Raw genomic sequence first — 70,730 nt, 5'->3', positions numbered from 1 at the left:
CTGCTCCTCCTCTTCCCTGTGTCTTTCTGCCCCCTCCCCCGAGCGCCCCCCATGCCCACTCCTTCCCCTCCCTCCCAGTGCCTCCTGCATGCTGCTGAACAGCTGTTCTCCGGCATGCAGAAGGCACTGGGAGGGAGGTAGAGGACTTGGTCAGCAGGGTCTTCGGACCCTCTGGAGTTTCCTCGCCATAAAAATGATACCAACAGGATCTTGTAAGAGGGACAAGGCAAATTGCCACGTTTATTGTAAATACAACAAAATATTCCTATATGCAATTTCTATATAGATCCAAAAAGAAAAGGAGTACTTGTGGCACCTTAGAGACTAACCAATTTATTTGAGCATGAGCTTTCACGAAAGCTCATGCTCAAATAAATTAGTTATTCCCTAAGGTGCCACAAGTACTCCTTTTCTTTTTGCGAATACAGACTAGCACGGCTGTTACTCTGAAACCTATATAGATCCAGTCACACACACAGACATTCACACACAGGTTCTACATAAAGGTTGTTATAGTTACCAGCCTAGATGTTGCTCTTGCCAAGTCACTGGCCAGGTGGCCTGGACACGAGAGTGGAGCCGAGTCATTGTCAGATGCGCATCCGATGCTCCTGGAGGGTGGTCGTAGAACCAGACTCAAAGAACACAGTCCCTGGACCCAATTTTTATAGGTCTCTGGTTCAATACAAGTCTATGGAAGATGCTTCATCATGCTGAATTTACAATTGAGATGACCATCAATCAGCTCAATCAGCAGGTGGTACATCCATGACGGCTCCATGATGGCTAGGTGTTATCTTCTTGCTCTTCCTTGATGCGTTTTGGGTGGATTCCGGTTCGCCCTCCAGGGGTCACCCGGTTATCTCCACTTTGCATATTCTTCGGCCCACGGATATCAAGGTTGAAATTCTTAGGATTAGGCTGGCACCATTTATTAACCAATTATTTCCCTGCTTCAGGCTCTCAATTCCATGCACTCATCATTCATTCTTTTACTTAACAACACAATCTATGACTCTTGATTCATTTAACAAGTTTTATCCCACTATCTATTTTTCCCTCTTTGGATACCAAGATTTACATAGGCATGACAAGGAGTCCCTGCGGGGGAAGAGCATCAGGGTGTTGTTTTAAAGAACAGCGTTTGTTTCCTCAAAGTTCTTATCACTTTCCAGCACAGACTCTTTGTCCTGTATCAGCCTGAAATAATTAGCGCTTTGGCCTTGCATTTGTTACAGAGTGAAATTCAACGGCACGGAACTGATGTTTATACCTTTTTACAATACCTATATACTCTTTTGTCTATCTTTATTTCTACTACTACATAATTATAATTCTATCCTACTTATATAGCTTTGAGGGCGACCCAACAGATATAGCTGATTACCCTTGATGGGCCATCAAACAAACTGGATAGTGCTGATGCCAATCTGTCTGGGGGTGTCACCCAGAAACACAGCACAGACATATCACACATTTATAACTCACGATGCAAAGATGATACATACATATAAACAAGATGTTCATACTTACAAATCGTAACTTTTCGACTAATACCTTACATGGTAAGGTAAGATTCACTGAAATTTTGTAATATTGTTACACATATAAATGGTCACCCATATTCCATAGAATCATAGAACTGGAAGGGACCTCAAGAAGTTATTTAGTCCATTCCCCTGCACTCAAGGCAGGACTAAGTATTTTCTAGACCATCCCTGACAGCTGTTAGTCCAACCTGCTCTTAAAAATAATGATGGAGATTCCACAACCTCCCTAAGCACTTTATTCCAGTGCTTAACCACCCTGACAGTTAGGAAGTTTTTCCTAATGTCCAACCTAAACCGCCCTTGCTGCAATTTAAGCCCATTGCTTCTTGTCCTATCCTCAGAGGTTAAGAACAATTTTTCTCTCTCCTCCTAGTAACAAACTTTTATGTATTTGAAAACTGTTATTATGTCCCCTCTCAGTCTTCTCTTCTCCAGACTGGACAAACCCATTGTTTTCACTCTTCATGCATAGGTCACGTTTTCTAGACCTTTAATCATTTTTGTGGCTGTTCTCTGGACTTTCTCCGATTTATCCACATCTTTCCTGAAAGGTGGCGCCCAGAACTGGACACAATTTTCCAGTTGAGGCCTAATCAGCGCGGAATAGAGCGGAACAATTACTTCTCATGTCTTGCTTACAATACTCCTGCTAATGCATCCCAGAATGATGTTTGCTTTTTTTGCAACAGCGTTACACTGTTCACTCATATTTATTCTGTGATCCACTCAGGGCCGTCCTTAGGCATACGTAGCTGCATATGTGGCTGTGTAGGGCACCTGAAAATTTGGGGCACTGCTGGGGCTTAGTGTCCACCCTTCTGCCTCTTCCTATCCCTGTTCTGACTCTTCCTGCAGGCTCACACAGCTAGCTGCTGCAGCCTGGTGACTCTACTCTGGAGGGGATCCAGTAACTTAAAAGTGAAAGCCTCCAGTCTGCCAGACCTATTAGCACAACACTGAAACTGTTAAAGAGCCATTCAAGTGGTAATGAAGCCATTTAACAGGCATTTGCCAACCCCTAGGTATATACTGTCAGTTTCTGAATTTACTGACAAAAACAGTTGTGCATTACTGTAATATTTACTCAGAACATATTAGTCTACAGGACCTTAGTTTAAAATGTGCTTTAAAAGTATTTCATTACAAGATTGCTGAAGATCATAAAATCACATCTCTAAAGAATCCTTGCATAGATTTTAAGATCCACAATCGGAGTATTCATCTTTAGCTTTAAATGCTTGGATCATCAGACATCTAGTTTTTTAAATAAATCCTTCAAACAACCACTCTTATCTAAAATACACATTTTAATTTGAATTACTATAGTACAAAAAACTTACTTCCAAAGTCTTCCTGTCTATCCCTTTCTCCCCCACCCCTCATTGAAGAGAGGCTAGCTCTTAAAGGGACAACACCCCCTTCCTTCCAAATAGCTGGACAAACGAGTTTCCCTTTCTTTACTTCTGACTATTTGATGAACTAGTTTTAAGAGAACCATCCAGCGAAATCAGTACCTTAGTAAGATATAAAATCCTTTGTTATGCCTAAAATCTTTGGAAACATATTTTTTAAAGTTGGTGAAATTTTATAAATGTGTCTGTTGTTATGGAGATCACACAAAGTAAATTAGTTTTCCCTTTCTCTAAAAGCAATGAACATTGTTATGAACACACTAAACCTCTGTGACTGATTAATTTAAAATAATATCTTTGTTTCAGTGAGTTAAATATGTAGTCATCTGGAATGATTACTTTATGAAGGCTTAAGAGTACATTTAAAAAATAAAACGAGTGTAGAAATACTGATTAAGAAAATATAAAACAGAGAAGAGCTGCATCATGTATTCCATAATATTTAATGTTGTATTCGGCAGGACAGCTGACTTGCCCTTACTACAAAGTTTTTTCAAATAAATCTCTGACAAACTTCAGGGTATATCAAAATAGTTGAGACTGACATTTTTTATTCCTAAATTTAGTGCTTTTAATTAGGTACCTTCTGCATGTCCAGTCTTCACCTTCTGGCATGCAGTGGAAAACATGCTCCATTTTCTTTTGAACCCCCCCTCCCCATCTTCTGCAATTTCTTTCTAATGTCATTTGCTTCATTTGGATTCAGGGATTTGGCTGGAAGGGGATGAGCAGGGAGTGGAAGGGAAGAGAGGAGGGAGACAGTGGGGAGGGTCGGGGCCTGGACAGAGTGGGGGCGGGGCCTGGGGTGGAGCAGGGGTGAAGTATGGGCGGAGCCACAGGCAGAAGAGGTGGGCTGGGGAGCTACCTTGGGAAAGTACCAGATTAAATCTGGGAAAGTACCAGATTTAAGATGGATTCCAGTATCATGTGACATGGTCACATGTCCTGTGAGACCCCCTAGTCTCCATTCCTCCAGGGCTGGCCTGCAGGTACCGGAAGGTTTGCAAGTAAACAGAGCCATTTACAGGTGATTGCTTCTGAAGCACCCTTAATGGCTTCCACTTAACATGTGTACATCAGTGATACAAGTTTATATCTTATTCTCCTAACTCCAAACATAGAAATAATACATGCAAACAAATGGGATGAACACACTCAGTAGATCCTAAGCTTTGTAATGATACCTTACAAGAGACCTTTTGCGTAAAGCATATTTCAGAAACATCATAGTTACACTCATAAGCATATTTTCATAAAACATTATGGAGTGCAACGTCACGCGCACATTCTGCGTAGGGAGAGGGTATGGGGGTCTCTGTGGGGAACTGTGACTCTCCATCTCCGTGAGGCGGGCCAGGTGGCTCAGTATCCTTGCTGCCTCATCCTTCTCCCCCCACCCACAGCTTGACTGTGAACCACGGATAACTAATCTCTGGGAACGATTTTCCAACCAGTTATGCACCCACCTAAAAGTGTCTCCATCTAGGTTGTATTTGCCTAGTTTGTTTATGGGAAGTCTCAGAAGCCTTAGAGCTTGTCTACACTGGCAATTTATGGCACTGAAACTTTCTTGCTCAGGGGTGTGAAAAAACACCCCCTGGAACACAGCAAGTTTCAGCGCTATAAAGCGCCAGTGAAGCAGTGCACCAGGTAGCTACGCCTCTCGTGGAGGTGGGTTTTTTAAAGTGCTGGGAGAACTCTCTCCCAGCGCTCTGCTGCGACTACACAAGCCGCGGTAAAGCGCTGCGATGGCAGCACTTTAGCATTGCCAGTGTAGACGAGCCCTTGCTAAAGTCAAGAAATACCACATCTACCTTGTCACCACCATCCACAAGGCTTGTTACCCTGTCAAAGAAAGCTGTTAGGCTGGCTTGACATGATTTATTCTTGACAAATCCATGCTGACTGTTATTTATCACCTTTTTATCTTCTAGGTGTTTGTAAACTGATTGCTTAATTATTTGCTCCATTATCTTTCCGGATACGGAAGTTAAGCTGACCGGTCTGTAATTCCCCGGGGTGTCCTTACTTCCCTTTATTTCCCATGCAGCATCTTAGGGCTCACTGGTGAGTCTCCCTTTGCTGTGTTACAGGAGAGTTATCCACTGACCGTCGTCACCTACGTGGGACTGACCTTCTCCCTGCTGTGCCTCCTCCTCGCCATCCTCACCTTCCTCCTTTGCTGCTCCATCCGCAATGTCAGCACCTCCCTCCACCTGCAGCTCTGCCTCTGCCTCTTCCTGGCCGACCTGCTCTTCCTCACCACGGTGACCCGCACCCGCAGTCAGGTCTGTTACCCACTTTTATTCTTGGTTTAAAATTGAGCTGTGTCCAGATCCTCTGTCAGCATTTCTAACGCTCCCCTCACTCCAGCACCTTTTTATACCCTCAGCTGGATGGTAACATTTATTCCATGCTCTTTAGTCCTGAAGAAATAATTATTTACTCCCCTCCAAAAGAAATCTCTCTGGGTGAAACCAGTCCTTCCCTTTCCCTTGTGGGCTCCATCCTTCATCAGACAAAGGAACCTCGATTTCCAGAGTCACAGTCCCCTGCCTGTCCTCTCTGCCCCCACACTGATGGGCAGATGCAAGGCACCTATATCTTGAAGCAGATACAGAGAAGAGAACCGACACCATCCTGGTCTCTCCCTATTATGAGGACCGGAAACTTGTTTATGTCCCTGCTCCCTATCCTAGGATTCCTCACAGTATCCAACAATTTCCACGATTCATTTGGGAACTACAACCCCCAGAAACCATCTTTTCTGAGTGGAGATCAGGACCGGCCTGGTCTCTGAATGATTGAAAGGGCCAGCCAGCTTGCCCTTAGACAAGCCCTTGTAGACTGAAGAATGTATTTTCTCTGGGAGAGAGCCGTAACTGGAGACATGTGTTAATAAAAAGCCCTATATGATCCTCACAAAAGTCCCCCCACCTCCAAATTCAGTGTTTCCCTTCCCAGAAGCAGTGTCCCAGAGCTCTCTCTCGTCCTGTCCTCAGGTGGTGTGTGCTGTCATTGCTGGCTTCCTACACTACCTCTTCCTGGCCTGCTTCACCTGGATGTTCCTGGAGGGACTGCACCTCTTCCTCACCGTCCGGAACCTGAAGGTCGTGAATTACACCAGCGCCAGCCGGTTCAAGAAGAGATTTATGTACCCGTTCGGCTATGGATTCCCAGCCCTGGTGGTGGCTATTTCTGCAGCGGTGAATCCTGGAGGCTACGGAACTTCCAACCAGTAAGTGCAGTGCCCATCCCAAAGGGGAGCTGGGATCTGGCTTCCATGCAGGTGTTTGGCTCACCCCAGGTCTGACTTGAACCTAGATTTCCCTGCTCACCCTGCCTGGGAGCTGACTGTGACACTAGGCTGCCCTGAGTGCTGTAGTTGAGTTGCCCACCTGTCAGACATCTACACTCCTCGCCCCACTGATGATGTGGAAGAACAAGCCAGAAAGATCCCAGCTTGACTTCCAGCTCCCAGGCTGGGTTTGTGGCATTGGTGGGTAGGAAACAAATGCACCTTCTTACTGTGGGCAAATCCCTGAGGATCCCCTCTCTCAAGTGAGCGACTCCACTAAAACAGGGCATGGCAGGTTCTAGACACCCCAGGCTAGATCCTCAGCTGGTGTCAATCAGGGTAGCTTCACTTCCTTCAGTGCAGCTAGGCCAATGTACATCCGCTGCATGTCTGGCCCTCCCTCAATACTGCGCCCATCCACCAGGAAGGGTCATTTGAGGAGGTGGAAGAGGAAGTGGTGGCTGAAAGCTGAGGTGCTGAGGTAGATGGGGAGAGCTGTTAGCCTGCAGCCCGCAGGAGAGTCGGCCATGTCACAGGCTGGCTGAGATCTATCTTGCTTTTGAGAGCCAGCTGCCCTGTGACACCCTCTCTCTGCCCACGGTGCTGAAAAAGGGTCATAATCCCATTAAAGTCACCTTCTTCTTGCTCCCTGCCTGTAGCTGCTGGCTCAGCCTGGAGAGAGGATTTCATTGGAGCTTCCTGGGACCAGTCTGTGCCATAATCCTGGTGGGTACCTCACAGAACCACAGGGCCCCATTTTCCTCTCTCCTCTGCGACCCTGTGGAGTCCTGTGGAGCCAAGAGAGGAATATCTCCCAGAGAATTTAAGATGAAAGAGTCCAAGAAGATCCCATTTCATTCCTCCCTCTTTGGCCAGTGCAGGATTTCCCACTAACAGAATAGCCTACGTTCTATGGAGGCAGTCCGGGCGAATGGGTCGGGCACTGGGTTGTGAGTCAGGGGACCTGACTCTGCCACTGGCCTGCTGTGTTAACTTGGGAAGTAGCTTCCCCTCGCTGTACCTCTGTTTCTCCTCCCACCCTTTGTCTGTCTTGCTCATAGGCACCGAAAAAAATAGCGGATGCTCAGCACCCACTGGCAGCCAGCTCCCCACTGCCGGCGGCCGTGCCGATCAACTCCTCCCCCTCCATCCCAGCGCCTCCCGCAGTCAGCTGTTCTGTGGTGTGCAGGACGCGCGGTGGGGGAGGGGGTGGAACTGGGTGGGAAGAGGTGGGGTGGGGGTGGGAAGAGGCAGGTGTCACGGAGTCCCCGGGCGATGCTCTGGAACTGCTCCCTACGAAGCCAGTCAGGACTCTGGGGAAGTCTCCTTCCTGTGAGCAGCCTGTCTTCAGGACACACAGCCCACACAGCTTCCATCTTCCTGGGTGTGACCTCAGAGCATTCAGCATCCTCTGCCCCTCCGTGCACTTCCTACAGCGAGTCCACCCAGGCGGGGTCCTGGGGAAGCCAGAGGGTCCTGCACCCCAACTTCGCAGTCAGACGTGACTCTCAGCCAGCCAGTAAAACAGAGGTTGAAGGGAATCCTCTATAGACAGGACCTAGAAGCTTTGGGCCAAATCACACAGCTCTAAATCTGGAATCAGTGGAGTCACTCCAGATTCAGATAAGAGCAGAATGTGGCCCTCTGGCTGTATGATCACATGTGATGCATTGCAGCCCTGCCTTTGCCAACTGTTCCCTGCATGGCCTGGGACCAAGATTTGGTAGCGAATGGTATATGACCCACCTTGACGAGCAGTCACTGGTCTGCAGCAGTCTGATCCCATAGGATTGTTCTGTGCCTCAGGCAGAGAGACTGGCCTTGGCTAGCATGTTTTACAAGGAATATTTCACGCTGTTTCCACAGATAAATTTAACATTTTTTATTGTAACCCTCTGGATCCTGAGAGACAAACTCTCCTCCCTTAATGAAGATGTGTCCACTCTCAAAGACACCAGGTAGGACAGCACTATATCTACTAGAACAGGGATGGGCAAACTTTTTGGCTCGAGGGCCACATCTGGGTGGGGAAATTGCATGCAGGGCCATGAAAGTAGGGCTGGGACAGAGGTTGGGGTGCGGGAGGGAGTGTGGGGTGTGGGAGGGGATTCGGCGTGCAGGAAGGGGCTCAGGGCAAGGGGTTGGGGTGGAGGAGGGGTGTGGGGTGTACGATGGGGCTCAGGGCAGGGGGTTGGGGTGCAGGATGGAGTGCAGAGTGGGGGAAAGGGCTCAGGGCAGGGGTGCAGGGAGGGGTCCGGAGTGCGGGAGGGGGCTCAGGAAAGGGAGTTGAGATTTGGGTTATAGGAAGGGTTCGGGGTGCAGGCTCCGGCCCGGCGCCACTTACTAGGAGTGGCTCCGGGGTGGCAGCGGGGCTCAGGCAGGCTCCCTGCCTGCCTGCCCTGGCCCTGCACTGCTCCCAGAAGTGGCCGGCACCAAGTCCCTGCTGCCCCTGGAGGGGAGGGGGCAGAGGGCACCGTGCGCTGCCCTCGTCTGCGGGTACTTCCCCCAAAGCTCCCATTGGCCATGGTTCCTTGTTCCTGGCCAATGGGAGCTGCAGGGGGGCAGGGGTAGAGGAGCGGTGTCGGCAGGCGAGGGCAGCGTGCGGAGCCCTCTCCTCTCCCTTTCCCCCAGGGGCTGCAGGGCTGTGGTGCCGGCTGCTTCTGGGAGTGGTGCGGGGCCCACGGCACCACAGGGCTGACAATTCGCAGGCCGGATCGAAAGCCCTGATGAGCCAGATCTGGCTAGTGGGCCGTAGTTTGCCCACCCCTGTACTAGAAGGGTCCAGTGAGCCTCCTGTATGGGAATTCCTGTGGGATTCCCCAGAGAGTGCTGCTAGAATACAGCTGAGCAGATGCCACTGTAGGGTTTCCAGGTTATCTTGGTGACCTTCTGCTTGATGAGAGAGTAACAGTCTCACTGTCCAAGGAGCTGATAAACCCTAACTCACATCAGCAGTCCCTTACTCATGAGTTCTAAAGTTGTCCATGGGACCATCTGCCAAAATAAGGACAATTTGCATGAGTAAGAGTATGCTGGATCGGACCTTAAATTAGACACACCACAGCCAGGGTGGCAAAGGAAGGGTCAGGTTAGGAGAGAGGAGAGGTCTACGGCAGAAAAGGATCATCATGGGAATTACTTTTCTGCCATGTGTATCATCTTCGTCCCTGGATGGATTTTGAGATGACAGTTGCAGTCTGTTCCGAAGCCTGCTGAAGTCAGTGGAAGTATTGGTACAGAAGAGACTGCTAGATCAGTGAGGCTCTTGCAGTAAGTCCTGTGGCACATTCAGATTGTGGCATGCAAATTGTCTTTCAATTAGCTCATCATGAAATCTGTTTGTTAGGGAGGAACAAGATCAGGGCCGCCAGCTGGGAGTGCTGGGTGGAGACATGAGAGGGGAAAAAGATTTTGGAACCAGTTCAGAATGTTGAGGCTTCAGAAAGCCATGGTCTTACTGCCCGTGCGTAGTGCTGTGTAAGGAGAACTGCAAGTCTGTGCTGATAGTGAGAGCTGGGCCATGTGCTACTTAGGGAGGAAACTCATCTCTTTTTCCTGTGGCTGTGGATACTGTCGAGGTAAAGTGCCATCCATTGAGGAGGAAGGCAAGTGTGGCTTGCTGTTGCTCTGTAGCAACCCCTCTGTCTATCTATGGACCAAGATAGATGGGTTCCCGAGAGCCCAATATCCTGTTCCCTCTTGATTGTCACATTGCCAGGGCCTGATGTGAAGGGATTCAAAACAAAACCGTAATGAGAGGTTGAACCATTTGCTTTGGAAGAGCCACCTGTGGGAGGTTAAGGTGTGTGTGTGTGGGAGAGATGGTTGGGCACAATATTGTATTTTGGATTCATAGGCGTAAGTTGCCATTGTGTTCATCTTGACAGTACCCCTAAGTCACAGTAAAGCATGTGCCAGCTGTTTCGCCCCACACTGCCCGCAGTCCCCTGACTCAGTCACTCACCAGAGGATCGTTATAATGGGATCTCTCCGTCTGCCTTTATCCAGACTACTGACTTTTAAAGCTATCGCCCAACTATTCATTCTGGGCTGCACATGGAGTCTTGGTCTCTTCCAAGTTGGCTCAGCAAAAATGGTCATGGCGTATTTATTCAACATTGTCAACAGCCTGCAGGGAGCCTTCATCTTCCTGGTGCACTGTCTCCTCAATCGCCAGGTAACGCCCATGGCATGTCATCAGCCACCCAGTGACTTCACGGGACTAGCAGTGGCCTGTCTGAGGGTGTTAGTTACATGATGTAGTGACCATGTCCCTTATTCTGCAGGTGAGACAGGAGTACAGGAGATGGATTAAAGGCACAAGAAAACCCAGCCCCACAACTCAAACGTTTAGTCCGTCTGTGGCCACTGTCGCTACCAACACCAAGGTGGTAAGAGATCCTCTATTCTGTTCCAATATCAGCATCCAAAAGTCGCATCCATCTGGGTCTGTCAGAGCTGCTGAGATGCCTTGTCCCCTGAGTGACACATGCTTGTTTTAACCCATCTGAGAACGGCACTGGGAGTCTTAGTGAAATTCAATTGCATCCAAATCAAGGGGGAATCCCAGGTCTCCTAGAACCCAGCACAGAACTCCTCTTTTCTTGCGCACCTCCACATTCCCTTTCCTTTGCTTCTTTGCAAGCTCCATGCATCACTCACTGTGGAATGGGCTGGGATACAAATTCAGGTAATTATCCAATTGGGGAAGTTTGCAAACCAAAACCTGGGTGGAAATCTTCCCAGTGTAGATGAGCCAGGCCAACGAAGAGTTAGAACTGGATGGAATTTCCTCTGGCTCTTCTACTGGGAAAGGATCCAGAAGCTTTGTCTGGAGTGAAAAGTGGAGACTTATATCTGGGAAAATCTCCCTGCTCCAGTCCCAGCATGAGACGCCACAACCTTTGTCTGGAAGTACACATTTCTGGTTTATTTAGAGCAGCCTCTATTAAGCGCTACTTTATGGCTTACCTGTGCATGGGTTGGGGAAGGGAGCGGGCTTTGTCTACATTTGTTTAGTTATTTTCCTGCACGTGATGTCACTTCAGTGGAGGCTGGCTGAATTTTTGCAGACTCTGCACTATTCCTGAATGAGGACCCAGTCCTGATCCCATTGAAGTTGACTGGAGTTTTCCCATGGGATTGGCACTCAATGTATATTTGTTTTGCTGGCAGGTGAGTTGGGGAGAGCCCTCCACTTCATCTCCATGAAACAATCATCTCTCCAACCAACGATGTTTATCATACAGCCGGCTTTGCTGTGCCAGTGGGGCAGTTGCCGTTCTTCATCCCAACTACATACAAAACCTGGAAGGGGAAGCGGGATTGGACAAAATCCTCTCTCTAATCCAAATCCAAAACTCCTACTGAATTCAAAGGCCACCCTAGGGCTTTAGCTGCTTGTGTCTCCCAGATTTAAAGGGCCAGATCCCAGGTCAGAGAGCAGTTATTTCTTAGGGAAAGCACAACATGTGGGGGGGTTTGGGGGGTGGGAGGCGATTTGCAGAGGCCTCGCGTGCTGTGTGTGTGAGCTAGCTCTGCTGTTTCACTGTAATGCGTAAATAATAAAATAACCTGCTTATGGAGCTTGGTTGCTTCTTTGGTTTGAGGGTTTGCTGTCAGGTTCTGCCTGTCCTGGAAACCTAGGGCCCAGTTCTAAAGCCTCTTTATGCCAGTCTGGCTTAAAGGTGTAAAGGGGCTTTAAAGTGGGCAGCAATGGCCCTGTGATTAGCCCTCCTGGGCAGGAGTCCTTCCTGGCTGCTGTGGAACTGGCATAAAATCTCTCCATTAGCCCTGCTCCCAGCCCCTGGCATGGGGGTTGTGACTGGTGGGGTGGAGGTGCTGCTGAGGGCATGGCTGAGGCACACTGCTTCGTGGCTATTGTCTGCTTCCCAAGGCCCCGAAGGACCCTTGGAAATGCACGAGTTTACACCAGCTGAGGACCTGGCCTGTAACCGCGTTTCAGCTTCAGCGATGTCACTGCACCACTAAATGCTCTTGACGTTACCTGGCGATTGAGGAGACACTGCACCCAGGAAGATGAAGGCTCCCCGCAGGCTGTTGACAATGGGGACTGCTGGGCCGACTTGGAGGAGACCAAAGCTCCATGTGCAGCCCAGAAGGAAGAGCTGGGCAATAGCTTTAAAGGTCAGTAACCTGGATACAGGCAGATGGAGAGATCCCGTTACAATAACCCTATGGAGAGCAATTGGGTCAGGAGGATCTGGGCAGAGTGGCGTGGAGCTACCAGCCCCTGCTTCCTGTGTGGGACAGGGCTACTGTCAGTGAGAACACATTGGGAATTTGTTCCCATGGATCCTAGATATGCTGTTCCCCTCCTGCAATCCCTCACACCCTCCGCATGCCAAGGACCTTCCAAACCAAGGCATTTGACCCTCCAGGGTTGCTTTGTTGCCTTCTCAACTATGGTCTCTGAGAGTGGACGCATCTGCGCCGAGGGAGGAGAGTCTGTTTCTCAAGATCCACAGGGTCGGGGCAAAGAACGTCACATTTATCTGTGGAAACAGCTGAAAATATTTCTTGTGAAACGTTTCATCCGGGGCCAATGACTCGAGCTGAGGCAGAGAACGATCCCAGGGGACAGATCTGAACACTGCAGTACCAGGGACCATTGATCCCCTCTTCTGTAATATCCTCTGGCAGCTCTCGGTCCCTCCCCATGCACAGAGCTGATGGCACTGCCAGGGCTGAGATGGATCAATGGGATCACAGAGGCCAGATTCTGCTTAGAGTTAATTAATAAGTAAAAAGTGATTTTATTAAATATAAAAAGTAGGATTAAGTGATTCCAAGTAATGACAGAGAGAATAAAGTGAATTACCAAGCAAAATAAAACAAAACCACACAAGTATAAGCCTAATACAGTAGGAAACTTAATGCATGTAAATCTCACTCTCAGAGATGTTCCAGTAAGCTTCTTTGACAGACTAGACTCCTTCCTAGTCTGGGTCCAGCAATCACTCACACCCCTATAGTTACTGTCCTTTGTTCCAGTTTCTTTCAGGCATTTCTTTGGGGTGGAGAAGCTCTCTCTTGAGCCAGATGAAGACAAAATGGAGGGGTTTCCAATGGTCTTACATAGTCTCTCTTATGGGTGGAAACCCCTTGTGTTTTACTATGCAGAATCACAGCTACAAGATGGAGTTTTGGAGTCACATGGGCAAGTCACATGTCCATGCATGACTCAGTTCTTTACCGGCCAACACCATTGACTACATGTTAGTTTGAGCGTTCCCAGGAAACTCAGCTGTGGATTGGCGTCTTTCAATGTTCATCGTTAGTTAAGTACTCCTAATTACTTGAATAACCACTTCACACTATGTTGACCACATCTGTTTTATGTGCTTCCTACAGCAAACACTTTAAATACAAGCATAGAGCCAATGCTCATAACTTCATATATAAAAATGATACATGCATATGGATAGGAAGAATACATTCCGTAGAACATAACCTTTGCAAAGATATGTCACATGGCATATGTAGTGTCAAAGTTTGACTCAGACTCACAATTTATCAGACCACTCTGTTTTATTAGCAAAGCTGCTCTGCTAATACATTTAGAAGTGAGCCCCCCGAGTGGGGCTTGTGTCTCTTAATTTATACAGTTTTTTGGAGAACAAGTTACAGAGAAGTTACAGACAAAAGAAGAAAAAGATTTTAGTCACCACCCTTCGAGATCCCTGAGACCAGTCACGTATCTTCAATTACCTGCCACCCTTAACAATCTCCTTTAACAGCTTCCAGTTAACTTAACTAATTGCCCTTCACACCTTCCATTCTGATGCCTGCTTCTTAGATGTGCTGGCTCTATCTTAATTGCTTCTCCATTCAAAAGCTAGCTGTCCCTGCGTGTGCTCCCTCAGATACTTTGTAACATGTTTTGGCATGCCCTCTCATATACAATGTATCCAGCATGTCCCCTTATACAATGTTATACTTCCACAATCCCCCCTTTTGGTCAAGGCTACGCCCATGACCAATGACTTACTGGATTCCATGCATCAATCGTTCTTTTTCATTACTTTCACAAGGTGACATTTAACAACATTAGATTAGCACTCTGATGGATGGTGTGTCTTGTGCAGTTTTGGGTACAACAAGAAATCAATTGAAAACACACAAAGATTATTAGAATTCCAAATAGGATAGTCAGGATTCCTTGAAACAACCAGTTTCCCAGACTAGAGAAATTGAATAAGTTACTTATCCATTTCCACAAGGAACTTGGTTCTTCATGGGGAAGGTATGCAATTTGCTCCAGATGGCTAGCATGATTTATTACCTCATTAGTATTATCAGGTATGTATACACAGCATTCTGTTCCAATTAGAGCACAGGTCCCTCCTTTGGCTGCCAGTATTATATCTAATGCTCGATGGTTTTGGAGGGCCAGTTGTCGGACCGCTCCTGCTTCTTTGGCTAGAGCTTTTAAGCTCTCTCCTGTTTCATTGGCCATGATCTCAACCACTGCTTGTAACCTTAAAAGCCTTTTTGCATGGTGGATTACCCCCTCTACCAGGACTAAAGAAATGCCAACAGCTTCTTCCCAAGTTAGGGGGCTTATGTTATCCACATACCATTTAGCATCTGGCAAGTCCCTCCTTTTTCGCCTGAAATTACGGAGGCGATTTCGTGGGAGGGATTGAAGCACCCGGAATTGTGGGAAAAGCTGAGCAGGATAACAGATACCTGACCAATTTGCTGGTAACACAGTGTAAGCATTTTCCCCACAAACCCAATGATGTCCCATTAAAGCTGGGAAGTGTTGACTGCAACCCTTTGACATGTAAGAATTTACGAAGGAGGAATAGTATCCCCCAAAGGGCACAGGATGATTTTCACTGGGAGAAGAGGTAGCATTCACATGACATTTGTAGATGGTGCTGTTTTTCTCAGGGAGGCTGTAGGGGGAGCAAGAGATTGAATCTTTGGTTTGGTCCCAGGTTGAGAGGAAGTTTATCTTTCCATACCCGGTTCGCCATTCTCCAACCTTGTTTGAATAGTCCCATACACCATGGGACACAATGTATTGGAGACAGCTGCTCCTCCCTAGATTCAGCCCTGTCCCACTACACACCCAGCACCAGTGGCCCTTTCCTTTCACCACACTTGTAAGTTTAGGAACATATGTTTTTCCCAGCCCCCAAGTGTCATTTTCCTTCCATGTCCTTTTAAGTGGATAGGGTTCTCCAGCAAGCTCTGAGGAATTCAAAGGGATTGCCATGGTGGGGATACTAGCTTGTGAGTGAGCTGGGATGTGGCTGCAGACCCAGCAATTAGAAATATTCAGGATCTGGGCTATCTGCACCTGTTGTTGGATGAAAGAATTGTCACTGTCACTCTGGATTCCCCAGACCCTCAGGACACAGGAGCTGAGGATTAAGCTTCTCAAAGGACACATGTTGGAAGCAGGACCCTTTCTGGTTCCGACAACCCCTTTCGAGGGAACCGCAGTCACGGTTTTACGTCCACCAGGCAGCAGGTGCTAGGCTCACTGCTGCTTCTTGTTTGTTGGGTCCTGCTGCCTGCTTACCCTCTGCTTCTGGCAACCCTTACGAGAGCAGAGATTGTAAGGTATTGCAGGCTGTTCCTCTGTGTCTTCTGGGGTTGAAGCTGGTTCGGCGTGGTCTTGCAGAGGTGCTTGGTCCCCTTGAGGTGGCGCTGGCTTACACTGTGAGGCATGGATCCATGCAGCGATGCCGGATAATTTCACTGCTGTCTGGGTGGTGAGCAGTACCTGGTATGGACCCTTCCACCGGGGTTCCAAGGCGTGCTTCCGAAGGTGGTGCTGCAGGCAGACCCAAGCACCAGGCTCAAGAGTGTGACAGGCAGCAGAGGTGGGTTCCCTCGGCCAAGCTGCTCGCACCTGCGAATGGAAGGAGCTCACAGCTTGCATTAACCCTTTGCAGTACTGGAGGAGCGTGCTGTGAGTTAGGTTTAGGTCTGGGGCTGGGGTAATAGTAACCATTGTTCGCATAGGGCGTCCCATGATGATTTCAAATGGACTCAATTTGTGTCTCTGGGATGGGGGTGACCAAATTTCCATAAGGGCCAGTGGTAAAGCAGCTGGCCAGTTTAACCCTATGGAACTACAGATTTTTGCCAACTTATTTTTAAGCACACCATTTCGCCTTTCAACTGCCCCTGCACTCTGTGGATGGTAAGGGCAGTGCAATAGGTGGGTGACATGTAATACCTGGTTTAGATGTTGAACAATTTTTCCAGTAAAATGTGTTCCCCGGTCACTAGAAAAAGTGGCAGGAATTCCCTTGGTAGGGATAATGTGGTTTAACAGACATTTTGCAACGGACAATGAATCAGCTTTGCGACAGGGAAAGGCTTCAATCCAACCCGAAAACAGACATATTATAACTAAAATGAATTCATATTTCTGACACTTTGGCATTTGTACAAAATCAAGTTGCCAGTGTAGGAAAGGTGCTTGAGGCAAACCCCGGAACCCTTGTGTTACTTTTACAGATTTGCCTACATTGTGGCTTTGACAAGTAACACAAGCGGCACAGTGGCGGGTTGCAAAGGAGCTGAAATGGGGAGCCCACCACCCCGCCTTACTCATAGCAGAGACCATCCCCTCCTTGCCGACATGCGAAACACCATGTAGCAGCGTGTCTAGAGACAGGTAGAGTGAGAGGGGGGCTACAAAGGTACTGGTGGGTGATCGCCAAAGGGAATCAGAATGCAAAGAGCAACCCAAAGCACTCCAGGAGTCTCTCTCTGTTTCTGGGGCAGAATCCTGGAGCTGAGCGAGATGAGACAGGGATGGTGGCGTTACAGAGACAGAGAGGGGACCAAGAAACGCTTCTGGTGAAGGTTTTATAGTGGCGGCATGTTTTGCAGCAGCATCAGCAAGTGCATTACCTTTTGCCACCTCGGTGTCTGCCGCTGGGTGGCCAGTACACTTAACAATTGCCAAGGCAGACGGTAGTAAAACTGCATACAGGAGGGCGGCAATGTAGGGTCCATTCTTGATGGGGTACTAGTAGAGGTAAGAAAACCTCGAGCCTGCCAGAGGGTGCCAAAGTCATGCACAACCCCAAAGGCATACCGAGAATCAGTAAAAATAGTGGCAGAGAGCCCCTTGGCTAGAAAGCAGGCACGGGTTAGAGCAATCAGTTCAGCCACCTGGGCAGAGGTCACAGAGGGTAAGGGCGCAGCTTCTGTGGTCTCAGAGAGAGAGACCACAGCGTACCCTGCAAGAAGGTGGCCTTGGTCATTTCTATAACAGGACCCATCAGTGAATAATACCAGGTCAGAGTTAGGGAGAGGTACATCTGAAAGGTCGGGGCGCGGGACAGTGATAGCAGAGACAGTTGCAAGGCAGTCATGGGGTTCACCATCACTAGGTAAAGGAAGGAGGGTAGCAGGGTTTAACCGGGAGCAGCGCTTAATTGTGATATGTGAGGCTGAAAGCAGCAAAAGTTCATACCTAGTGAGGTGAGCAGAGGAGAGGTGAGCAGTGTTGTGTTGCAGAAGGAGAGTTTCCACAGAATGGGGAACCATGAGAGTGAGAGGAGAGCGGAGGACAAGGGACTCAGATAGCGCGTAGGCAAGGGGATAAACCCTGGGCTACAGGGTCCAAGGTTGCAGAAAAATAAGCCACTGGGCGATTTCTGTCACCGTGCTCCTGAGTAAGAACCCCAAGGGCACAAGCAGATTGTTCGTGACAGAAAACGTTAAAAGGCTTCTCATAGTTAGGTAACCCTAAGGCAGGGGCAGAGGCTAAATTCTGCTTAAGGGAGATGAAAGCAGCATTTGCTTCAAGTGGCCATGGCATGGGGTTAGGTACAGAGGATCGAGTGAGTTCTTGGAGGGACTTGTACCAGGGCTGGATAGAGTGCACGGGAGCCCTGGGAGAGAAGGAAGCCTAGGTATGTGACAGAGGTTTGGCAGAGCTGCAATTTTGTGCGAGAAGCCTTATGACCCTTGTTCGCTAAAGCTGTGAGAAGTGTTAGTGAATCAGTTTCTGAGGCAGACAGAGAGGGGGAGCACAGGAGTAAGTCGTCCACATATTGGATCAGTGTGGATCCTGATGGGAAAACTAGATCAGCAAGATCCCTGGCTAGGGCTTGAGAAAAATAGGATGGACTCTCTGTATACCCCTGGGGAAGGGTAGTCCATGTATATTGCTGACCCTTGTAGGAGAAGGCAAAGAGATACTGGGATTCAGAGTGAACTGGGACAGAGAAGAAAGCGGAGCACAAATCTACAACAGTGAAGTGGGTTGCATTTGGAGGAATAGACGCTAGTATTGTAGCAGGGTTAGGAACCACTGGAAAAGGAGGTATGACAATACGGTTAATAGCTCGAAGGTCTTGAACAAATCACCACAATTTGCCATCAGCCTTTTGAACTGGGAGGATAGGGGTGTTACAGGGGCTGGAACAAGGGACAATAATTCCTTGTTCTTTTAATGCAGATATAACTGGAGCAATCCCAGCCTCTGCCTCAGGATTCAAAGGATACTGAGACAGGAGAGGCAGAGGTTTGGAATTGTCTACAGTAATCCGAACTGGGTCAGTATTTAATCGGCCCACTTCAGATGGGTGAGATGGCCATAGGGAGGAAGGAACCTGAGAGATTAGGTGCTCTAGGGACAGAGTTAAGGGACAGCAAGGGACCGGAGTGGAGAGGGAAGTTTCAGACAGCAGGGAGGCTACAGAATCACATAAGGAAGACAGAGGGATTTGCGGATAGACACCATCTGGGGAGCAGTAAATAGAACAGCCAAGTTTGCATAGCAAGTCCCGTCCCAGAAGGTTTGCAGGGGTGGAATCAGAGAGGAGGAATGCATGCTCCTCAGAGAGGGGACCGACCTGAACAGACAAAGGTTTTGAGAGGGGAAAAGAGGTAGGGATCCCTGTAATGCCAACAGCAGACACAGATCTTCCAGATCGGGGAACCTCAGGCAAGTCAATGGTGCGGATTGTAGAAAGAGAAGCTCCAGTATCAACAAGGAAAGGGAGAGAGAGATCATTTACAGTCAGGACACTGTAGGGGACAGAGGTAATAAGGGAGCTAAAACTTTGTGAGGTTCCCCAGCATCCCGTCATTGTTGGGGTGAAAAATAGGGTTGGGGATCAGCTGGAGGAACCAGCGGGGGGTTCACTTGATTTCCCATACAATTATTAGGTCATCTCGGACACTCTTTTTTCCAGTGTCCAGGCTGTTTACAGTAGTTACAAACCCCAGTTAATCCAGCTCCCTGCCCCCTTCCGCAACCCCGTCCCTGTCGCCGGTGTGGTCTGCTTAATCCTGAATAATGCTGTATCTGCAGAGCCATTAACTTTTGGGAGGACTGTTCCTCTTTTCCTTTTAAAGTGCGGTGGCAATGCTCTGCTACTGTCAGCAATTTGTCCATGGTTTCAGTCTCCCAACCCACACTTATTCGTTTTAACATGCTGCCTGTGGCAGGGAGAAGACCATCAACCAATGCATGTGCCAAGGCCCCCTGCCCATTTACATCGGGCTCTTGTATTCCTGAATGTTGTAGGAAAATATCAGTTAGCTGGGACCTATAGTTGCCTGGGCTTTCTCCTTGCCCTTGCTTACAGCAAGGTATTGCTGTCCAGTTTGTTTTAGGAGACCACACTTTGGGAATGGCTTGATGCAGGCGCTTCCAAAGAGCCATACACCGGTCTCTGTATGCCGAATCTGGGCCAGTTCTTTTTATGGTTGAGTGGCGTGCCTCAGCTGGCCAGTCTGCGGCAGCCAACCATTTTTCATAATAACTGGCAGGAGCTAACAATTTACACAGTTGGAGGAGATCTGTCTCAGAGGGTTCATAGGTTTCACAGATTAACAGAAACGCCTCAGCAAATTTGACAGTTTTCCTGTGGTTTGGGAAAACTTTTAACTATAGATAAAAGTTCCGTATGAGTCCAGGGCTTATAATCCCATATGGACTCACTTTCTCCCATCTTAAGGACTCATAAGGTTGCCACAACAGTTTGATCAGAGTCTCTCATTAACCTCCCATCAGGTTCTCTTTTCCAAGAAGAGATGTCAAGAGAATCTTTGCAGTCTGCTTTGGATTTCTTCTTCATAATATTTTGCAGAGCTGCGAGGCCAATGAGGGTATCTTCTTCACTTTCATTATCTGTAGTCACTGAAGATTTTTCCTTTTCTGATTTCTTATTTGCGCAGGAGTATGGTGGGGGTCGGGTTTGATCTGGATCATTGTACAGGACTGGGCAAAGGGGAGCGCTCAGACTAGTGGTGGGAGAGACTGCATCCAATTGAACTGTTAGTTTTTTGATAGAATTTTTAAGAGAGGTGAGTTTTGACTCAGTCCATCTACAATTTGCCTCTTCCCACCACTGCATGAAGCAGTCTACTTCTCGTCTCTCCAATTTGGTTTTTGGGAGGACGAGTTTGCTTTTTAAAGCATCCACTCGATCCTTGTCCCAAGAACCTAACAGTGGCCACTGTAATTTGGGGTTCTCTAGAGCTAATTTGTACCATTTTTCAAGAAACCTACAAGAGTCCAGACCCCTCCTAAAATACATAAAATAAGCTGGAGTTCCCTTAGGGAACTGTTCTACCTTAGACTTCTGATTACCCATCCAGGAGGACTTCACACAGCGCTCACACAAAAAGGAAATTCGGGCTCAGCAGAGCAGTACCTGGTGCAACACACAGAAAGGAGCCCACAGGCTACTGCCTCAACTGCCCTTGCTTTCACACCAGGGGTTATACCCAAGGCGTGGTGCGGCTACAGCTGTGCAGATTCCACTTATTCAGACCGTGGGGACGGGGACCCCTTGGTCAGCCAGTCTCCGGACAGAGATGGCTCCCAGATTCACACACACACCACGGGGAAGACGGACAGACACAAAGACAAGATAGTCCTCAAACCGGTTAAAGCACAAAAATAATAATTACCTGAGACGTCTGATTCCAGAAGCTGGATCCAAAGACCCCTACCCGAACAGAGTGGGAACCAACAAGTTCAATGGCGTAGACTGCGCTGCTGCTGTGTACCTTTCTGTTTTGTGGAGGATCGCTTGGACTAAGCGTCCAGGCGCCGGCTGCCACGATCGTCCTGCAAGGCAGTCAGGGATCACACAGCCCCAGTGAAGCTGCTTGCCATCTTGGTGGGACCTCCAAATTGTCAAAGTTTGACTCAGACTCACAATTTATCAGACCACTCTGTTTTATTAGAAAAGCTGCTCTGCTAATACATTTAGAAGTGAGCCCCCTGAGTGAGGCTTGTGTCTCTTAATTTATACAGCTTGCTGGAGAACAAGTTACAGAGAAGTTACGGACAAAAGAAGAAAAAGATTTTAGTCATCACCCTTTGAGATCCCTGAGACCAGTCACGTATCTTCAATTACCTGCCACCCTTAACAATCTCCTTTAACAGCTTCCAGTTAACTTAACTAATTGCCCTTCACACCTTCCATTCTGATGCCTGCTTCTTAGATGTGCTGGCTCTATCTTAATTGCTTCTCCATTCAAAAGCTAACTGTCCCTACGTGTGCTCCCTCAGATACTTTGTAACATGTTTTGGCATGCCCTCTCATATACAATGTATCCAGCATGTCCCCTTATACAACGTTATACTTATACAATGTTATACTTCCACACTTCTTACCGCCCTGGGAAATAACAAAAAACTTATTCGGTGGAGTTTAGCTCTCCAAGATTTTGATTTCGACATCCAACACATCTCAGGAGCCTCTAACAAAGTGGCTGATGCACTCTCCTGTGAAAGTTTCCCAGAATCAACTGATTAAAATCATCCTTGAGATGTGGAAAATATTGTTAGTCTTTATGTACTTGGTAGTATATTTAGAGGTGCATGTGTCTTATTAACTTTGTTTTTTCCTAGAGCTCCAGGAAAAAATCCCAGCCAGCATTTTACCCTAGCTGAGATTTGGGGTGTGTGTCATAAATATAAAGCAAAGGGTAAACCCCTTTAAAATCCCTCCTGGCCAGAGGAAAGAATCCTCTCACCTGTAAAGGGTTACGAAGCTAAAGGTAACCTCGCTGGCACCTGACCAAAATGACCAATGAGGAGACAAGATACTTTCAAAAGCTGGGAGGAGGGAGAAAAACAAAGGGTCTGTGTCTGTCTGTGTGATGCTTTTGCCGGGGACAGAATAGGAATGGAGTCTTAGAATTTAGTAAGTAATCCAGCTAGGTATGTGTTAGATTATGATTTCTTTAAATGGCTGAGAAAATAGCTGTGCTGAATAGAATAAATATTCCTGTCTGCGCGTCTTTTTTGTAACTTAAGGTTTTGCCTAGAGGGATTCTCTATGTTTTGAATCTAATTACCCTGTAAGGTATCTACCATCCTGATTTTACAGAGATGATTCCTTTTTACTTCTATTAAAAGTCTTCTTGTAAGAAAACTGAATGCTTTTTCATTGTTCTAAGCTCCAAGGGTTTGGGTCTGTGGTCACCGATGCAAATTGGTGAGGATTTTTACCAAATCTTCCCCAGGAACTGGGGTGCAAGGGTTGGGAGGATTTTGGAGGGAAAGACGTGTCCAAACTCCATTTTTTTGGGAACCCAGATAAAAGTTTGGTGGTGGCAGTGGAAGTCCAGGGGCAAAGGGTAAAATAGTTTGTACCTTGGGGAAGTTTTAACCTAAGCTGGTAAAAGTAAGCTTAGGAGGTTTTCATGCAGGTCCCCACATCTGTACCCTAGAGTTCAGAGTGAGGAAGGAACCTTGACAGCTGGAGACAATGAAACCAGCTGGGAACCCAGGGGAGGTGGAGCCTGTGCAGAGGGTTTGCACAGGAGGCAGGATGCCTGGGGGGACATGGCTTTGGGATTCAGGATCCTGGGCTCCTGGGCAGGTGTCAGTCTCTTTCTGCTACTGCAGTTGGAGGGAGGGGGATTGCAGGGTGTGATGGGATGAAATCCATGTTGATGAGTGACCCTGGTCGGAGCAGAGATCTCTCCAGTCTATCATGAGCCAACCCCTCAGGTCAGGAGTTTCTGTGGGGCTGGAGAAAAGGGATGGGGACCTGAGGGGCTCTTCCTTTGCTCCATCACCTTGGATGGTGTCTGCTATCATCAGTTGCTAATGGACACAGCATCACATTGGGTCCCATTCTTCTCTCACTGTTGATCTCAGCCAAGTCAATGGAAAGCAGAAGTGTCACTCTCCCGAAAGCTCCTGAATCAAAAGGGTTGTGAAGTGATGCAAGAATAGTCACATCTGTTTTTTGCTATACTTGCTCAAGACTAGCCCTACCCTGAGATGGGCCAATCACCTCCAGGAGGCACTGGTGAGCAACCTCAATTCCTTCTGTGTGAGGGGAACTCCGCGTTTCCCAGGGGACACTCAGAACCTCACAAACTCTCTAGCAAACACATGGAACTTGGAGTTTGGAGGAGGCTCATAGACTTTAAGGTCAGAAAGGACCATTATGATCATCTAATCTGATGACCAGCACAACGCAGGCCACAGAATCTCACCCACTCACTCCTGTAACAAATCCCTGACCTACGTTTGAGCTATTGAAGTCCTCAAATCGTGGTTTAAAGACTTCAAGGTGCAGAGAATCCTCCAGCAAGTGACCTGTACCCCACACTGCAGAGGAAGGCGAAAATGCCCCAGGGCCTCTGCCATTCTGCCCTGGAGGAAAATTTCTTCCCAACCCCAAATATGGCGAAACCCTGAGCATGTGGGCAAGACTGAGCAGCCAGACACCCAGGAACGAATTCTCTGTAGTAACTCGGATCCCACCCTATCCAGTATCCCATCACAGGCCATTGGGCATATTTACTGCTAATGGTCAAAGATCAATGAATCAACAAATTAGGCTACCCCATCATACCATCCCCTCCATAAATTTATCAAGCTTAGTCTTGAAGCCAGATTTGCCTCCACTGCTCCCCTTGGAAGGCTATTCCAGAACTTCACTCCTCTGATGGTTAGAAACCTTCGTCTAATTTCAAGTCTAAACTTCCTGATGGCCAGTTTATACCCATTTATTCTTGTGTCCACATTGGTACTGAGCTTAAATAATTCCTCTCCCTCCCTGATATTTATCCCACTGATAGATTTATAGAGAGCAATCATATCTCCCCTCAACCTTCTTTTGGTCAGGCTAAACAAGTCAAGCTCTTTGTGTCTCCTTTCATAAGACAGGTTTTCCATTTCTCGGATCATCTTAGTAGCCCTTCTCTGTACCTGTTCCAGTTTGAATTCATCCTTCTTAAACATGGGAGACCAGAACTGCACACAGTATTCCAGGTGAGGCCTCACCAGTGCCTTGTATAACGGTACTAACACCTCCTGATCTCTACTGGAGATACCTCAACCCAGGACTGCATTAGCTTTTTTCCTGGCCACATCACATTGGCGGCTCATAGTCATCCTGTGGTCAACCAATACTCCAAGGTTTTTTTCCTCCTCTGTTACTTCCAAGTGATGCTTCCCCAGTTTAGAACAAAAATTCTTGTTATTAATCTCTAAATGCATGACCTTGCACTTTTCACTATTAAATTTCATCATATTACTCCAGTTTACAAGGTCATCCAGATGTTCCTGTAGGATATCCCAGTCCCTCTCTGTATTGGCAATACCTCCCAGCTTCGTGTCATGTGCAAACTTTATTAGCACATTCCCACTTCTTGTGTCAAGGTCAGTAATAAAAAGATTAAATAAGATTGGTCCCCAAACCGATCGCTGAGGAACTCCACTGGTAACTTCCTTCCATCTTGATAGTTCACCTTTCAGTTTGACCCGTTGTAGTCTCCCCTTTAACCAGTTCCTTATCCACTTTTCAATTTTCATATTGATCCCCATCTTTTCCAGTTTAGCTAATAATTCTCCATGTGGAACTGTATCAAATGCCTTACTGAAACTGAGGTGAATTAGATCCACTGCATTTCCTTTGTCTAACAAATCTGTTACCTTCTCAAAGGAGGAGATCAGGTTGGTTTGGCACAATCTACCTTTTGTAAAACCATGTTGTATTTTGTCCTAATTACCATTGACCTCAATGTCCTTAACTACTTTCTCCTTCCAGGCACCTGGAAGTCAGTCTGTGTGCACATGGCTGGAAGTCTATCTGTGGTGGTCACACATCTGAAATAATTGTCTTGATAAAAAAAAGCAGTTTAGTTTTACAAGCATGGAATCCTCTCCTGTTATTACCCAACATGCAGTACATGAAAACTGGTGGCTGGGGTCTGCCTAGTGAGACCCGCAGCTCAGAAGAGTGTGTTTAACAGAAAAAACAAAGCAGCACCTAGAAACGGAGCAAACAGCCACTAAACCAATTCCTGCTCCAGGGCTGGCTACTTCACAAGGAGTAAGTACCACAGGCACTCACTCCCAACCAACAGGTGAGGGACTGAGCAGTGATCCCAGGAGTGAGTAGGAGCAGGGAGGTGATTTCACCTTTGCATATGGCATTAAGGAGGCATAAACTGGAATACTGCCTCCCATTCTGAGGTCCACATTTGGAAAAGGATGTTGAACAATTGGAAAGGGTGCAGAAAAGAGCTACAAAAATGATTCAAGAGCTGAAGAAATGCCTGACAGTGAGAGCTCAATCTGTTTAGCATATCAAAATGAAGATCAAGAGGGGAATTTGCCAGCTCCTGAGTCTTCAAATCCAGACTGGCTGCCGTTCTGGAAGATGCTTTACTCAAGCACCCCTTACTGGGCTCAATAGAGGGTAACTGGATGAAATTCTATTGTCTGTGTTACACAGGAGAGGAGACTTGATGATCTAATGATCCTTTTTGGCCTTAAAATCTGTGACTCTGAACAATTCCTCTTGGCGCAGGCACACCAGAGAATCTAGCCCTGTGAATCTAAGGATGTTTCACTGTCAGGACAGCATCTCAGTTGGTGGAACATTCATATTGGAGGGACCAGAAGTAATTGCAAATTACATCAACTTAGACCCTTCTGGACTCTCCTAATCCACCCCTGAATTCATCCCACTGACTTCATTCCACTCACTGGACAGAGTCCTGTCACCTCGGCTTCCCATGGCGACTCAGAGGCTATCAGGAAAGGACGAGCGCTGAGGCTTCTGAGCTTTGCAGATCCCTTATCTCAGAAAAACAAACACAGGAAGCCAACCTGATGTACATCTTATTACATGCCATCATATCAGCCAAAAGTATTGCAGACAGGAAAGAGCTATCTTCCCACCCTGCCTTGCTCACACTTCCTGCTGCCCCACCACACCGCCCAGCCTGGGCCCCTCATAATCATTTGCTTCCCCAAGTAACTTATTCCTCATGGGTGAAATTTACCACAGAGCAGAGGGCTCAGCACCATTAGAGTCCTGGCCTCAACGGAACGTACGTAATGCCCAGACTGAACATTGAAATCTCAGTCCATTCTGATGGTAAGCAGTGTCTTGGGGTCTTTAACTATTCATCCTAAGGCAGTACAAATATAATGCTTAGGTCACTTATATACACTCTCCTAAACCCAGGAATACACTTACTGGAACGTAACATATCTTAATAAAAACCCAGACCTTCATCCAGATGGCAGTGTGGCTCCTTATCAGTGAGATGGTTATCTCAGCTATGATTATAGCTCACATCTGCAACTATCTCCTTCAAGAAACAGATTGTCAATGCTCTAGATCCCCAACTGGTGTCAGTCAGCATCGCTCCATTGAAGTCAATGTGGCCAGATCCCCAGCTGGTTAAATGGGCAAAGCTCCTTTGGAGTCAACACACCTGTTAGGGGGCTTATTCCTTCACCCACTTACTTCCCTGGTCCTTCTCGCAGGAACAGAGCAACAATACCCAAAGTCCAAAGGTGCAAACAATTCGATGGTTATTGGGGTGAACTTCCAGCAAGCATGATTCCAGTTTCCTTCCTTAGTATCCTCCTTCCCAGCTCTGACACCACAGAGCCTTACACCTGTGTCCCTGTTCCGATTCCTGCCCTTAGCCAAACAGGATTCCAGTTTCCCCACTCCCATTCCCTGTGCCCATCTCCCCCTTTAGCAAAACATGATTCCAATTTCCTTACCCCCATTCCTCCCCACCCCCAACCACTTCCTGACTGACTGCAGACTATATAGTAAAACTTGAGTTCTGCTTTGCTATACCTTAACTAATCATGTTCCTGAAATTTAACTAACCAATCCTAACATATTGTAACATGATTATGTAACCAATTATATCCCACCACCTTAATTAGTTTACAGCCAGCAAAATTAATTATGCAGCAGACAGGAACAATCACAGAACCAGACAGAGATTATACAGACAAACAATAGCAAAGTGGGAACTATAATGACAAAACAATACAGAAGTGAGGATTTCACATCTCAGCTAGTGATAAGTGAGTTCTTGCCAGACAGGATGCTATCAAACTAAGTTTCCTTTTACATCTTCTAGGCACTTCCCTTTCTCTGGAGGCGGTAGGCATTATCAGGACAGGATTGTGTTCCTAACAGCCCAATAGCACCTTATTTCAATGTGACTAGTTTGGAATGTGAGGAGGTGACCGGTCGCTTCCCAGCTTATGGCTGCCTCTGCTGCTTAGCCAAAGGCCTTAGCCTAAGAACAGGGCCTCAGACTGTCACAGTAAGAGAAGGCCCTTACACCGGCAAACAGTGATTTTGATTCTTTTATACCTCTATAATTAGCCAAGTGATAAGAATACATCTAAATTCTTAGAGTATAGGCCTTTACAGACAGACCTGAATATCTATATCCTAACACCCATTCACACCAGCTGAGGATCTGGCCTTGTATGATGAACTTCCACACACTTGGGCGTAGGGTCATGCCCAGAACTAGGGCAGGGACGAGATGGGGTAATTAACGAGAATGAAGAAGCTCTTCAGAAGTGTTCTATGTCTAACCTGGGGGAGTTAAACTCAGGCTCAGCACAGAGGCTGTTTGAGCCAAAACACTGAGCTGATGCAGGAGACCAAGCCCAGACTGCAAGGGCTAGTGAGGCTCCCAGCATAGGCTGAGCTTCACGTCCCCCACACAACACAGACCACACACTGCAACTGGAACGCTGTCCCCTCGCCAGAGCAGTTCTTCCCCAGCAGCACTAGTGTTGTGGATGTTCGATGCAGTGGCTGGTTGTGTCGGGAGCACTGAGTGCACCCAGCTGATGAAAGGCTGGCGTTTCGGGGGGCTTGTGGGGCACGGAAGCTGTGGTAATGACACAGTATGACTGTGCTGGAGAAGTTGGAGCCATGCCATGGGAACTGGCTGTGCTTTTTATTTCCTTTCTTTTGTGGGTTTCATTGTGAACGTGTTTCAATGTGTATCATTACAAAGCTTATAATCTACTGTGTGTTCATCCTATTTCTATGTATGTATTATTCTTGTATCTAAAACTAGAAATATGAAATATAATTCTGAATAATTCCAATAGGACTTCAAAGTGTGGGCCATTCATAATGGCTCGGAATCTTGATGGCTCCCATTAATTAGAATAATTGACTGTAGATGGCTCTGCTTACCTTGAAGCCTGGTGACATTGTAACTAGGTTGCATCCAGTTAATGATGCAAACAGAACAAAGGGGTCCCAGTCATGTGGAATCCCCTGCTTTTCACATAAGATGCCTGCTGGAACTAACAAGGTCTGTACCAGGGGAAGGATTGGGCCCAGACTAAGAAGGAGTCTAGTCTGTGAAAGGTTTCAGAGTAGCAGCCGTGTCAGTCTGTATTCGCAAAAAGAAAAGGAGTACTTGTGGCACCTTAGAGACTAAATAAATTGGTTAGTCTCTAAGATGCCACAAGTACTTCTTTTCTTTTAGTCTGTGAAAGAAGCTTATTGGAACATCTGAGGGTGAGATTTACCTATATTAAGGTTCTTAAATGTATTAGGCTTAGATTTGCATGTTTTGTTTTATTTTGCTTGGCCACTTACTTTGTTCGGTCTGTTATTACTTGAAACCACTTGCATCCTACTTTTTATACTTAATAAAATCACTTGTGTTTATTAATCTGTGCCTAGAAGATCCTTGACCTCCACTACATCCTCAGTGTTTAGCGGTTCCACTTCTTTCTTTTTGTTTTCTTCTTATTTATATGGCTATAGAACCTTTTACTATTGGTTTTAATTCCCTTTGCAAGGTCCAACTCTACTTGACTTTTAGCCTGTCTCCTTTTATCCCTACATGTTCTGACTCCAATAAGGTAGCTTTCCTTGCTGATCCCTCCCATCTTCCACTCCCTGTATGCTTTCTGCTTTTTCTTAATCACCTCTCTGAGATGCTTGCTCATCCCGCTTGGTCTACAAATCCTGCCTGTGAATTTTTTCCCCTTTCTTGGGATGCAGGCTTCCAATAGCTTCTGCAGCTTTGATTTAAAGTAATCCCAGGCCTCCTCTGCCTTTAGATCCACAAGTTCTTCAGTCCAATCCACTTCCCTAACTAATTTCCTTCATTGTTGAAAGTCATCTCTTTTGAAATCAAAAACCCTAGTTGCAGATTTTTGTTAATCCTTCCGTTCAGTTTGAACTGAATTAGCTCATGATCACTTGAACCAAGATTGTCCCCTACAACCATTTCTTCTATGAGGTCCTCGCTACTCACCAAAACCAAATCTAAAATGGCATCCCCTCTAGTCAGTTCAGCAGCTACTTGATGAAGGAATCCATCAGCTATCGCATCTAGGAAAATCTGAGCCCTATTATTATTACTAGCACTTGTCCCACAGTCTATATCTGGAAAGTTAAAGTCTCCTATGATCACTCAGTTTCCATTAGTATTTACTTTGTTAAAAAGTATCCTGCCCTTCCTCCTTATGTCCATTCTCCTACCCACGGCTGTATCCTTTCTTACTTCGTTTTCTTCCCTCTCAATGCTAAAATCCGGCGTGGAGATTACCTGGACATCTCCCCCAAATTCCTAGTTGAAAGCTCTCTTAATCAGTTGTTTCAGCCTCCATCCTCAAAGTCTATTTCTTTCCCTACTCAGATGAAGTCCATCCCAAGAGAACTGTCCTCTGTCCATGAATGCATCCCAGTGGGCATACATCCCAAAGCCCTCCTTATAGCACCACTGCCTAATCCATCTGTTGATAGTCATAATCTTGTCACACCTTTGTTGCCCTTCTCTAGGAACAGGCAGAATCGCACTAAAAATCACCTGAGCCTCGATTTCCTTAAGCATCTTCCCTAGCCTAGCATAGTCTCCCTTAATACTCTTCTATTCTCTGGATCAGCTCTAGTTACAGGCCTGTCTATTCTTCTCAGTAAAGAGTCGATCACATAGACCTGCCTTTTCCTGGTGACGGTGCTATTCTCCAGTCTATCGCCTGTTCCCTCTGGCTGCAAGTTCTTCCCATTCCTATTCTCCCTTGTAATCCTCTTCAACCCATCCTGTATCCTCCTGGGGTTCATATTTGGTGTCGTCTCCGTTGACTCTTCCTTTTCCTAGCCGCTCTTCTCTTCTTTCTTCGCCCTTCCACCTTCAGTGACTACCTGCTGAGCCACTTCATTTTCCAACTCTGCAAACCTGTTCTTGAGCTCTATTTCTCCTTCATTAGCCCATCTTTTCCTCTGCCTGGTTCTTTTAGTCACATGCTTCCACTGACCACTTTCCTCACCCAGCAGTCTCCCCTCAGAATTCCTCAGTCCTGCTTCCATCTGCAAGTCTGAGCTTTTCCCTTCAGATACCTCATGTCTTTGCTCCATAATCTGCTCGAACCCCTTTCTAAACTCAACCAGAGTTTCCACCTGCATCTCCAAACCTCAGATCTTTTCCTCCATCAGCTCTCTCAGATGGCATTTCATGCAGACAAAACTCTTACCAGGTACCCCCTCCAGGACCATGTACATACCGCAGCTTCCACATCCAGTCATCTTCATTGTGTCTTCCACTGCCTGGGTCACTCCCACTGCTGCCTCTGTATCTGTCATTGCCTTCCCACCTAAATCCTATTCATCTGGGAAACACAAACCACACCAAAACACCACCGCCCACAGCAAAAACAAACCCCAAACAAGCACCACAAACACAAACTACCCTTACAAACTCCCCCTAAAACTCCCCCGTTTACAGCTCTGTTTGCTGGCTCCCGTGCCGCTACAGGAGTCTGTATCTTTAAATATTCATGGTAAACAGGCCCAATGGCCTGTGAGGGGATGTTAGATGGGGTGGGATCCGAGTTACTGCAGAAAATTCTTTCCTGGGTATCTGGCTGGTGAATCTTGCCCATATGCTCAGGGTTCAGCTGATCGCCATATCTGGGGTCGGGAAGGAATTTTCCTCTAGGGCAGATTGGAAGAGGCCATGGAGGTTTTTCGCCTTCCTCTGTAGCATGGGGCACGGGTGACTTGCTGAAGGATTCTCTGCTCCTTGAAATCTTTAAACCATGATTTGAACAAAACACATTCTAAGCTGATCTTAACACTTTCAGTGTCCTTACATATTTAGATGCTTCTCACCACAGGCTGGCTGGTTGCCCTTCAGCCAGGCTCTCCGCTTTGATCAGTGCTTCAGTCGCTTGGTGGTGATGTCTGTAGATGGAGGTGGAAGAGAGAGGAAGAGCATGGCAAACATCTCTCCCTTTTATCATGTTCTTTCTTCCCTCTTGGCTTTGCCCCCCTCTTTCAGACTCAGGTGAGCATTACCTCATTGCAGTCCCAAAGTGACCAAAGAAGTGGGGTGACTCACTCAAGAGTCCAACAGACCCTTTGTTGCTGCCTAGGCAAGTGTCCTTTGTTCCTTTGAGGCTGGGCTGGGTTTGTCCCATACACGCCCTGTTGAGGTGTGAACTGCCCCTCTGCTCTTGGAGAGTTTTGCCTGGGCCTATTTTAAGCCATGAGGACACATTGTCATCCTCATAACTATATATATGAATTTACAGCCCATAACATTACTATACCATTACTGTAACAACCATTACTATAACATCACTATAACAACAATGCTCAGTGCATCATGAGCCTTCTGAAGACTCCCGATATGACAAACTTTGCATTGGATACCACACAGTCATATTATAAGGATGAACATGGGGGTGCAGGCTGTTCACCCGAGGTACAGAACGTCACTCCTCCCCCATTAACTTACTGCAAGAGGGTTAGTCACTGACTAGCTCAAAGGTAGTTTGTGTTATAGTTCTCTTGGCACCCAGCCATCAAGGCCATCAGGCGGTGTACCTCAGTTTCCTCATTCACACACAGCAAACCAGGTTTTTTATGGTTTCTCTGCTGTGATAAGCTTTAAACCTGTTTACAGGTATTAATTGAAAAATAGCATTATCATAAGGTTTAACATCCATGTCAAAATTCTTACCCCAAAACTTAACATTAATACCAAAATTTTTATCTCAGATGTACGTTTACCAGTATCTTTATGATATCATGCCCTCTTTTCAGAAAGTGTACTGTAAGTCTAGTTTGTTCATTACCCATGCTGTCCTTTGACTCTCTCCCATGTAATCAGTCACTGGCTTTTCTTTCCCTCCAGCATTCCCCTCTGTGTGGGCTCTTAATTTAATCATGTTTCTGGAATTTTGGTGCCTCAGAGTCTGGCAAGATAGGTGTTCAGGGGGATCCTGCACATTGGCTGGCCCTTTGGGGAGTGGTCTCCCAACCCCAGGACTGCACCTAGGTAGAAAATCCAGCTCACTTTTTGGGGTTACCCGGTGTTTCCTCCTCCCAGCACTGAGTCCTTCCCTGCCCCCTAGTGGGCTGTGATCGGGGCTCTCTGGGCGAGGTGTCTTTACCCTTCGATCAGATTCACCTTCTCCCAGCAGCCTTCCTGTAACTGCTCCCTGTTTCTTACCAGCCTGGGGGAAAACACCCCCTTCTCTGTCAGTTGGGTCATTTGTATTCCGGCAAACTACCCCCTGGCAATTTCCTGGTCCCAACTCCTCTGTTATCACAGGCATTGGAGCTGCATCTTGATTTAAAGAGACAAGGTTACTTTCCAAAAACTTATCAGAAATAGCATCCTGAAGAACAGGGACCTGGATTGGGGTACCCTTCGCCACCCCTTTCTCTGTCCCTGAGAAGTCAGCTGTGTGACTGCTCCCCTCCAGGAGGCTCCTTGTCAAAACCTGGGTCACAGACTGAGTGCCTGGGTGCATAGATCCTGACCCAGCCACCCTCCTAGTGTCCCGTGCATCCTGCACTGAGTGACTAGTGAGAAGACATTCCTGTACCCCCATTATTCCTTCCCCAGTTCCCTCCTCTGGGCCCTCTCCTAAGACATATTCTACTATGGGTCATCAGCAGGGATTGTACCTAGAACCTTCTGCACTGAAAGCATGAGCCTTGTACCCTTTTAGCTAAGGGATATGCAGCGTAAGGACTGTCTGATTCCCTGTTGGCCTGTGAGGGCACTGTGATGAAGCGGGACTGTTCTTAATGTTTCCTCTGAATATTGTGGGGGTGCCTCAGTTTCCCCTATGCAGTTCTTAAGTATCTAGGTGGTGGGATAAGGGTGTATGATCGTTGCAGAGCCCTGGAGGGCAGGTGTGTGCAGGGGTCTGGACACAGAGAATGGCCAACACCCTGTTTCCTGGCAACTGGTGGCCTGGGCCCTTCCCCCCTCCAAGGTGAGCGCTAAAGGGTTGGAGACAAAGAGATCAGGTGACCTCCTGGCCCGGGAAAGGGACAATGCCAGAGGAGGAGGGGCTGGAGAGAGTTTCAGTTTGGGGCTGGCTGGGGACATGGAGTGAAGGGCAGACGGGGTTGTCTGGCTCACTGCCCCCCAAAATGGACCCAGCTGAGGGGTCCTGTTCTCTGCACCTACAAGCTCTGTTTAGACCATGTTCCAGTCGTCTAATAAACCTTCTGTTTTACTGGCTGGCTGAGAGTCACGTCTGACTGCGGAGTTGACCCTCTGGCTTCCCCAGGAGCCCCGCCCGGGTGGACTCGCTGTGGGAAGCGCACGGAGGGGCAGAGGTCAGACCCAGGAAGGTGGAAGTTGTGTGAGCTGTGTGTCCTGAAGACAGTCTGCTCACAGAAAGGAGACTTCCCCAGACACCAGAGATAAGGGGAGTAAAGAGGAAGTTGCTGTGAGCGAGTTTGTGTCAGTTCTGCTTGTGGGTTTGTTTCGGGTTAATAAGGAAGGTGCCAGGGTCAGAATCCCAGAGCTTGTCTTCTGAGCAGCCATGGCACGCCGAGGCTTCGCGTTTCCTCCAAGTAAGTAGAACCGAGTTAGTGATGACAGAGCCGTGGTGTTTGGGAGAGTGTGGCAGGGAAGCCGCTATCCGCTGAATAGCTGGGAGTAGCCAGCTGGCAACTTATTGGAGATGCCAGGGAGGGGAAGTTAGAAGGGTTCTGTCCTGAAGTACTTCGGAGGTTTCCTGGCCTATCAGGGTACATCTACACAGCCTGTGGCAGGGACCCTCCAAGCCCACCTTGACAGACTCAGGCTTTTGCTACCATGATAAAAAGAGCGGTGTCGTCAGCACTTTTAAGTTGTGGTTTGGACCAGCTGAGGCCCATTCCTTTCCCTAGACTTCAGAGCCTGACCTCCAGTCCAAGCCACCCACAACTTAGAAGCTCTGTGTACTCAGCTACTTTTAGCACAGGAGCCCGAGCCCGACTCTGTCGAGCTGGGTTCTGAGCCCTGCTGCTGCAGTCTGCTGCGCGGTGTAGATGTACATTCTGTTACCAGCTGGGCTTCACAGGTGGACAGAGAGCAGCTGCAGCACCAACTCTTGGCTAAACAGATTAGCAAGATACATGCTCTCCTGCAAACTTATGGTGCATCTTGCCCCTCTCTAGGGCGTGTGTTTGTTTCCTTGCTGAGCATTGGGCATGCTGACCCATGAGGAACAGATGGGAGAAGGTTATATCTGACAGAACCCAAATGACAAGGGCAAAGGGGGAAAGCCCGGTGTGGTGATTGTGTGAATTTTGGTAATGATTTATGATTCCTGTGCATGCTTCAGTTTCCCTCCGGCCTTTGCATTTCTGTGCATTGAGCGTAAAGGGATATGATGTGGTATTTGACTCAACAGTCTGGCTGGAGACCAGAGTCATTAACAAACTAAGTAAAGAAAATTTACACCTGTGAATGGAGGGTCTGGAAAAGTCAGCGGAAACCCCAGTGGCCAGGACATTCACTCCTTGTGACCCACAGCTGAGAGGAAGGAGATTTCCTGGAGGCTTGCAGGGCAGCAAACCAAATGCACTGAGTGGGAGAACAAAGGGGAAAGATCACAGTGGGCTGGATTTAGAGCTGAGCTTTCAGAGACACAGAAAACACACCTGGAACTAAAGGAACAGAGACGGTGAGAGAGCGCCAAGATGGTTTGTTCCTACAGCAGCCTGGCTCATGGGAGCCCTGGCATTGGTCAGCATGGCCCATGTCTTAACCTGTGCCTCTCTATGCTAAAGTCAGGACTGTTGGATTCTGTAGGCCAGGTGGCTAATACATTCTTAGCTTGTTTTGAAAAGGCTGCCTGACATTACTGAAAATACTCACTGAGAGCATTGTTCCCTGAAGGAGTAAAGAACAAACCTCGCACTGGAGTCTGGCTCTGCTGGACTTACTACTGGGAGCCATGGAAAATGATGGGGATTGCTGGCACCCAAAGGCCTAGCTTTGGAGGCCACGGGTCTGCCCCTGTGGAACTGTGTAGGTCCTTGGGGCCCAGCACACTACAGGGATCTCTCCAAAGGGACTGGTTACAGGCTGTGTCATAGACCAGACCCTGTGACTCCCTGACACCCTGCCTCAGGCCATTGAGAAGCTACTCAGACTCCAGCTTCCCAGCTGCCTCCTACAGGGCATCAGAGGATGAGACTAGAATGGAAAAATCCAGTGTCTACCTTCCATTCTCCCCACATCAATGAGGTCCAATGCCCTGATCCTATTTCTGATCTCCTAAGTCCCAGGATAAATCCAGGATAATGCCAATAAAAGTAAATCAATGGAGTCATTCCAAATTGACACCAGTATAACTGAGATTAGGGTCAGACTCATACAAAGGTGCTTAGACTCCTTTAATTAGTAATGTCTCCCTGTGTTGTTTATTGCCATATCTTAGATTTTAAACAAATTTTGTTCATCTTCTCTCAAGTGTTTTTCCTTCTTGGACTGTTCTGGTTTCTACCACCAGCAAGCGCCCAGACGACAAACAGAATTGGTAAATTCTCAGGTTAGTGAAACATAATGCCTTGTGTAACGTTTCTGGGCCCATAATAAGTGAGTATCATATAGAGTGTCTGCCATGAAGCTGGTATTGGCTTGGCAGCTCTCAGCAGCATTCTCTGGACTCTGATGTGGGGGTTCACTGCATCTGGGTCATTAGGCGCAGCGGAATGCCCAGAGGGGTGGGTCCACCTCAGGTTCTAAACAGACCCTGAAGGGAAAACCCAGAATTTTGAGAACAGGGAAGATTGGGTGTCAGGGATAATTCCTCCTTCTCTGTGTTCGTTTATTCATTCACTCCCTCTTTCTCCCTCTGTCACTCCTTAGGGTATTCTAGTTTTAGTCTGCTCACACTCTGTCCCATGGTGGACAAGAACCTCTTTCTGCTTCCATGTCCCACTGAGAGGTCTTTTAATAGTGTCACTAGGCCATACTGAAAAGGCAGAGGTGGGCCCAGAAAGCGGTAGCTGGTGACTTCCTATACTGGACTGCAGTCCCTGGAAGTCTGTCAGAAAGGAGCGAGGGAGAATGAAGTAGCAGTAACTCTGGATCTGTCGTTTTGGCAGCTTCCTCTTTAAGGAGCTGTGAGTATTACAGAATTGCAAATGAAAATTGAGATCCTGATCAATTTCATGTAGAAACTAGAAGCGCGGGGAAATTCTTATTGCCAAGAAGGCCAGTGGCACATTGAGCTGTATTAGTGGGAGCATTGTCAGCAGATTGAGCGAAGTGATTATTCCCCTCTATTCAGCACTGGTGAGGCCACACATAGAATATCAGGGTTGGAAGGGACCTCAAGAGGTCATCTAGTCCAACCCCCTGCTCAAAGCAGGACCAATCCCCAACTAAATCATCCTAGCCAGGGCTTTGTCAAGCCTGACCTTAAAAATCTCTTAGGAAGGAGATTCCACCACCTCCCTCGGCAACGCATTCCAGTGTTTCACCACCCTCCTAGTGAAAAAGTTTTTCCTAATATCCAACCTAAACCTCCCCCACTGCAACTTGAGACCGTTACTCCTTGTTCTGTCATCAGCTACCACTGAGAACACTCTAGATCCATCCTCTTTGGAACCCCCTTTCAGGTAGTTGAAAGCAGCTATCAAATCCCCCCTCATTCTTCTCTTCTGAAGACTAAACAGTCCCAGTTCCCTCAGCATCTCCTCATAAGTCATGTGTTCCAGTCCCCTAATCATTTTTGTTGCCCTCCGCTGGACGTTTTCCAATTTTTCCACATCCTTCTTGTAGTGTGGGGCCCAAAACTGGACATAGTACTCCAGATGAAGCCTCACCAATGTCGAATAGAGGGGAACCATCACCAGCCCCCTAATCATCTTTGTTGCCCTCCGCTGGACTCTTCCCAATTTTTCGACATCCTTCTTGTAGTGTGGGGTCCAAACTGGACACAGTACTCCCGATGAGGTCTCACCAATGCCGAATAGAGGGGAACGATCACGTTCCTTGATCTGCTGGCAATGTTCCTACTTATACAGCCCAAAATGCCATTTGCCTTCTTGGCAACAAGGGCACACTGTTGATTCCTAGAAAGCTTCTCATCCACCGTAACGCCTCAGTCCTTTTCTGCAGAACTGCTGCCTAGCCGCTTGGTCCCTAGTCTGTAGCGGTGCATGGGATTCTTCCGTCCTAAGTGCAGGACTCTGCACTTGTCCTTGTTGAACCTCATCAGATTTCTTTTGGCCCAATCCTCTAATTTGTCTAGGTCCCTCTGTATCCTATCCCTGTCCTCCAGCGTATCTACCACTCCTCACAGTTTAGTGTCATCTGCAAACTTGCTGAGGGTACAATCCACACCATCCTCCAGATCATTAATGAAGATATTGAACAAAACCAGCCCCAGGACTGACCCTTGGGGCACTCCACTTGATACCGGCTGCCAACTAGACATGGAGCCATTCATCACTACCTGTTGAGCTCGAGGATTGAGCCAGCTTTCTATCCCCCTTATAGTCCATTCATCCAGCCCATACTTCTTTAACTTGCTGGAAAGAATACTGTGTGAGACCGTGTCAAAAACTTTGCTAAAGTCAAGGAATAACATCTGGAGTATTGCAATTTTGGTCCCCCCACTACAGAAGGGATGTGGACACATTGAAGAGAGTCCAGTGGAGTGCAATGAAAATAATTAAGGGGCTGGGGCACATGACTTACGAGGAGAGGCTGAGGGAACTGGGGTTAATTTAGTCTGCAGAAGAGAAGAGTGAGGGGGGATTTGATAGCAGCCTTCAACTACTTGAAGGGGGGGTTCCAAAGAGGATGGAGCTCGGCTGTTCTCAGTGATGGCAGATGACAGGAAAAGGAGCAATGGTCTCAAGTTGCAGTGGGGGAGGTGTACATTGGATTTTAGGAAACACTATTTCACCAGGAGGGTGGTGAAGCACTGGAATGGGTTCCCTAGGGAGGTGGTGGAATCTCCATCCTTAGAGGTTTTTAAGGCCTGGCTTGACAAGCCCTGGCTGGGATAGTTTAGTTGGTGTTGGTCCTGCTTTGAGCAGGGGATTGGTCTAGCCCAATGCTTCTCAAGCAATCTGATGTGGGGGACAGGCAATTTTTTTTTCCAATGTGCGTGCAGACCGGCAGCCGATGGCTTGCAGATCAGCGCGGGTCCACAGACCACCACTTTGAGTAGCACTGGTCTAGATGACCAACTGAGGTCTCTTCCAACCCTAATATTCTATGATTCTATGATTCTACAAATGGAGCTAAATCCTGAGAGGCATTGAGGACCGGCAGCCAGGGCCGGCCCTAGACCAAATGGGGTGCACACCCTTCCATTTGTTAAACCTTTATATACCTTATTTTTTATTGCATTTGTAGTCCATTTCATGACTTTGATGCACGATTTGTATGCATGATTTATCCCTGTCTCATGAGATTAACAGTTGATACTAGGGTTGCCAGGCATCCGGTTTTCAACTGAAACGCCCAGTCGAAAATGGGCCCTGGCGGCTCCGGACAGCACCACTCACTGCGCCATTAAAAGTCAGGTCGGTGGTGCAGTGAGGCTATGGCAGGCTCCCTGCCTGCCCTGGCTTTGCGTAGCTCTCCGGAAGCAGCCAGCACGTCCGGCCCCTAGGCTCAGCGGTGATCAGAGAAGCTCCAAGTGCTGCCGCTGCTCCCAGGGCCAGCTCCGCAGCTCCCATTGGCTGGGAACTGTGGCCAATGGGAGCTGTGGAGACAGCGCCTGTGGGCATGGGCAGTGCACACTACACAGAGCCACCTGGCTGCTCCTCTGCCTAGGGGGCAGAACATGCCGGCCACTTCTGGGAGAAGTGTGGAGCCAGGGCAGGAAGGGAGCCTGCCTTAGCCCTGCTGCATCACCAACTAGGAGCTGCCTGAGGTAATTGCCGCCCAGCCAGAGCCCCCACCCTGAACCCCCTACCCTAGGTTGGAACCTCATCCTGCACCCAAACTCACTCCCAGACCCCACACCCCTACCTGCACTCCAACCGCCTGCCGCAGGTCAGAACCCAATTCTGCACCCTAATTCCCTCCCAGACCCTGCACCCTCACCTGCATCCCAAATCCTTGCCCCAGGTTGGAACCCCCTCCCGTACCCAAACTCCATCCCAGAGCCTGCACCCCCAGATGGAGCCCTCACCCCCTCCCACAACTCAACCCTCTGCCCCAGCCTAGTGAAATTGAGGGAGGGAGGCAGAGAGCGACCAATGGAGGGAGGGAGGCTGGAGTGAGTGGGGGGCAGGGCCTTGGAGAAGTGGCGGGGCCTTGGGGAAGAGGGCAGGGGCCAGGGTGTTTGGTTTTATGAAAAATGAATCCACATACGGAATACATGAAACATTTTACTTCAAACATTCTGTTTTCCCTTTTGTTGCTAACAACAAAAACAGCACCCCGAGCCCAGGGCCCCCCAAACCTGGCACCACTGATGGTTGCCTGGGTCACCTGCCCCTAAATCCAGCCCTGCCGCCAGCTCCCATTCAGGCTAAGAATGATGGGCCTCATTCTCTTCTCATGTACATCAATGTAAATCAGGAGAAATGCACTGAAATCAATGGCGGTCATATGGTGTAAGGGACAGGGGAAGGAGGCTCAGCATTTCACAATATCTTCCCTCACTGATCGTATTAAAGGGGCTGAAGCTAGACAGCCAGATTCTCAGCTAGTGGAAATTTGAGAAGCTATATTACGTTTGGCCTTAATTTTCTTTCAACTCAGGACAGAGAGAGAGCTCTGGGAGTGAGGATAAAATGTTTATTGGGAGATACAATGTTTCTGGATCTCTCTATAAAGAGCCAAGTTGGATGTCAGCTGGGGGGTGATGGGCAGAATCCTCATCTGTTGTAAATCAGCAAAGGTCTGTTGTAGTCAGTGGTGCTACACTGATTTACACTGTCTGAAGATCTGGCCCTATATAACTAAAAGGGAAGTAAAGGAAACTGATTAAATGAAACTTTTATTGAACTTTTTAAATTGTAATTTTATTAATCTGTTTCTTATGTGTGTTTAATGAAGGGTTCTCTCTCTCTCTCTCTTTCTGTATATATATATTTAACGGTGGTGGTCACAACAGGAGACGGTGCCAGCGATAACTTGACACACGACCCAAACCACACTTATGGGTTTAATGTTGTAACAGTACAAAAGGGTTTTATTATCACCTGAGCCAAATAGGCCCAAGGCACCTACCCTTCTCAACACAACAGACTATGGTTCTATAGTTTTTAACGCTTAGAGCACAAGAGACTGAGAGTAGGAAACCTGGATTCTATTCTTAGTTCTACTGCTGATTTGTGGGGTTACTTTGAGCAAGCTCCTAATCCTCTCTGTGCCTTAGTTTTCCGCTCAGTGCAATGGGGACAGTAATATTGACCCATCTCCTGGTGGGACTGAGAATTATTGAATGTCTGTCTGTAAAGTGTTTGGAGCTTAGACAGGAGGTGCTAGGGAAGGGGAAACAATTATTCTTAGAGCTGAGTCCAAATCATTAAGTGTGCATTTGGATCTGACATTTTTCTGTGTTTCCATGAGTGTTTGGATCCAGGATTCTGGTTCTCAACAATTATAGAGATCAGGGACAATCATGGAGTTCTGATCCAGATTGGAACGTTCCCCGAAGTCATGTTTGGTTCCCAAGTCTTTGTTGGGTTCTAAGCTGTCTAAGTTGTCCTTGTTCATTATTTAAAATAATGTGTACTATTAATAAAAATTATTTTAATTTAGATTAAAAATATAATGGGAAAAATTTCTAGCTGCATTAAGATTTTCAGGCTCCGTTTCTTTTTACTGGGTCTTAATTTTTGACCTGAACAAAGTTGATCCAGTCCCTTTTACTCTATCCACCTCTTGACAGTATCTCTCTCTACCTCCAATGTTTTATTGCTATTTTTCCTTGCAGGCACATGTCAGACTGAGACTCTGGGAAGAGAATTCATCACCTCCTACATGGAGGACTGTGGGAACTCGAGTCAATTTGAAGTGCAAATTACTGGCTACTTTGCCTTCACTTCAGTGTCTGTTTCCATCCCCAATTGCAAGGGTGACAGGGCAAGGTTTGAGAATAAGACTATGGTAAATCAGGGAGAGATGGTGCGGGTCAGGCTACCAGAGTCAGTGGGAATTAACGGCAGTGACGTGGTCTCCAAGGTGGTCCTAGTCAAGGCTGACAAAGATATCTCGGTAGTGTCTGTCAGCAACAAGCATGTGAGCCCTGAGATCACTGTGCTGTATCCTGTCTCCAGCTTGGGAAATGAACACTACGTAGTGACTCCCTCTACGGAATCCTTCGATAGTTACCCAGAGTTCTCTATTATAACGTACCAGGAGCCCAACTCCGTGGAGGTCCATGTGAAAGGCAAGTTACATTACCTAACACAGGTCCACACCACTGGCAGCAAACTGAAATTTAAGCCCTTCAGTTTCCATGTCATCCAGTTACAAGGCATAGAAGATCTGTCTGGCACCAGGATTGTCTCAGAAAAGCCAGTGGCCGTCTTGGTTGGCCAGGTGTGTTTTTGTAATAGCACAAAATGCAACCATGTCTTTGAGCAGCTCCTACCAGTCTGCAGCTGGGGAACAACATACATCATTCCTCCCTTACCCTGGCAGAAAGTAGATGACATAGTCTATATCACTGCTTCCCAGAGCACGACTGTGTTGTATCAACGAGGGGACCTGCAAGAGAATGTTACTCTAACAGGAGGCAATGTACTCCAACTTCCTGTCAAGCCCTCAATCCCAGTCTACATCTCTGCTAACGTGGGCATCCAGGTGGTGTTCTACAGCCTGGGCGCAGCTATCCCTAATTCCTCCCACGCCTTCCTGATGAATGTTCCAGATGTTGCCAGTTACTGCCTGATGTATTCTATAAATGAGCAGGAGGGCTTTGAGAACTTTGCCTTGATGGTGGCCAATAGATCAGAGACTGGTGCCATCATCTTAGACAATCAGCCTCTAAAGGATGTGAAGTGGAACCCAGTCCCTGGCACTGAGTTCGTTTGGGGCATGCGTATGCTTGGACCTGCCATGAGATCCCATGCTGTGGAACATGCCAGCTCTCCATTCGCACTCCTGAGTGTTGGCACTGCTGCCATGGACAGCTATGGGACTCCAGGTTCCTGCAGGAAGAGTGAGTAGCCTGGGTTTCAAATCTATTTTGACCACAGTTTCTGTGCATGCTGCAAAGAAAACAGTGTCACAACCGGGGAGGCAACCATGGGCCTGGTGTAAAGTCTGTTGATTTTGATGGGGCTCCATTGAGTTACACCAGCTGAGAATTTGGCCCAGCATGCCATCCTAGGCCACCACTAGCCACAGTTACTCAGGCTGTGTCCATACTACAGAAGCTACAGCAGCAGGTACGGCGCTGCAGATGTGCCTCTGAAGCACTGTCGTGTAGACACTTGGTACAGCGATGGAAGGGGTTTTTCTGTCACTGTAGTGAATCCACCCCGCCGAGAGCTGGTATCTGGGTTGACGGAAGAATTCTTTTGTCAACCTAGTGGTGTCGACACTGGGCTTTGGACGCCTTAACTACGTCTCTCAGGGGTGTGCATTTTTCACACCGCTGAGTGACATAGCTAGATCTACCGAAGTTTTAGGCGTAGTCCAGGCCTAAGATTGTACCTGTGTTGCTAGCTGCACTCTACTAGTTTCCGCCCAGCTCATGCAGTCAGGCAGCTGCTCGCCAGCTGGTCTGAATTGGTTTAAGGACCATTGCACTTTTCCTCCCACACTTGGTTGTGATGCCCTCTGGGTACCCAAGGGAATTTTGTGCCTGATTCTTACTTATGCCAGTCCTGTGCTTGCACCAGGGAACAGCAATGGTGGAGGAACAGGTCTCTTTGAGCCACCGTTGTGCTCTGTGCATTCTGGGACCATGCAGGGTTGCTGTAATTTACCCTCTGCTTCCCATGGCCCCTGAGAACCAGAAAGTAGCTGTAGCATGGTATGTTCTGACCACATCCTTGATCTGCCTTGCAGATGAAGCCAAGATCATATAAAGGCCCTTATACCAGTTCCACACTCGCTGTGGAGGGTCCCTCCACAGGGAACATTCTTAGGATCCTTTTCCAGCCACTTGAACCGCCTTTTCCAGGCCAGAGCAATGTAAGGCTTTTAGTGTAACTGAGGCCTGCTCAACACCTAAAACTTCAGTCAGTCATAAGGCAGCCTAAGCCTCAGGGTAGGCAACACAAGGTCAACAGAAGACTTCTTCTCTTGTCCTAGCTACCACCTCTGAGAGGCGGATTTACTACAGCAATGGAAGAACCCTTCCATCACCATCGTCAGTGTCTACACTACAGTGACACAGCTGCAGCTGCACCACTTTAGCGTTCCTACTGTAGACATACCTTGATGAGAGTCAGGCCTTTTAGAAGTACAAGAGCAGGGTTAGAACAGTTCTTGGGAAGGGAAACTTCTTGAGTATTGATGTAACAACTGTCTTCTTGGTAACCCCAAGGATCAAACCCAGGACCTTTTAACTCCATGACCCACTCCTGATTGAGCTAAGAGACAAACTCCCATAGCTAGGAGCTGTAGCAGAACCAGACCTTTGGTGGAGCAGCCCCACAGGACACATAAGACACACTGATCAATGAGACACACAGACAAAGCTTAAGTGAGTATTAACCAGGTGATGTGTGGACACACGCCAGGCTTTTAGGGCTGAATGTATTGCTAACTGATTATAAACTCAGTTGAAAGTTGTCAGACAGGGCTAAAGGGATCAATGGAGCTAAAGGGAGAAAACACCTGCTGGGTTTCAGGAGATCATCAACTTTGTATTCTGGAAGGAAGAAAGGATGGCCTTTGTGGTTAAAATGCTAGGCTTGGACTCAGTTGATCAAGCTTCCATTTCCAGCTCCGTCATAGAGTTTGTGTGAGTGTGGTCTTAGGTGTGTCACTTTGGCCAAGATTTTCAAAATCGCCTTGTGATTTTGCTTGCCTAACCTGACACCTTAAAGGGTGAGTGCTCAGCACTTTTGAAAGTCAGGGCCCTTTTAAGTTGTCTGAAATCATGAGACACTTTTGAAAACCTTAGCCCTGCAGATGTTGACTTGATGTAATTGTCCGTGCCTCTCTTTGTGTTGCTAGATGTTACCTTTAAATGCCAGACTGAGACTCAACAGATAAGAGAGCAGTTGAAGAAGTGCAGAGATGTCTTTCAGCAGGTATGTGTAAGGGGTTTATTTGGGCTTTGAGGGTTTTCACAAAGAGTACACAGAAAACTTTGAGCCTGAGGATTCTCTGCTTATCCAAGGTTTACCACTGACTTCAGTGGGAGCAGAATCAGTCCAACACAAAGTGCTTTTGAAAACTCAACCTTCAATACTATGTGAAATATCAGCATGTCTGTGGGCTTCAGCACACTTAGCCTTAACGTGTATAATCTGTGGACATTGTAGTGGGACAGCCAGCCAACCACAGGTCAAAGCAAGATCACGATGAGGAACCATTTACCTTAATTTTGGGTGGCCTTTCCATGCTTGTAGAAATAACCCATTTCCTCTGATTGTTCTGCAGGGCAACACCAGTGAATTTTGCTCCTTCATGAATTCAACCTTAGTGAATTTGGAGACCATGTGTGCAGAGGGCAGAGCAGCATCGCTGGAGGTTAGAGGTTCTGCCCCTACGTGGGTGGACGCTCCATGGCCAAATGCCCTGCGCATTGCTATAGCCCTCTCACTTTGGGGGAAATTGTAGCTGCTCTTCAGAAAAGGGGTGTGTGTGCGCATGTGCATGATCTCTAGCTGAAGTGGCAGGGGATCTGGGTTCTGTCCCCACTGGTCCTAGGAGGATCCAAATTGCTTCCGGGGGCAACACAGAGAGAACCGAGATGTCTGTTGATTGGTTGTAATGTTCTCTGGCACCTACACTGAAGGGACCAGGGATGAGGAGCGAATGACACACGGTGTTAGACATACCCTGGCTTCAGGTTACTGTGAAGTCCTGAGCAAGCCTCAGTAGCCTCACTCGCTCAGTAAAGGGCTCCCTCTTTGAGAATGCTGCAGTCCCTCTGAGTGGGAAGGTCACTATGAACCCGTATGTCCCTAAGAGGGTCATTGTTCCCCTGGGAGTCTGAAGAATGTGTCTCATGAACCACTGAAATCCTCCGTCCTTCTCAGGGTGTTTCCTTTCCCAATCCCAGGAAGTTGCTCGCCCCTTTGGTTCCTTGCTGAATAGCTCCATCCTCAGTGCTGGTGGGACTGAGAGCAAGAGGGAGGTGGCCTCCGCCGTGACCTTCCTCCTGCAGAGTGTGGAATTGGCTGCACTGACGGTTGCTTTGCGGTCTCCGGAGTCTAAGACCCAGAACGTGACAACAGAGTTTATGGGTGAGGAGGATGAGAGGCTCCCACATCGCCTCGTGGCAGCTGTGAGATGGGGGTTATACACTTTTCAGTGCAGAACACCACTGCAGCCTCACTGCCCCTCTCTCAGGGTTTAAAACCCAGCCCTGGGCGGCAGGTGAATGAGCCACTGAGAGAGGTTAACCATTGAGAGAAACTAGCCCCAGACCCCTCCCTCTCTGCCCAAGGCCCATCCCCTCCTCTTCCATCCCCCATCTTCCACTAGAGCCCAGAGAAACCTGCCTTGCACCCCGCACTACCCCAGACCCGGAGCGTCAGATGGGTAGTGCAGCCAGAGAACCCCCAGCCGTAGAGTGCTGGGCAGCCGGAGCATCCCCAACTCCAGCGCCGGGCAGATGGGCAGACAGCATGACGTGGCATGGCCCCAGCCCCAGCGCCCCCAGCCCTGGGCCTTGTGAGCACCTGCCTGCCCCAGCCTGCCTGCCCCAGCCTCTCAGCCATGGAAGAGTCGGAAGGGAACTGGAAGTAGGCAGGAGGGAGCCTGGGGGCAAAGCATGGGCTGGGCCATGCCAGGATGTTTGGGGAGGCACAGCCTTCCCCAGCCTATGCTACCCGCCACCCATAAACCCAGCCCTGGGGCTTTGCAGCAATGGCAGCTGCCTGAGAGGGGTTTAAAAGCAATGCCAATCTCCTGTCGCCACAGGCAGCTGCCATTAGTTCCTCCTTTCACTCCCTGCCCCAGCAATACCCCTTCTTGCTGCTTCCCCTGCTAAAGCGCAGAGGTGAGGCAGCAGGGAGAAGTTGCCTTCTGCCTCTTGGCACAGTGGCATCTTCATGGGGGCGCAGGCATGATGGATCACAGAAGGTCAGCCAGAGGGGCTCAGGGAAACGCAGAGAGATGGAGGTGAGGAGGAAGGGGGAGGGGTGGTGGGATTCAGAAATAGTGGAGCTCCAAACCTGCCTTGCCCTTGCAGCAAGAAGCATTGCCATTTCCCTCCCCAGCTATCAAGACGCTCCTCGTCCGAGCTGCAAGTTGCCGTGATGAGGTCTTCAGGCTGAGAGGTCAGAAGGAGACAATGGACATTTACTGCAATGCCGTCACCAGAGCAGACACAAAAGGTACCATCCTGGTGCTTCCCAGGCACTCACCCCTTTAGATACCAAACCCCGGCCCTAGTTCTCCCCTTCCTCTCGCCCCATGCTGGCTTGCTTGCCTTTGTTATCCTGACACTAGTGTGGACCTTGTTGGCTGAGCCAGTGTTTCTCAGGCTGTTGAGCTCTGCAGAGCCCTTCATTCCTGGCTGTCCCTCAGCATGAAAATCAACCCATGTGGGGCAGGGAGGAGAGAGAAGCTTTGATGGGCATATGAATTGGTCCAGAGAATGGAAAGATCAGAGATCCGTTGGCCCAACACATGATGTCCTGATGATGAGCCCAGCTTGGCCCCAGGTTGACATGTGTGACTTCCTGGAATGGAACCAGGATAATATTGACCAATTTTACTCCAATTTTCAGGCCAGTATGATGTAACTGGGGCTGGTTCTTAATTCTTTAGCCCCAGGGAAAGCTCCTCACTAACCATCCCCTCTGCCTCTCCTAACCAAGAAAAACTATGGCTTCACCTCAGTGCCTTTCACCTAGGGCTGTGTACCGAGCTGGATAATGTGTAGTATGGGGGTATGATTTCTAACGAGCACTAACTAACTGTGCATTAATTGGTCTGTATAGACCCTACTAGTGTGCACTAAAGGTTCCCTAGTGTGCTTTAATGTATGTTAGTGCACTTTAGGAATCACACTCCCATCGTGCACGCCAGATGTTTCCAACACAGAAGTGCTTCTGTGGAAGAAGAGGGAGGAGGCAACATATTCGAGTGGTTAAAGCTCAAAATGCTAGCCAGGACTCCTGGGTTCTTTTCCCAGCTCTGCCCCAGACTCGCTGTGACCTTTGGCACGTGGATTGCTCTTTCTTTGTCTCAGTGTCCCTGTCTCTATGATGAGGCATCATTTCATGTTTTCAGATCCTTGGGCTGTTGCTTTTATTTCTTACTCCACCCTGGACTGCATCATTAACACGACATTACTTGATGAGGGAGATCTAATGGCTGATGAGAAATTGAGGAATTTTCACCTGAATTCCAGGGTGGTGAGTGGGGCTATCGGAGATGGGAGGCCCATGAACCTCTCCAGACCTGTGAATTTCACCCTGCGCCATAGACAGGTGAGTGTAGATCCTTTTACTTTGCTGTGTGCCCGGGACTCCAGGACTCCGGGGCACAGACGGGGGTGAGGGGGCCAAGGCTGGGACTGCAGCTGGTGGTGGGTCTGGGTCTGGAAGCAGGGCCAGAGCCGTGGCCGGGAGCTGAGGCTGGGAGCAGGAATGGAGCAGGAGCCAGGCTGCGGTGGGGGCCAGCAGCTGAGTCCATGGCGAGGTGCGGCTCCACTCCCAGCCCCGCCCCTTCCCCCAGCCTGGGCCGGGAATGGAGCTGCAAGAGGCTGGGGCTCGGAGAGGAGCCATGCTGAAGCTGGGGACGGTGCCAGACCTGGGGCTGGAAGTCAGGGATGCGACTACTGGTGGGACCAGAGCAGAGCTCAGGGTGGGGAGGGGCTGGGTGGTGCTCCCTCTCTGCCCCCCATGGGGGCTGACCCAGGACCTGTCATGTCCCTCCAAAGGGGGGTGCACCCCACAGTTTGGGGACCTCTGCCCTATAGACAGAAGAGTTCAGGGAAACGGCATGAGATGGTGCCGTCTTTGACAAAGTAATGAACTTGCGAGAGTGCATGTGGGTATATGTGGGCGGGTGTGTGAATGCCTTTTAACGGCTCAAATCAAAACTTCACAATTGTGTGTCATAGACCCCACAGTGCCCAGAGTTAAGGGAATTACCACTTTAGCTCTGGGGTCAGGGACTTGTGCTATTGGAGCGGGAGGATCTCGCTTGTATTTCCACTGCCAATGGGAAGTCCCAAATGGCTTTTACGTGCAGCACAATGAGAGTCATGAAGCCGTTGGTGACTTCAGGTTTATTATTGTCTATTAGAAACGTGTGAGAAAAGAAACAGTATTCTCCCCATGACCCAGTGAGGATGATGATGGGGTGTTTTGGTTTCCAGGCAAAGAAAGAAGAGGAAGAGACTCGCTGCGTTCACTGGAAATTCATCCTTGGGAAAGGCACCTGGGCTGAGGATGGCTGCAAAAGTCTCCAGACGAACAGCACTCACACCATCTGCAGCTGTGACCATCTCTCCAGCTTCGCACTCCTGATGGGTCCCACCAGAGTGGAGGTCAGTGTCAGACTCAGTGTCAGACTCAGATCAAAGGGCTGAACTCTGAGCTCCTACTTGGACAAAATCAGTGGGAATTTTGCCTGAATGACCGCTGAGTAGGAACCTCAGGGTATAATCTGTGGCCATACAGGATGCGTGGGGTTTTGATCTGAGGTGCCTAGAGTAGCCCACACTGAAAATGCCAAGGTCACGGCAGGCTGCAAAAAGGAGAGCAGATTTCCCCAAAACTGCTGGTTAACACTGTAGTTTGAATCACCAACCAGTCACAATCTGTGCTCCAGATCCCCAACACTGGTTATTGAGAAGCTGAAAAAAAAAATCACACAGCCCCCTTTATTGCATTCCATGCTGCCAGTCAATCTTTTAGTATCTAAAACTAAAGGTTTTTGTTATAAATGAAAAGAAAAGAAAGAGAAGAGAGTTGTTAAATGATCAAAGCAATCCGATACATATGACTTCAAGGTCCATATATCAGGTTCTTAGCAGCGATGGTGAGTTTGCTGGCTTGTAAAGTCCCTCTGGAACACATCCAAAGCTTAGATGGGTCTATCAGACCTTTGTTCAAAGCTTCAGTTTGTCGAGAAGTTACTCCAGAGGTGAGAAGCAGGATTGAAGACAAAATGGAGCTGATGCAGCTGCCTTTTTCTTTCCTTTTCCATGTGGCTTGTACTTCTTCTGTCTGAAACACAAGCTCACAGCACATGGGCATGGAAAGGTACTTGGAGTCCCCTGTTCATAGGCATGTCCCTACATATCCTGCTGACTCTTGGGCATAGCCCCTGGCTTCTCTCAATGCGTTCATTCTAGAGCTCAGCGATTCTCAAACTTTAGGAACCTGTGGACCCCCATTTTGATTTAAAAATTTTTGCAGACCTTAAACCCCCTGCTCAGCCCCAGGCCCCACCCCCATTCCATCTATTCTCCTAAGGCCCCACCCCACATCTTCCTTCCCCTGGTCCACCCCTGCTCCTCCTCTTCCCTGTGTCTGCCCCCTCCCCTGAGCGTCCCCCATGCCCACTCCTTCCCCTCCCTCCCAGTGCCTCCTGAACGCTGCTGAACAGCAGTTCTCCGGCATGCAGAAGGCACTGGGAGGGAGGTGGAGGACTTGGTCAGCAGGGTCTTCGGACCCCCTGGTGTGGCCTCGCGGACCCCCGTTTGAGAAACGCTGGTATGTTACACCAATAAAAATGATACCAACAGGATCTTGTGAGAGGGACAAGGCAAATTGCCACGTTTATTGTAAATACAACAAAATATTCCTATATGCAATTTCTATATAGATCCAATCACACACACAGACATTCACACACAGGTTCTACATAAAGGCTGTTATAGTTACCCGCCTAGATGTTGCTCATGCCAAGCCACTGGCCAGGTGGCCTGGACACGAGAGTGGAGCCGAGTCGTTGTCAGATGTGCATCCGATGCTCCTGGAGGGTGGTCGTAGAACCAGACTCAAAGAACACATGAAGTATGGGCGGGGCCACAGGGAGAAGAGGTGGGCTGGGGAGCTACCCTGGGAAAGTACCAGATTAAATCTGGGAAAGTACCAGATTTAAGATGGATTCCAGTATCATGTGACATACTCTCCATTCTTCCAGCGCTGGCCCGCACGTACCCAGAAAGTTTGCAAATAAACAGATTTCAGAGTAACAGCCGTGTTAGTCTGTATTCGCAAAAAGAAAAGGAGGACTTGTGGCACCTGAGAGACTAACCAATTTATTTGAGCATAAGCTTTTGTGAGCTACAGCTCACTTCAACGGATGCATCCTATGAAGTGAGCTGTAGCTCACGAAAGCTCATGCTCAAATAAATTGGTTAGTCTCTAAGGTGCCACAAGTCCTCCTTTTCTTTTTGCGAATACAGACTAACACGGCTGCTACTCTGAAATGTGTACATCAGTGATACAAGTTTATATCTGATTCTCCTAACTCCAAACATAGAAATAATACATGCAAACAAATGTGATGAACACACTCAGTAGATCCTAAGCTTTGTAATGATACCTTACAAGAGACCTTTTGCGTAAAGCATATTTCAGAAACATCATAGTTACACTCATAAGCATATTTTCATAAAACATTATGGAGTGCAACGTCACGCGCACATTCTGCGTAGGGAGAGGGTACGGGGGTCTCTGTGGGGACCTGTGACTCTCCACCTCCGTGAGGCGGGCCGGGTGGCTCAGTATCCTTGCTGCCTCGTCCTTCTCCCCCCACCCACAGCTTGACTGTGAACCACGGATAGCTAATCTCTGGGAACGATTTTCCAACCAGTTATGCACCCACCTAAAAGTGTCTCCATCTAGGTTGTATTTGCCTAGTTTGTTTATGGGAAGTCTCAGAAGCCTTAGGGCTTGTCTACACTGGCAGTTTACAGCGCTGAAACTTTCTTGCTCAGGGGTGTGAAAAAACACCCCCTGGAACACAGCAAGTTTCAGCACTATAAAGCGCCAGTGAAGCAGTGCACCAGGTAGCTATGCCTCTCGTGGAGGTGGGTTTTTTAAAGTGCTGGGAGAACTCTCTCCCAGCGCTCTGCTGCGACTACACAAGCCGCGGTAAAGCGCTGCGATGGCAGCACTTTAGCATTGCCAGTGTAGACGAGCCCTTGCTAAAGTCAAGAAATACCACATCTACCTTGTCACCACCATCCACAAGGCTTGTTACCCTGTCAAAGAAAGCTATTAGGCTGGCTTGACATGATTTATTCTTGACAAATCCATGCTGACTGTTATTTATCACCTTTTTATCTTCTAGGTGTTTGTAAACTGATTGCTTAATTATTTGCTCCATTATCGTTCCGGATATGGAAGTTAAGCTGACCGGTCTGTAATTCCCCGGGGTGTCCTTACTTCCCTTTATTTCCCATGTAGCATCACAGGGCTCACTGGTGAGTCTCCCTTTGCTGTGTTACAGGAGAGTTATCCACTGACCGTCGTCACCTACGTGGGACTGACCTTCTCCCTGCTGTGCCTCCTCCTCGCCATCCTCACCTTCCTCCTTTGCCGCTCCATCCGCAATGTCAGCACCTCCCTCCACCTGCAGCTCTGCCTCTGCCTCTTCCTGGCCGACCTGCTCTTCCTCACCACGGTGACCCGCACCCGCAGTCAGGTCTGTTACCCACTTTTATTCTTGGTTTAAATTTGAGCTGTGTCCAGATCCTCTGTCAGCATTTCTAAAGCTCCCCTCACTCCAGCACCTTTTTATACCCTCAGCTGGGTGGTAACATTTATTCCATGCTCTTTAGTCCCACAGAAATAATTATTTACTGCCCTCCAAAAGAAATCTCTCTGGGTGAAACCAGTCCTTCCCTTTCCCTTGTGGGCTCCATCCTTCATCAGACAAAGGAACCTCAATTTCCAGAGTCACAGTCCCCTGCCTGTCCTCTCTGCCCCCACACTGATGGGCAGATGCAAGGCACCTATATCTTGAAGCAGATACAGAGAAGAGAACCGACACCCTCCAGGTCTCTCCCTATTATGAGGACCGGGAACTTGTTTATGTCCCTGCTCCCTATCCTAGGATTCCTCACAGTATCCAACAATTTCCACGATTCATTTGGGAACTACAACCCCCAGAAACCATCTTTTCTGAGTGGAGATCAGGACCAACCTGGACTCTGAATGATTGAAAGGGCCAGCCAGCTTGCCCTTAGACAAGCTCCTGTAGACTGAAGAATTTATTGTCCCTGGGAGAGAGCCGTAACTGGAGACATGTGTTAATAAAAAGCCCTATATGATCCTCACAGAAGTCCCCCCACCTCCAAATTCAGTGTTTCCCTTCCCAGAAGCAGTGTCCCAGAGCTCTCTCTCGTCCTGTCCTCAGGTGGTGTGTGCTGTCATTGCTGGCTTCTTACACTACCTCTTCCTGGCCGGCTTCACCTGGATGTTCCTGGAGGGGCTGCACCTCTTCCTCACCGTCCGGAACCTGAAGGTCGTGAATTACACCAGCGCCAGCCGGTTCAAGAAGAGATTTATGTACCCGTTCGGCTACGGATTCCCAGCCCTGGTGGTGGCTATTTCTGCAGCGGTGAATCCTGGAGGCTATGGAACTTCCAAATAGTAAGTGCAGTGCCCATCCCGAAGGGGAGCAGGGATGTGGCTTCCATGTGGTTGTCTGGCTCACCCCAGGTCTGACTTGAACCGAGATTTTCCTGCCTGGGAGCTGACTGTGACACTGAGCTGCCCTGAGCGCTGTAGTTGAGTTGCCCACCTGTCAGACATCTACACTCCTCGCCCCACTGATGATGCGGAAGAACAAGCCAGAAAGATCCCAGCTTGACTCCCAGCTCCCAGGCTGGATTTGTGGCATTGGTGGGTAGGAAACAAATGCACCTTCTTACTGTGGGCAAATCCCTGAGGATCCCCTCTCTCAAGTGAGCGACTCCACTAAAACAGGGCATGGCAGATTCTAGACACCCCAGGCTAGATCTTCAGCTGGTGTAAATCAGGGTAGCTTCACTTCCTTCAGTGCAGCTAGGCACATATACATCCGCTGCATGTCTGGCCCTCCCTCAATACTGCGCCCATCCACCAGAAAGGGTCATTTGAGGAGGTGGAAGAGGAAGTGGAGGCTGAAAGCAGGAGATGCTGAGGTAGATGGGGAGGGCTGTTAGCCTGCAGCCCGCAGGAGAGTCGGCCATGTCACAGGCTGGCTGAGATCCATCTTGCTTTTGAGAGCCAGCTGCCCTGTGACACCCTCTCTCTGCCCGCGGTGCTGAAAAAGGGTCGTAATCCCATTAAAGTCGCCTTCTTCTTGCTCCCTGCCTGTAGCTGCTGGCTCAGCCTGGAGAGAGGATTTCATTGGAGCTTCCTGGGACCAGTCTGTGCCATAATCCTGGTGGGTACCTCACAGAACCACAGGGCCCCGTTCTCCTCTCTCCTCTGCAACCCTGTGGAGTCCTGTGGAGCCAAGAGAGGAATATCTCCCAGAGAATTTAAGATGAAAGAGTCCAAGAAGATCCCATTTCATTCCTCCCTCTTTGGCCAGTGCAGGATTTCCCACTAACAGAATAGCCTACGTTCTATGGAGGCAGTCCGGGCGAATGGGTCGGGCACTGGGTTGTGAGTCAGGGGACCTGACTCTGCCACTGGCCTGCTGTGTTAACTTGGGAAGTAGCTTCCCCTTGCTGTACCTCTGTTTCTCCTCCTACCCTTTGTCTGTCTTGCTCATAGGCACCGAAAAAAATAGCGGATGCTCAGCACCCACTGGCAGCCAGCTCCCCACTGCCAGCGGCCATGCCGATCAACTCCTCCCCCTCCATCCCAGCGCCTCCCGCAGTCAGCTGTTCTGTGGTGTGCAGGACGCGCGGTGGGGGAGGGGGCGGAACTGGGTGGGAAGAGGTGGGGTGGGGGTGGGAAGAGGCAGGTCTCACAGAGTCCCCGGGCGATGCTCTGGAACTGCTCCCTACGAAGCCAGTCAGGACTCTGGGGAAGTCTCTTTTCTGTGAGCAGCCTGTCTTCAGGACACACAGCCCACACAGCTTCCATCTTCCTGGGTGTGACCTCAGAGCATTCAGCATCCTCTGCCCCTCCGTGCGCTTCCTACAGTGAGTCCACCCAGGCAGGGCTCCTGGAGAAGCCAGAGGGTCAACTCCGCAGTCAGACGTGACTCTCAGCCAGCCAGTAAAACAGAAGGTTTATTAGACAACTGGAACATGGTCTGAGACAGAGCTTGTAGATACAGAGAACAGGACCCCTCAGCTGGGTCCATTTTGGGGGGCAGTGAGCCAGACAACCATGTCTGCACTTCACTCCATGGCCCCAGCCAGCCCTAAACTGAAACTCTCTCCAGCCCCTCCTCCCCTGGGTTTTGTCCTGATCTCTTTGTCTCCAACCCTTTAGCTCTCACCTTCCAGGGGGGAAGGGCCCAGGCCACCAGTTGCCAGGAAACAGGCTGTTGGCCATTCTCTGTGTCCAGACCCCTGCACACACCTGCCCTTTAGGGCTCTGCAACGATCATATACCCTTATCCCACCACCGAGATACTTAAGAACTGCATAGGGGAAACTGAGGCACCCCCACAATATTCAGAGGAACCATTAAGAACAGTCCCACTTCGTCACATCTCTCCCCCTTTCAAGACCGAACTGAGTGGGGTCACTTTAGCTGGTGACCTGGGGAAGTTCTAACCCACCAATGTTCCCATAGATGCCCCAGCACCACTTGGAGAAGGAGTGGGGTGGGGGCGGGGCTTGGGGTGGGGTGGGGGGTTGAGTGGCCCAGAGGAAGCCGGTCTCTGTGGTCTTGCTTAGTTATTTTGCAAACAAATGCTCCAGGACAGGGGCTGTTCCTTTCTAGGTGTGAGTACAGAACCCAGTGCCGTCTCAGTTGGAGCCTCTAGGTGCTACCACAATATGATTAATTATAATATGTCATTACTCATGCAATGCTGCCATGGAAGCAAGTGGGACCTCTGCCGGAATGAGGATAGTTTTGTCCCGTGCCTTGTCCAGCCTGGCTGGTAAATAACCCAAGTGATGGGGGAAGGGAAGGTGGCTGCTGCATGGGGAGTTTGGGGAAGGAAGGGAACATGTGTTGTAAGAGATAAAGGTAGCAAATGTCCTTGCAGATTCCTCCCCATCTCAGGCAGCGGGTTAAGAATTAATTTCAGTCTCAGAATTGAAGGGAATCCTCTATAGACAGGATCTAGAAGCTTTGGGCCAAATCACACAGCTCTAAATCCGGAATAACTGTAGACCCCACTGGAATCAGTGGAGTCACTCCAGATTCAGATAAGAGCAGAATGTGGCCCTCTGGCTGTATGATCACATGTGATGCATTGCAGCCCTGCCTTTGCCAACTGTTCCCTGCATGGCCTGGGACCAAGATCTGGTAGCGAATGGTATATGACCCACCTTGACGAGCAGTCACTGGTCTGCAGCAGTCTGATCCCATAGGATTGTTCTGTGCCTCAGGCAGAGAGACTGGCCTTGGCTAGCATGTTTTACAAGGAATATTTCATGCTGTTTCCACAGATAAATTTAACATTTTTTATTGCAACCCTCTGGATCCTGAGAGACAAACTCTCCTCCCTTAATGAAGATGTGTCCACTCTCAAAGACACCAGGTAGGACAGCACTATATCTACTAGAATAGGGGTGGGCAAATTTTTGGCTCGAGGGCCACATCCGCGTGGGGAAATTGCATGCAGGGCCATGAAAGTAGGGCTGGAACAGGGGCTTGGGGTGCGGGAGGGAGTGTAGGGTGTGGGAGGGGCTAAGGGCAAGGGGTTGGGGGGGGAGGAGGGAGTGGCAGAGTGTGGGAAAGAGCTCATGGCAGGGGTGTAGGGAGGGGTCCAGAGTGGGGGAGGGGGCTCAGGGAAGGGAGTCAAAATGTGGGTTACAGGAGGGGTTCGGTGTGCAGGCTCTGGCCCGGCGCCACTTACCTGGAGTGGCTCCAGGGTGGCAGTGGGGCTCAGGCAGGCTCCCTGCCTGCCCGCCCTGGCCCTGCACCGCTCCCGGAAGTGACCGGCGCCACATTCCTGCGGCCCCTGGGAGATGGGGGGCGAGGGCTCCGTGCGCTGCCCTCGTCTGCGGGTTCTTCCCCCGAAACTCCCATTGGCCGTGTTTCCTTGTTCCTGGCCAATGGGAGCTGTGGGGGGAGGGGGTGGGGGGAAGGGGTAGAGGAGCGGTGTTGGCAGGCGAGGGCAGTGTGCGGAGCCCTCTCCTCTCCCCATGTCCATGCCTAGTGCTGTGTAAGGAGAATTGCAAGTCTGTGCTGATAGTGAGAGCTGGGCCATGTGCTACTTAGGGAGGAAACTCATCTCTTTTCCCTGTGGCTGTGGATACTGTCGAGGTAAAGTGCCATCCATTGAGGAGGAAGGCAAGTGTGGCTTGCTGTTGCTCTGTAGCAATCCCTCTGTCTATCTGTGGACCAACATAGATGGGTTCCCGAGAGCCCAATATCCTGTTCCCTCTTGATTGTCACATTGCCAGGGCCTGATGTGAAGGGATTAAAAACAAAACCGTAAGGAGAGGTTGAACTATTTGCTTTGGAAGAGCCACCTGTGGGAGGTAAAGGTGTGTGTGTGTGGGAGAGATGGTTGGGCACAATATTGTATTTTGGATTCATAGGCGTAAGTTGCCATTGTGTTCATCTTGACAGTACCCCTAAGTCACAGTAAAGCGGGTGCCAGCTGTTTCGCCCCACACTGCCCGCAGCCCCCTGACTCAGTCACTCACCAGAGGATCGTTATAATGGGATCTCTCCGTCTGCCTTTATCCAGACTACTGACTTTTAAAGCTATCGCCCAGCTATTCATTCTGGGCTGCACATGGAGTCTTGGTATCTTCCAAGTTGGCTCAGCAAAAATGGTCATGGCGTATTTATTCAACATTGTCAACAGCCTGCAGGGAGCCTTCATCTTCCTGGTGCACTGTCTCCTCAATCGCCAGGTAACGCCCATGGCATGTCATCAGCCACCCAGTGACTTCACGGGACTAGCAGTGGCCTGTCTGAGGGTGTTAGTTACATGATGTAGTGACCATGTCCCTTATTCTCCAGGTGAGAGAGGAATACAGGAGGTGGATTAAAGGCACAAGAAAACCCAGCCCCACAACTCAAACGTTTAGTCCGTCTGTGTCCACTGTCACAACCGGCACCAAGATGGTAAGAGATCCTCTATTCTGTTCCAATATCAGCATCCAAAAGTCGCATCCATCTGGGTCTGTCAGAGCTGCTGAGATGCCTTGTCCCCTGAGTGACACGTGCTTGTTTTAACCCATCTGAGAACGGCACTGGGAGTCTTAGTGAAATTCAATTGCATCCAAATCAAGGGGGAATCCCAGGTCTCCTAGAACCCAGCACAGAACTCCTCTTTTCTTGCGCACCTCCACATTCCCTTTCCTTTGCTTCTTTGCAAGCTCCATGCATCACTCGCTGTGGAATGGGCTGGGATACAAATTCAGGTAATTATCCAATTGGGGAAGTTTGCAAACCAAAACCTGGGTGGAAATCTTCCCAGTGTAGATGAGCCAGGCCAACGAAGAGTTAGCACTGGATGGAATTTCCTCTGGCTCTTCTACTGGGAAAGGATCCAGAAGCTTTGTCTGGAGTGAAAAGTGGAGACTTATATCTGGGAAAATCTCCCTGATCCAGTCCCAGCATGAGACGCCACAACCTTTGTCTGGAAGTACACATTTCTGGTTTATTTAGAGCAGCCCCTATTAAGCGCTACTTTATGGCTTACCTGTGCATGGGTTGGGGAAGGGAGTGGGCTTTGTCTTCACTTGTTTAGTTATTTTCCTGCACGTGATGTCACTTCAGTGGAGGCTGGCTGAATTCTGCAGACTCTGCGCTATTCCTGAATGAGGACCCAGTCCTGATCCCATTGAAGTTGACTGGAGTTTTCCCATGGGATTGGCACTCAATGTATATTTGTTTTGCTGGCAGGTGAGTTGGGGAGAGCCCTCCACTTCATCTCCATGAAACAATCATCTCTCCAACCAACAATGTTTATCGTACAGCCGGCTTTGCTGTGCCAGCGGGGCAGTTGCCGGTTCTTCATCCCAACTACATACAAAACCTGGAAGGGGAAGCGGGATTGGACAAAATCCTCTCTCTAATCCAAATCCAAAACTCCTACTGAATTCAAAGGCCACCCTAGGGTTTTAGCTGGGTGTGTCTCCCACATTTAAAGGGCCAGATCCCAGGTCAGAGAGCAGTTATTTCTTAGGGAAAGCATGTGGGGGAGTTGGGGGGTGGGAGGCGATTTGCAGAGGCCTCGCGTGCTGTGTGTGTGAGCTAGCTCTGCTGTTTCACTGTAATGCGTAAATAATAAAATAACCTGCTTATGGAGCTTGGTTGCTTCTTTGGTTTGAGGGTTTGCTGTCAGGTTCTGCCTGTCCTGGAAACCTAAGGCCCAGTTCTAAAGCCTCTTTATGCCACTCTGGCTTAAAGGTGTAAAGGGGCTTTAAAGTGGGCAGCAATGGCCCTGTGATTAGCCCTCCTGGGCAGGAGTCCTTCCTGGCTGCTGTGGAGCTGGCATAAAATCTCTCCATTAGCCCTGCTCCCAGCCCCTGGCATGGGGGTTGTGACTGGTGGGGTGGAGGTGCTGCTGAGGGCATGGCTGAGGCACACTGCTTCGTGGCTATTGTCTGCTTCCCAAGGCCCCAAAGGACCCTTGGAAATGCACGAGTTTACACCAGCTGAGGACCTGGCCTGTAACCACGTTTCAGCTTCAGCGATGTCACTGCACCATTAAATGCTCTTCTGCCTTTTTTTTTTTTTTTAAGGACATTTGTTTCAAACCGTGCTGTCCCCGCAGCACTAGGAAATTCGCTGATGTCATCGTTCTGTTAGAAACTTCTCCAAACTGAGAGCAGTGACGGTGTCAGCCCACTTCTGTTCGCCGTGTTTATTTATGTGATGTGGGCACGTACAGTCCCATTGTGCTTGGTGCTGTACATACTCATAGTCAGAGACAATCCCTGTCCCAAAGAGCTCACAATTGTGTGCTATTTTACGGGTTGAATGACTGAATGACATAATCCCCCCCACCCCCCCCACGCAATGTCCGTCACGAAGTCCGGTAATTTTGTCAAGTGTCCGTCACGCAACGTGGTGGTGCCTACTCCTGCCCTGTGCTTCAGGGGGACACAGGGTCATAGAATCATAGAATATCAGGGTTGGAAGGGACCCCAGAGGGTCATCTAGTCCAACCCCCTGCTCGAAGCAGGACCAATTCCCAGTTAAATCATCCCAGCCAGGGCTTTGTCAAGCCTGACCTTAAAAACCTCTAAGGAAGGAGATTCTACCACCTCCCTAGGTAACGCATTCCAGTGTTTCACCACCCTCTTAGTGAAAAAGTTTTTCCTAATATCCAATCTAAATCTCCCCCACTGCAACTTGAGACCATTACTCCTTGTTCTGTCATCTGCTACCACTGAGAACAGTCTAGAGCCATCCTCTTTGGAACCCCCTTTCAGGTAGTTGAAAGCAGCTATCAAATCCCCCCTCATTCTTCTCTTCTGCAGACTAAACAATCCCAGCTCCCTCAGCCTCTCCTCATAAGTCATGTGTTCCAGACCCCTAATCATTTTTGTTGCCCTTCGCTGGACTCTCTCCAATTTATCCACATCCTTCTTGTAGTGTGGGGCCCAAAACTGGACACAGTACTCCAGATTAGGCCTCACCAATGTCGAATAGAGGGGAACGATCACGTCCCTCGATCTGCTCGCTATGCCCCTACTTATACATCCCAAAATGCCATTGGCCTTCTTGGCAACAAGGGCACACTGCTGACTCATATCCAGCTTCTCGTCCACTGTCACCCCTAGGTCCTTTTCCGCAGGGTCCAGGGTGGCCTGCAGGGCTAGTGGGGGGCCTGGCGGCAGCAGCAGCAAGTAACCTGGCTCCAGCCCGCTCCGCTCCACCCCGCCGGGTTCGCGGGGTTGCTCATGGGTGGGGGTGGGGGGAAAGGGTGGGGGTGGGGGTGGGAAGAGGTGGTGTGGAGCAGGGTGTGCTGGGGCCGGGTTGCTCACTGCTGCTGGTGCCAGACACCCGCTGACCCCCCCAGGCCACCCTGGACCCTGCGTCTCCCTGAAGCACAGGGCTCCCCAAAGCATGGGGCCTGGGGCGTTTGCCCCGATCCATACTATGGATGGGACGGCTCTGCTTGGGCACCACCAAAAATTATACAAACCTGCCGCCCATGTAGATCGGACATCTGAGATTTCGTGCTGGACGTTCGGAAGCCCTTGATCCATCTCCTGTACGCCTCTCTCACCTGGAGCGTGAGGGACACGGTCACTGCACTATGTAACTAACTCTGAGGAGATCAGGCATGGCCACTGCGAGGCTGATGAAGGTGCTGGGTGGGGGTGATGACAGGCACAGGCGTTACCTGTCAATTGAGGAGAGAGTGCACCCAGGAAGATGAAGGCTCCCTGCAGGCTGTTGACGGTGGTGAATAAATACGCCATGACCGTGGCTGCTGGGCCGACTTGGAGGAGACCAAAGCTCCATGTGCAGTCCAGAATGAAGAGCTGGGTGATGGCTTTAAAGGTCAGTAACCTGGATAAAGACAGATGGAGAGATCCCGTTACAATAACCCTCTGAAGAGCAACTGGGTCAGGAGGATCTGGGCAGAGTGGGGTGGAGCTACTGGTCCCTGCTTTCTTGTGTGGGACATGTTTACTGTAAATGAGAACACACTGGGAATTCGTTCCCATGGATCTTAGATATGCTGTTCCTCTCCTGCAATCTCTCACACCCTCCGCATGCCAAGGACCTTCCAAACCAAGGCATTTGACCCTCCAGGGTTGCTTTGTTGCCTTCTCAACTATGGTCTCTGAGAGTGGACACATCTGCGCCGAGGGAGGAGAGTCTGTTTCTCAAGATCCACAGGGTCGGGGCAAAGAACGTCACATTTATCTGTGGAAACAGCTGAAAATATTTTCTGTAAAACGTTTCATCCAGGGCCAATGACTCGAGCTGAGGCAGAGAACGATCCCAGGGGACAGATCTGAACACTGCAGAACCAGGGACCATTGATCCCCTCTTCTGTAATATCCTCTGGCAGCTCTCGGTCCCTCCCCATGCACGGAGCTGATGGCACTGCCAGGGCTGAGATGGATCAATGGGATCACAGAGGCCAGATTCTGCTTAGAGTTAAAAATGAAGTGACTCCAGCCTCCAGTGGGCTCAGTTTACACCAGTGTATCTGAGAGCAGGATCTGAGTCAGAGTTTCCAGCGCCTGTCTTTAGGCTCTTCCCTGCCACTTTCAGGCTGCAACTAATCTCCCCATCCCGGGCTCTGGGAAGAAACCGCATGGACTTTGTCATCTTCACTCCACCCAATGTAGATCCTTTCCCCCACCAAACACTGCATGGTGCAGCCCTTCCCTTCCTCATTCCTTGGGTCAGTAACTGGACTAGACCAAACTCTTGCTGTCCTCAAGGTAAGCTCCCACTGGTTTCTGTGGCAGCTGTGCCCGAGTAAAGGCTCTGGCCTGGGGATACAGCCATACATAGAGTTTTATGGGCCATGTTCTCCTCCTGGCTCCTCTGAAATCAGTGGGGTCGCAGAGGAGAGAGGAGAATGGGGCCCTGTGGTTCTGTGAGGTACCCACCAGGATTATGGCACAGGCTGGATCCAGGAAGCTCCAACGAAAGGCTCTCTACAGGCTGAGCCAGCAGCTACAGGCAGGGAGGAAGAAGAAGTGCATTATCCCAGCTCAGTGACATTAATATGAGTATATTACCCCTTTTCAGCCACTGGAGTAGAGATGGGGTGTGACGGGTTGGGTCACAGAAACCCCTTTGGGAACTGCCATCTGATGTGCTGTGACTACCTCTGAGCATGTTTTCCCTGGCATCTTGGGACTTCAGTACCTTGCCGGGTGGTGCCAGACACACTAGCCTGCTACAAACACAGACCCAGGTCCAAACCACGTCCCCCAAAAGCTGCAGGCTTTACTGAAAACAGCTTAAGAAGTGCTCCTGTCTCCAACACCCAGATACCCAGTTCCCAATGGGATCCAAACCCCAAATAAATCTGTTTTACTCCATACAAAGCTTATCCTGGGTAAACTCATAAATTGTTCGCCCTCTGTAACACTGATAGAGAGAGATGCACAGCTGTTTGCCCTCCCAAGTATTAATACATACTCTGGGTTAATTAATAAGTAAAAAGTGATTATATTAAATATAAAAAGTAGGATTAAGTGGTTCCAAGTAATGACAGACAGAACAAAGTGAATTATCAAGCAAAACAAAATAAAAACACACAAGTATAAGCCTAATACAGTAGGAAACTAAATGCAGGTAAATCTCACCCTCAGAGATGTTCCAATAAGCTTCTTTGACAGACTACAGAGTAACAGCCGTGTTAGTCTGTATTCGCAAAAAGAAAAAGAGTACTTGTGGCACCTTAGAGACTAACCAATTTATTTGAGCATGAGCTTTCGTGAGCTACAGCTCACTTCATCGGATGCATACCGTGGAAACTGCAGAAGACATTATATACATACAGAGACCATGAAACAATACCTCCTCCCACCCCACTGTCCTGCTGGTAATAGCTTATCTAAAGTGATCATCAAGTTGGGCCATTTCCAGCACAAATCCAGGTTTTCTCACCCTCCGCCCCCCCCCCACACAAACTCACTCTCCTGCTGGCAATAGCCCATCCAAAGTGACCACTCTCTTCACAATGTGTATGATAATCAAGGTGGGCCATTTCCTGCACAAATCCAGGTTCTCTCACTCCCTCACCCCGCTCCAAAAACCACACACACAAACTCACTCTCCTGCTGGTAATAGCTTATCCAAAGTGACCACTCTCCCTACAATGTGCATGATAATCAAGGTGGGCCATTTCCAGCACAAATCCAGGTTTTCTCACCCCCCCCCACCCCCATACACACACAAACGCACTCTCCTGTTGGTAATAGCTTATCTAAAGTGATCATCAAGTTGGGCCATTTCCAGCACAAATCCAGGTTTTCTCACCCTCCCCCCCACCCCCAAACTCACTCTCCTGCTGGTAATAGCCCATCCAAAGTGACCACTCTCTTCACAATGTGTATGATAATCAAGGTGGGCCATTTCCAGCACAAATCCAGGTTCTCTCACCCACTCCCCCCCGGGGACACACACACACACACACAAACTCACTCTCCTGCTGGAAATAGCTCATCCAAACTGACCACTCTCAAAGTTTAAATCCAAGTTTAACCAGAACGACGGCGGGGGGGGGGGGGTAGGAAAAAACAAAGGGAAATAGGCTACCTTTCATAATGACTTAGCCACTCCCAGTCTCTATTTAAGCCTAAATTAATAGTATCCAATTTGCAAATGAATTCCAATTCAGCAGTTTCTCGCTGGAGTCTGGATTTGAAGTTTTTTTGTTGTAAGATAGCGACCTTCATGTCTGTGATTGCGTGACCAGAGAGATTGAAGTGTTCTCTGACGGTTTATGAATGTTATAATTCTTGACATCTGATTTGTGTCCGTTTATTCTTTTACGTAGAGACTGTCCAGTTTGACCAATGTAAATGGCAGAGGGGCATTGCTGGCACATGATGGCATATATCACATTGGTGGATGTGCAGGTGAACGAGCCTCTGATAGTGTGGCTGATGTTATTAGGCCCTGTGATGGTGTCCCCTGAATAGATATGTGGGCACAGTTGGCAACGGGCTTTGTTGCAAGGATAGGTTCCTGGGTTAGTGGTTCTGTTGTGTGGTATGTGGTTGTTGGTGAGTATTTGCTTCAGGTTGCGGGGCTGTCTGTAGGCAAGGACTGGCTTGGGAGTTCAGCTGAACATTCCTTAGCTTCTCACCAGCTGGTAGATTCCCCGCACTGAGAAATGTCTTGTTAATGATGGAGTCCAGGGTGGAATAAGTAATACAAGCAACAGCCGTGAAACCTGTTGGAACAGGAGATGATACCTCGTTCTGGACATAGGGATGCTGAAGTTGAAGAAAGAGCCAGCCAGGTGCCGCTAACAGGGGAATTTCAGAGAGCATAGCTGCAGAGGCTATGGTTGGAGCTAGAGAGACTTGGTGAGCTGTTTGGTGGTGGTTTGTCTCCATGTAGCTGGAATTTGGGGCCCCTGAAGAGGTCAGGTGAGAGAAGTCTGTTCCTCTGTCTGTGTGGGGCAGAAGAAGAACCACCATCTGGAAGCTGAAGCCAGACAAAATGAAACTGGAAATCAGACACCACAGCGAGAGCAATTAACCATTGGAACAAACTCCCAAGGGAAGCAGTGGATTCTCCACCCCATGCTGTCTTCAAATCCAGACCGACTGCCCTTCTGGAAGGCACCAGGCAATTTAGACAAACACAAGTTATTGGGCTCAATTCACGGGGCCAGTTCTATGCAGAAGGTCAGACCAGATGATCCAATGGTTCCTTCTGGCCTTAAACTCTATGAGACACCCACTTCATACCACAGAGGCCCTCTGCTGAGCCATCTCCCCTCGGAGCCCCCACCTCTGTGAGACAAACAGAAATGAAGGTGTCTGCACAGTCCCATGGCCGACAGCCTGAGAACCACTGGCACAGTCAGCAAGGTCCCCACTAGTGCTGGAGCCAGAGACGAGGCTCCTGGCCTGGGGATCCACAGGGACAGAGCAAGGATAGAACCAGGACTGGGGTTTGGTGCCTGGGAATCGCTCTGTGCTGCAGTTTGGTCTCTGGGCATCTCCATCCCCTGGATGGTACCTTGTGCGGTTGCCATGGTGACTGTATCACAGGGAATGTCCATCGTCTCCTCCTGAGCTCTCAGCCTGAGGCCCCGCTGTCTGCACTGCAGTTCCCTGTGACACGTGAGTCTCAGTACCTGGTGGGAGGGGAGGTGGGAGAGGAAGTGACAGAGCTTCCCACTGTGAAACCACTTCCCCAGGAATCTGTTCATCTGGCCCAGATCCTTACCCCTCTCCCACTCTGCCTGGGGTGTGAAGGTCTTCGGGGTTCTTCCCTGTTGGGGAAGGGGATGGTTTGGGGCTCCCCCTCTCTGCCTGTCCTTGGCCCATCTCCCCGTATCCCCTCCCCACATGCTGGCTGTACCTCCCTGGGGGTTCTGCATCTCCTCTGCACTCACCCAGCTGGTGGAGTGGCGTTTGGGGTGGGGGCAGAATGGGGGGAGAAGTGCCTGGCTCAGCATAGCTGACCCTAGGGGCAGACTGCAAGTACTGCATTGAAAACCTCTGGCATTTTCTGATACACCTCAGGGCACTGGCTGGGCTGGATTAAAATTCCTGGGGCAGGGGGCAGTGCTGTTCTGTGTCTGTATTGAATGCACTGTATAATCTTCTATCCCCCAGCAGCTGAGAGCCAGATGGCCCCTTCACCTGTAGATCCTGTCCTCCCGTTCTGAGTCTTCATCTCTGGAGACCGGAGCGCAGTGGACAACATGGCCTGTTTCACGGCCTGCATCAGGAGCGTCACAGCCGATGCCACCTCTTCCTCGCTGGCACCAGGCCGGAGGGAGCTGCTGTTCAGGAGGGAGTCGAAAGGGTGAGTTGCTTCCTAGCAATAGGGAAAGACACACCTTGTGAGTGAAGAATCTGGGGGCTCCAGTGCCACATCCCGTGTGGGGACAGTGACGTCACTTGGGAACATTGGGGGTCAGACTGGCCTTTCCCAGCTTGGGGTGCTACACACCAATGGACACTCACCACTAGAAAAAAGAACAGGAGGACTTGTGGCACCTTAGAGACCAACAAATTTATTTGAGCATGAGCTTTCGTGAGCTACAGCTCACACATCCCCAGTGGAAGGCATAGATATTTTCTGGAGTATCAATCTACACATCCTCCTGCTGTGAGACCCCTACATGAGCTCAGGGGGCACGGGGCTGTGGGGTGCACCCAGGGCAGACCCTCTCACCTCCAGTGATAACGCAACACTCCCATCTCTGCACGTGGATGTCAAAATCCTTACAGTTGAATTTATGAAGGAGTAAACCCCGCAGCTGCAGAGAAGCCTCTCACCTGCAGGGATAATGCCGCACTCCCATCTCCGCGTCACTGGAGGGGCAGAGTTAAGGTCCTGCGCATGCAGAGGGAGTGAGGGATTGCAGGAGGGTAACAGCATATCTAGGATCCATGGGAATGCATTCCCAGTATGTTGTCATTCACAGTAACCCTGTCCCACACAGGAAAGCAGGGGCCGATAGCTCCACCCTACTCTGCCCAGATCCTGCTGACCCAGTTGCTCTCCAGAGGGTTATTTTAACGGGATCTCTCCATCTGCCTTTATCCAGGTTACTGACCTTTAAAGCCATTGCCCAGCTCTTTGTTCTGGGCTGAACATGGAGCTTTGGTCTCCTCCAAGTCGGCCCAGCAGTCATCATCGTCAACAGGGAGCCTTCATCTTCCTGGGTGCAGTGTCTCCTCAATCGCCAGGTAACGCCCATGCCTGTCATCACCCCTGCAGCACCTTCACCGGCCTCACGGTAGCCATGCTTGATCTCCTCAGAGTTAGTTACATAGTGCAGTGACCGTGTCCCTCACGCTCCAGGTGAGAGAGGCGTACAGGAGATGGATCAAGGGATTCCGAACGTCCAGCACGAAATCTCAGATGTCTGATCTACCTGGGCGGCAGGTTTGTATAATTTTTGGTGGTGCCCAAGCAGAGCCGTCCCATCCATAGGACGGATTGGGGCAACCACCTCAGGCCCTGCGCTTTGGGGGCCCCCGCACTTCAGGGGAAGCGGGGTCTAGGGTGGCCTGGGGGCGTGTCTGGCACTGGCAGTAGCAAGCAACCCAGCCCCAGCATGCCCTGCTCCACCCCACCTCTTTCCACCCCGCCCCCACTCCACCCCTTCCCCCAAACTCCCACCCATGAGCAATGCTGCAAGCCAGGGGGGTAGAGTGGAGCAGGCTGGGACCAGGTCACTCGCTCCTGCTGGCACTAGGCCCCTCGCTAACCCCCCAGGCAGCCCTGGACCCCATGTCCCTCGAAGCACAGGACAGGGGTAGGCACCACCATGTTGTGTGACGGATACTTGACAAAATTACTGGTCATTGTGGGGGTGGGTATTATGTCATTCAGTCATTCAACCCTTAAAATAGCACACACTTTCCCACACTGAAAAAACACAGTAACCTAATAATAATAATTAATCATAATAAATTCAACTCATAGAATTCATGAGCACACCTCCTTTTTGCAAGTTCATAGCCACTTTTTCTGCAGCTCTTCCAAAGTGAGCAAGACACCGTGCTGCCTGATACCCTTCCACACACCTTAATCTACAGGGACTGTTAGGCAACACCTCTTTAGAACAACAAAGCTGATTTTCACCAGCTGAATATCTGAAGGGTGCTGAGGAGATAGAGAGATGGGAAAAGTCCGTCTTAACCAAAAAACCATCCTAAGGAAGCAGAACTGAATTTAGTTCCTGATTCTACTACAGGCTCCCTATTTGACTTTAGCCAAGTCACCTGATCCCCTCTTCCCCTGCTGTCTAACAGGGGTAATAATCCTTCTCTTCTCCCACCTTGTGTCCATCTCGTCTACTTGGCTTGTGAGCTCCTTGGGACAGGGATTGTCTCTGACTGTGTGTGTGTACAGCACCAAGCACAGTGGGACTGTAGGTGCCCAGATCACATAAATAAACACGGCGAACAGAAGTGGGCTGACACCGTCACTGCTCTCAGTTTGGAGAAGTTTCTAACAGAACGATGACATCAGCGAATTTCCTAGTGCTGCGGGGACAGCACGGTTTGAAACAAATGTCCTTAAAAAAAAAAAAAAGGCAGAAGAGCATTTAATGGTGCAGTGACAATGCTGAAGCTGAAACGCGGTTACAGGCCAGGTCCTCAGCTGGTGTAAACTCGTGCATTTCCAAGGGTCCTTCGGGGCCTTGGGAAGCAGACAATAGCCACGAAGCAGTGTGCCTCAGCCATGCCCTCAGCAGCACCTCCACCCCACCAGTCACAACCCCCATGCCAGGGGCTGGGAGCAGGGCTAATGGAGAGATTTTATGCCAGCTCCACAGCAGCCAGGAAGGATTCCTGCCCAGGAGGGCTAATCACAGGGCCATTGCTGCCCACTTTAAAGCCCCTTTACACCTTTAAGCCAGAGTGGCATAAAGAGGCTTTAGAACTGGGCCCTAGGTTTCCAGGACAGGCAGAACCTGACAGCAAACCCTCAAACCAAAGAAGCAACCAAGGTCCATAAGCAGGTTATTTTATTATTTACGCATTACAGTGAAACAGCAGAGCTAGCTCACACACACAGCACGCGAGGCCTCTGCAAATCATCCACCCCCACCGCATGGTGTTCTTTCCCTAAGAAATAACTGCTCTCTGACCTGGGATCTGGCCCTTTAAATGTGGGAGACACACCCAGCTAAAACCCTAGGGTGGCCTTTGAATTCAGTAGGAGTTTTGGATTTGGATCAGAGAGAAGATTTTGTCCAATCCCCTTCCCCTTCCAGGTAGTTGTGATGAAGAACGGCAACTGTCCCGCTGGCGCAGCAAAGCCGGCTGTACGATAAACATTGTTGGTTGGAGAGATGATTGTTTCATGGAGATGGAGTGGAGGGCTGTCCCCAACTCACCTGCCAGCAAAACAAATATACATTGAGTGCCAATCCCATGGGAAAACTGCAGTGAACCCCTGCCCTGAGCTCTTTCCCACACTCTGCACTCCCTCCTGCTCCCCAACCTCCTGCCCTGAGCCCCATTCTACACCCCACAGCCCTCCTCCACCCCAACCTCTTGCCCTGAGCCCCTTCCTGCACAATGCACCCCCTCCCACACCCCGCACTCCCTCCCGCACCCCAACCCCCTGTTCCAGCCCTACTTTCATGGCCCTGCATGCAATTTCCCCACGCGGATGTGGCCCTCGAGTCAAAAAGTTTGCCCACCCCTATTCTAGTATATATAGTGCTGTCCTACCTGGTGTCTTTGAGAGTGGACACATCTTCATTAAGGGAGGAGAGTTTGTCTCTCAGGATCCAGAGGGTTACAATAAAAAATGTTAAATTTATCTGTGGAAACAGCATGAAATATTCCTTGTAAAACATGCTAGCCAAGGCCAGTCTCTCTGCCTGAGGCACAGAACAATCCTATGGGATCAGACTGCTGCAGACCAGTGACTGCTCGTCAAGGTGGGTCATATACCATTCGCTACCAGATCTTGGTCCCAGGCCATGCAGGGAACAGTTGGCAAAGGCAGGGCTGCAATGCATCACATGTGATCATACAGCCAGAGGGCCACATTCTGCTCTTATCTGAATCTGGAGTGACTCCACTGATTCCAGTGGGGTCTACAGTTATTCCGGATTTAGAGCTGTGTGATTTGGCCCAAAGCTTCTAGATCCTATCTATAGAGGATTCCCTTCAATTCTGAGACTGAAATTAATTCTTAACCTGATGCCTGAGATGGGGAGGAATCTGCAAGGACATTTGCAACCTTTATCTCTTACAACATGTTCCCTTCCTTCCCCAAACTCCCCACACTGCAGCCACCTTCCCTTCTCCCATCACTTGGGTTATTTACCAGCCAGGCTGGACAAGGCACGGGACAAAACTATCCTCATTCCGGCAGAGGTCCCACTTGCTTCCATGGCAGCATTGCATGAGTAATGACATATTATAATTAATCATATTGTGGTAGCACCTAGAGGCTCCAACTGAGACGGCACTGGGTTCTGTACTCACACCTAGAAAGGGACAGCCCCTGTCCTGGAGCATTTGTTTGCAAAATAACTAGGCAAGACCACAGAGACCGGCTTACTCTGGGCCACTCAACCCCCCACCCCACCCCAGACCTCTCCCTCACCCAACCTCTTCTCCCAAGCCACCTCTTCTAACCTCCGAATGGCCCCAAGTCCCGCCCCCACCCCACCCCTTCTCCAAGCCCCTGC

At 49.2% G+C, this 70,730-nt stretch overlaps 2 protein-coding genes across 2 annotated transcripts in view; both read left to right on the top strand.

The window, feature by feature from the left end:
• The window catches only part of LOC311510455 (adhesion G protein-coupled receptor E3-like), a gene marked incomplete at its 5' end in the record, with an annotated part of 16,985 nt that extends 5,255 nt beyond the window's left edge, over window positions 1-11,730 (top strand). Inside the window, 7 exons of the mRNA XM_084610119.1 lie at window positions 5,056-5,250; window positions 5,965-6,200; window positions 6,920-6,986; window positions 8,127-8,218; window positions 10,269-10,437; window positions 10,547-10,651; window positions 11,436-11,730. Of these exons, the coding sequence (XP_084466245.1) occupies window positions 5,056-5,250; window positions 5,965-6,200; window positions 6,920-6,986; window positions 8,127-8,218; window positions 10,269-10,437; window positions 10,547-10,651; window positions 11,436-11,471 (900 nt within the window). The 3' untranslated portion in view covers window positions 11,472-11,730. The remainder of the gene's footprint in view (window positions 1-5,055; window positions 5,251-5,964; window positions 6,201-6,919; window positions 6,987-8,126; window positions 8,219-10,268; window positions 10,438-10,546; window positions 10,652-11,435) is intronic.
• A 22,572-nt stretch (window positions 11,731-34,302) lies between these two features.
• Window positions 34,303-59,167, top strand: LOC311510454 (adhesion G protein-coupled receptor E3-like). The gene is made up of 16 exons (XM_084610118.1): window positions 34,303-34,372; window positions 36,262-36,339; window positions 41,704-42,933; window positions 44,904-44,980; window positions 45,333-45,422; window positions 45,958-46,141; window positions 47,120-47,236; window positions 48,138-48,337; window positions 49,231-49,401; window positions 52,320-52,514; window positions 53,229-53,464; window positions 54,176-54,242; window positions 56,380-56,471; window positions 57,630-57,798; window positions 57,908-58,012; window positions 58,796-59,167. The coding sequence occupies exons 1-16, from the start codon at window positions 34,342-34,344 to the stop codon at window positions 58,829-58,831; spliced, it is 3,078 nt and encodes a 1,025-aa protein (XP_084466244.1). The 5' UTR covers window positions 34,303-34,341; the 3' UTR covers window positions 58,832-59,167.
• The last annotated feature ends 11,563 nt before the right edge of the window (window positions 59,168-70,730 follow it).

This window comes from Lepidochelys olivacea, assembly GCF_965140295.1.
Source record: "Lepidochelys olivacea isolate rLepOli2 genome assembly, chromosome: 20".
Lineage (NCBI taxonomy): Eukaryota > Metazoa > Chordata > Testudines > Cheloniidae > Lepidochelys > Lepidochelys olivacea.
This window is presented reverse-complemented; position numbering and strand designations above follow the sequence as displayed.

Excerpts from the sequence above, each read along its gene's own strand:
- LOC311510454 (XM_084610118.1), top strand. The coding sequence starts at position 34,342 with ATGGCACGCCGAGGCTTCGCGTTTCCTCCAA. Across the intron at positions 42,934-44,903 it reads TCCAGGTTCCTGCAGGAAGA|ATGTTACCTTTAAATGCCAG; the intron begins GTGAGTAGCCTG and ends TTGTGTTGCTAG. Across the intron at positions 49,402-52,319 it reads TGGGTCCCACCAGAGTGGAG|GAGAGTTATCCACTGACCGT; the intron begins GTCAGTGTCAGA and ends GCTGTGTTACAG.